The 71,457-nt window shown below is 40.8% G+C and overlaps 3 protein-coding genes and 1 long non-coding RNA gene across 6 annotated transcripts; 2 read left to right on the plus strand and 2 right to left on the minus strand.

Annotated features, from left to right (window-relative positions):
- Window positions 1-288: 288 nt before the first annotated feature.
- Window positions 289-23,659, minus strand: tent4a (terminal nucleotidyltransferase 4A). 2 transcript variants are annotated; one of them, XM_025902185.1, is made up of 13 exons: window positions 22,515-23,659; window positions 16,540-16,663; window positions 14,733-14,779; window positions 14,471-14,591; window positions 11,716-11,823; window positions 8,903-9,031; window positions 8,510-8,723; window positions 7,167-7,293; window positions 6,974-7,077; window positions 6,653-6,834; window positions 6,237-6,395; window positions 5,936-5,989; window positions 289-3,350 (listed from the first exon to the last, which is right to left on the minus strand). In XM_025902185.1, the coding sequence occupies exons 1-13, from the start codon at window positions 23,327-23,329 to the stop codon at window positions 3,204-3,206; spliced, it is 2,331 nt and encodes a 776-aa protein (XP_025757970.1). In that variant the 5' UTR covers window positions 23,330-23,659; the 3' UTR covers window positions 289-3,203. The 2 variants fall into 2 exon arrangements, with proteins under 2 accessions (XP_025757970.1, XP_019206347.1); XM_019350802.2 differs by having other exon boundaries at window positions 5,816-5,989; window positions 22,515-23,641.
- On the plus strand, window positions 6,720-26,958 carry LOC106098125 (uncharacterized). Its single transcript, XR_003215835.1, has 3 exons — window positions 6,720-6,854; window positions 8,909-9,010; window positions 24,466-26,958. It is a non-coding gene; the product is annotated as an uncharacterized LOC106098125 (long non-coding RNA).
- Window positions 26,959-27,014: 56 nt separating this feature from the next.
- On the minus strand, window positions 27,015-37,041 carry srd5a1 (steroid-5-alpha-reductase, alpha polypeptide 1 (3-oxo-5 alpha-steroid delta 4-dehydrogenase alpha 1)). 2 transcript variants are annotated; one of them, XM_025902186.1, is made up of 6 exons: window positions 36,583-37,041; window positions 36,185-36,351; window positions 31,819-31,920; window positions 28,254-28,404; window positions 28,039-28,125; window positions 27,015-27,846 (listed from the first exon to the last, which is right to left on the minus strand). In XM_025902186.1, exons 1-5 carry the CDS (start codon window positions 36,891-36,893, stop codon window positions 28,059-28,061), a joined length of 798 nt encoding a protein of 265 aa, XP_025757971.1. In that variant the 5' UTR covers window positions 36,894-37,041; the 3' UTR covers window positions 27,015-27,846; window positions 28,039-28,058. The 2 variants fall into 2 exon arrangements, with proteins under 2 accessions (XP_025757971.1, XP_005450844.1); XM_005450787.4 differs by having other exon boundaries at window positions 27,015-27,941; window positions 36,583-37,040.
- Window positions 37,042-38,887: 1,846 nt separating this feature from the next.
- Window positions 38,888-50,266, plus strand: nsun2 (NOP2/Sun RNA methyltransferase 2). The gene is made up of 19 exons (XM_005450785.4): window positions 38,888-39,136; window positions 39,561-39,718; window positions 39,931-40,035; window positions 40,115-40,220; window positions 40,348-40,419; window positions 41,071-41,155; window positions 41,264-41,456; window positions 42,004-42,078; window positions 42,241-42,371; window positions 43,840-43,913; window positions 43,996-44,126; window positions 44,667-44,763; window positions 44,965-45,182; window positions 45,307-45,399; window positions 45,485-45,620; window positions 48,042-48,122; window positions 48,564-48,702; window positions 49,376-49,415; window positions 49,523-50,266. The coding sequence occupies exons 1-19, from the start codon at window positions 39,071-39,073 to the stop codon at window positions 49,848-49,850; spliced, it is 2,328 nt and encodes a 775-aa protein (XP_005450842.1). The 5' UTR covers window positions 38,888-39,070; the 3' UTR covers window positions 49,851-50,266.
- Window positions 50,267-71,457: the final 21,191 nt, after the last annotated feature.

Consider the following 71,457-nt stretch of genomic DNA (forward strand, 5'->3'; position numbering starts at 1 on the left):
GGCCACTGGTGTCCATTTCGAGGGTCACTGCTCACATGAATCAGCCAGGACACTGAGGGGCTGCCATCTTTCTCTGAACAGCAGCCACCAGTTTAAAATCCCTCATTGTATTGCAATGAAGAGGGGGTGTTAATATTACATTGCATCTACATGTACATGTGTATGCCAAAATCTCAGCGGTCCAAGTCAACTATCCAACTCTCCTTGCTTCCTTTTCCGTCTCACTTAAAACCATCGGGAGAAGTCAGGACAATGTGGAAGAGCGCAACTGAAGCTTTGATCTAAGTGTTTTGACCCTCTGGTGAGGAAAAAGGAACAAAGGAAAGCAGACGCGGTGAGTTGGCTACACCGGACCGCTGAGATGCACAATGCTTTATTCCATACAGACTTCCTTGGATACTGCATGTCAGTCTTTGCTGTTAAGATTGCAGGCAACTCTAACCGAGCCAACAGCTTTCGATCCCCAATTTCATTTTTTTTTTTTTTTTTGTCTCAAATCAATGCTGGTTCTGAGCTCTAGAAGCAAAACGTGGCTGTAAGAATCAGTTTGAAAGGGTAACTTCATTCGTCTTATCAAATTACTATTGGCCTACAACTGCATGAAAGTCAGTGCTGAATGTTCAATTCTGATTATTACCCTACAGACGGAAAATTATCTATGAGGAGAAAAAAAAAAAAAAAAAAAAGTAATAGGGAATAACAGGGTGAGTGTATACGCCAGAAAAGAATTTTTCACCCTTTCAATCGGTCAATGATCTTGATTTTTCTGGTCAAATTTATTAAGTATGAAAGGAAATTGTAAGCTGGAGGTTATGATTAGCTCTTAATCAGCTGTGCCCCGTGACCCATCGGCCAAAACGGCAAACCTGTCGTGCAGTTCTGACCGACAGATCCGAGCTGCCATGGCTCAACAAAAAAAAAAAAAAAGAAAGAAAAAAGAAAAAGAAAGAAAACAGTCCAACAGCAGTGAATGCGTGCAAGTAAGAAAGAGTCAGGAATTGTTGACGGACACTTTGGCCCTTTGCGAAGAGCACCTGCAGAGAGCAAGTCGCTCCGTGGGTGGCGCTCGTTCGTGAATGGTCGGGTGTACGATTACCAAACCAAAAAAAAAAAGAAAAATTCAACTGTGGTGGCGAGTCACGAGTCTTTCTCACACACGTTTCACTATGTCACACACTACACAGACTCAGACCCGACCACTGACATTAACATCCCCCTTGTTCCTTACATTTGACTGACAAGATGCAGAAAAACTGGGTTTTAAACACATCATGGCCTTCATACAAACACAAGGGAGTTGTGGCACGGGTGGGGGTCAGGGGATGGGGGCTAGAGTTTACATGTGTTGGCTTGAGAAGTCTGACAGTCAGTAACATCACTCTAGTCCAACAAGCAGTGAGTTTTTTTTTTTGGATACTTTTTTTTTGTTGCTTTTTTTGTCAATGGGAAAAAAATAACCCCAAAAATAAAATACAAGAATTGACACAATAATTAGAAGAATCCACTTGCATAGTAATAACACCGGCGTGTGTAGTGTTTCTGGGCGAGTCACAGCCTTCGACAGTCCCGTCTGTGAGCGTGTGTATTTGTGTGGCGCGGTGTGCTCGCAGAAAACCTGGTACACACACACACATACACACCCCGAGTAAACACAAAGAAAGGCATTGCAAACAATTAGCGGAAGTACCTGGCAATCGAATACACACAAGATTCCTTAATGGAATCAAAATATAATTCCCTTCACTTAGGGTCCTTGGTTCAGGAAGAAACCCCCCCACGCCCCACCCTCGCTCCCTCCTCCTTCTTTGTCCAGGACCACAAAAAAAAAGGAGAGAAACCTTATCGCTGAGCATCTTAAGTGTTGGTCTGCGCTAATTTACAGCTGCGGGCGAGAGCTGACCTCAGCCCTGGGATCAGATTTTCCACAGCCACGCCCCTTCTGACACGGCTCAGTGGCTTTCTGCCCGCCATTCTTGATCTTCTAATTCAAGTCAGATAAGCTGTCGCCTTCTTGGCCCCAACGCTCCTACAAAAATAACAACAACAACAACTTTAAAAGAAAAAATGAACCCAAAGACTAAACAAAACAGGCTGAAAATCCTCCACCGCCCAGGTTTTCTTTTCAAAAATCACCTCCAGCGGAAAGAAATATGGCCAAGATGAAGCCATCAGGCCAACCTTCTTTTGCCAGCCTTCTCTCCCCAAACGACAAAATGAGGCAACGACACATTCCCGTAAGAGACGCAAACAGATACGCGCATTCACACAATCCTCAGGTGGCCAAAAACTCGAGCCTCTCCCCGTGCTTATATCCCAGGGCAGAGTTTCATTCCCTCAACTTCCCCTCAGCATGCCTTAGAAAAACTGGACCGAGGAACAAAACTTCCAAAGGGAATTTTTTTTTTTTTCCTTTTTTTGTTACCCACCTCGCCCATTTTCAGAAAACATGTGAAGAGAAATGATCAGAAATGCCAAGTGAATGCTTTTCTGATACGGCTTCCCTTAAGCAGACCACATTTAAAGAGGAGAGAAGAAGAGAGGGGGAGGGGGCATTTCAACCTGGGTCCATCTCTACCTGATGGAGAGATGCGCACACACACACACACACACACACACACACACACACACACACTTTAGAGATGCTGCCTGGGGAAAAGTTTCGTAAACAAAATTTAAAACTCTACAAAAATAAAATAACAGTATAAAAATGCCTTTACATATACACACACGAAATTAAATAAGCTCTTACTTTAGTTTCAAAAAGAAAAGTAACATTATTGCACAAAATGGAGAAAAAAAAAGTTTGTTTTTAAGCGTATTAACTGTAAAAAGGAAACCCTGGGTAGCTTGGCTGCAAGGGTCGAGATGAGGTCAAGTGAGCTTAGCAATACTGTCAACGCCAAGTTCCAAAAAAAGTAAACCGACCTGAACGCACAGAAGGAAGACACAATACTGAAAGGAAAACGGAATTAAAGTCATGCAAAAAAAAAAAAAAAAAAAAAAAAGGGGGGGAGGGAAGGTACGGAGAGGAGGAAGATGCAGAGCTGAGGGCTGCTGTTCCATGTCGAGGAGCCCTCGGAGTAAAAACTGCTGGTCTCTGGTCCTCTTGTCTGCCTGTCCATCCTCCTTCAAGACAAACGAAGAGCCACGGCATGCAGTCGGAGAGGAGACGGAGGAAACGGCGAGGAGAAGAGGAGTGGTTTCTATCTGCTCAGGCTAACCGGCAGGCTGTCCCTCTTCCTGCGTCGCCAAGTGTTGCGGTGATGCTGCGTGTATCCACGGTTAGCGAGAACAGCGTTGTTGACCAGTGGCGGATTGTGGAAGCCCTTCCCGTTGAACTTGGCTCCGTTCTGAAGAGAGATGGAGATGAGGAGAAGATGGAGGGAAAAGGATCAAAGCTATGCTCCCAATAGATTTGTGTGCGGACTTGTTGTCTATGTGGTTGCTCTGTGTTTAAACATGAGCAAAACCACAACACAGAAATAAAAGCACGCTGGAGCTAGAAGGCAGGAACAGATATACAAGCTGCCACTGCTGTGAAGTCTTTGCCCCCTTCTTGGTTTCTTTTGTTTTGCATATTTGTCACATGCATATGATTCAGATCAAATAAATTTTAATATTAGACAGAAATATAATAATATTTCCAGGATTGTTTAAATTCAGGCATATTGGAGGGTTTTCCACCATGACTGGCCTGTTTAAGGACATCCCAAAGCATCTCAATCAGACTGAAGTCTGGACTTTGACTAGTCCACTCCAAAACCATAAACCCCCCCCCCCCCCCCCCCAAAAACCCCAAAACAACAACAAACAAAAAACCAAACAAACCCCTGTGTGTTTAAGCTTCAGAAGACAAACTGATGGTTGGACATTTTTCTGGATTTTCTAGAGTTCATGGTGCTCAGTTAAAACAAGTCATCCAGATCCTGAAGCTGTAAAGCAGCCCCAGACCATCACACCATCATGTTTTGACTGCTGCAATGATGATCTTTTTTATAACATTCTGTGTTAGTTCCACAGCTGACGTTTGATGGGCTTAAACTTTAGAAAAAGTTAAACTTTTGACTCGTCAGTCCACAGAATATTTTCCCAAATCATGATGTTTTTTTTTTTTTTTTCCAAAAATGTCAGATAAACCTAAAAAAAAAAAAAAAAAAAAAAAAAAAGAAGAAGAAAACAAAAGCTGGCAGTGTTTGTTTTTTTTCCTATGGAACTCTTACTGAGGCAAGTAAGGCCAGCAGTTCTGCATTTGTTGTTTTGGGTTCTTTTGAGACCTCCTGGATGAGTTCTTGAGGCTCTTAGACTATTTTTTGGCAGACCAGCCAATTCTGGAAAAGTTCGTCAGTGTTGCACGTTCTCTTCATTTGTGGACATTTGGTTGGCTGGATTCACAAAGCTTTGGAAATGGCTTTGTGACCCTTCCCAAACTAATAGACGGCAACGACTCCATGTTTGATCCTTTGAGTTTCTTTAGATCATGGCATGATGATATGTTGCCTGTTAAGATCTTTTAGCCTACTTCACTTTGTCACACAGGACATGTTTGAAGTGATATCTTGATTCACCAGGTCTGTGCTTACATTTTATTGTACATGTTGACATATGCACACATTTACTGTTGGTCACTAGATTTTAACCTTGCACTGTTGCACCATTGCATTATTATCCTGACACACACCTCAAACAGGACTGCATCCCCAGCACATTATACGCTTGGCTACTGCTGATTTAGATTGATTTAGATTTAGATTGATTTAGTAATGTTGTTTTGTTGATTGTTGTGTATCATCCTGGTACATTGTAGTGAATGCTGTGTGTGTGGTGTTCTTAAGCTGCTGGAACCTTGAATTTCCCCTTGGGGATTAATAAAGTATCTATCTATCTATCTATCTATCTATCTATCTATCTATCTATCTATCTATCTAATGAGGCCTGAGTGTGGCTAACAAAACTAAATTCACTTTTCCACATAATGTTAGGTAGGTTTGGATGCTTTTTTTTTTTCCACTTAATAAAAAGGGACTGTTTGTTTTAACTCTAGTTATCTTTGTGTAATAATAAAATGTCTTTGATTATCTGAAACATTTAAGTGTGACAAATATGCAAAACAACAACAAAAAAAAAAAAAAAAAAAAAAAAAGAGCACACAGTACTATTTGTGCTCTTGTTTGATTGAACGTTTCCAAACGATAAAGACTCACAGGACTGGACAGACGAGTCATTTCAATGCTGAAGTAAACTCTTCAGTTTTTACATTTTGCAGTCAGTTTTTAAAGCACTCACCACTTTTTAAACGTCACCAAAAAAAGAGAAAAGCCAGCTGCAGATTTTGTCATATTCCCTTTTAGATATATTATACATGTGGTATGGAAAACTCCATTTTTCATTTGTCTAATTTCCATAAATAGATGTCTGGCATTTGTATCAAAACCAAACCTCTTCATGGTACATGCATTAGGAGGCGTGGCTCCCTCTGGGCAATACAGCTGCCACATTGACCAATCATTACAATAAACAGCAGCGACCAATGCGGTGCATATGGGCGAAAGCTAGCTTGGTTTAGCATAAAGGTAGTTTTTAAGCACTATCACAGCTGCAGGAATGTCATTAGTTATTGGAACGCAAATAGCAATTGAATTTTTTATGTAACCTGTACAGAGTAATGAGAGCATGAAATGAGAGATAACAAACATGTGACATAGGATGAAGACGCTGAAGAGAGACAAAAAATGAAATGACAGAGTGGAAACCCTGTGTGGGAGACAAGGTTGTCTCGGTAGTGCATTTGAGTGTGTTTGTGGCATCCAGCGCCTACCTTATGTGTGTGGCTGGAGTGGGGACTGGGCGGAGGCTGGGGGCTGGAAGGGGCAGGGGCATGAGCATGGGCTGGGGGGTGCATGTGGAAGAAGGGGGGGAGCCCGGTGTCTATACACACCTGTCTGCCAGGCATGGAGTGCATTGCTAGACCACCGGGCAGTGAGACACGAGCCTGGGGAAAGAGGCAGAATTTAAATCGGAAATCTAGTAGTTTAGTTTTTTAATCGAATACTGCTATAAAAATCTGCAAAACAACCTGCACATTTTATGTCTTGTTCTCTACCCTACTGATTTAATATGCTTCATTTGTAGTCCAAATTTTCACCATTATATAATCCCATTTTACATGTATAATTCAGGCTAATGCAATCACTGCTGCTTGTAGTCACTGCTGCTTGTAGCCACGGCTGCGTGCCTACCTGGGAACCTGGAGGCATGAGCAGATGGTGTCCTCCCATGCCAGGTTTGCCGGTGCCCATGTTGAGGCCTGGAGTTAAAGCTAGGCCGAGGGGTGGGAAAGGCGGGTAAGCTGGCAGGGTTGGTGGAGGGAGGGGACATGGCAACGCTGAATCAGAGTCCTGGTGGATCAAAGCAGAGGACATTGTTAAAACACTAGATTTATATCTGAATACTAGAATAACATGACAGTAAAGTAAGCTGTACTACCATCAGAAAGATAAGAGGCATGTAGTTATGTCATGTGGGTGGCAACATTATCCCTTTATGCTGGATGTCAAGTGCATAATCAGAAGAAACTGTATGGTAATTTTCAATAACTGCATCAGAAATACAAGCAGAACGTGCATTGTTACTCATCCTGCATGGGGTTTCTTACGTTATCAGACCCAGACAGTGAGGACACTGATGAGGCGGACGAGTGCTGCTGGGGGCTGGAGATGGACATGGGAGAGTCCGCGCTGTGGGGTGACATCGAATCCCTTTGCTGCTCATCTGACCCAACACCACCTCCCAGCACACAGTTCTCTTGCTCCGACACCGGCTTTTTGGGAGGGGACACTAAAGAAATAGGATTAATGGTAAGAATATATGATGCTTAAAAAAAAAAAAAAAAAAATGCTGATGCTTAATGAGACAATTTTATTAGCATCAATGGCAAAACTGTTTCTATTTTGTTTTGAAACCTGATGATTTGTACCTCTGTTGTCTGGTCGCACCAAATCTCTTCCCCCCCACTTCTTAACGATCCATTCCCTGTAGTCAATCACTTCCTTGGTCAACCTGATTATCCTCCCCAATGTGCTGCAGGGACAAGATAGAAGCATTTAAATAAAAGAGCTCTACTCTTATCTAAGGTGTTGGTATTACTTTTAAATAGCTTGGATTCTAACCTTTCACAGTCTTTGTTAGGATATGACTGTGCAAGTGGGGAGACAGCATGACTCAGGACAATGAAGGCATAATTAAACACCTCCTTGACTTGCATGGCACCGTAGGAACCCCTTCCCACGTCATTACCTACAAGGTGGAGGGGAAACGAGGAAAAATTTTAAAAAGACCAATTTAACCAGTTTTAACCAAGTGTTACATTTTCTAAAATTGTTAGTGGCTGTTAGATTACATGTTACTTACATTCAAAATGTGCAAAGGATGACTGATCTTAAAATGTATTATTCAACACACAATGGACAGAGTATTGGAGTGAGCTATATAAAAATACATGTGATTAAAGTGCACTATGCAGCATTTTTGTATAATACAAGCTTTAGAAAAAGCTTCCCTGCACCCTAATAAGATAACGTTAGCCAAAGGAGAACACTAATCACTAAAGCCAGCAAATATCAGCTCTCAGCACAAGACAAGCATCACAGAACACATGAGGAGAAGAAAAACAAAAACAAAAATAGATTGCACTCTCCCCCAAAGAGTCCACACTAGCTAGCTGCTTTAGTGAGTAATGAGCAAATTGTCTAAATTAGCGAATAGTATACTGTTAGCCAACGCTAACCAGAAAAAAACAAAAACAAAAAACAAACAAACAACAAAAACACCCTTCTGGCCAAATGCGTAGATGATTCAAGACAAGGCCAAACTTAGGATAACATCAGCAGGGTATTTTCTTGACTGACTTTCATTTCATTTGGAGAATATAATTAGACTACAAGCTAGCTCTGTTCTGGCTAACGCTAGCTTGCCTTCTAACACAGATGTAAGCTGTAAGCTCCAGCACTGTGAGCTATCCAACTTAAAATAGGGCCAGCTAATTTATACAAACTCCCTGGGCTGATCAGGATAATGAAATAACTTTTTATTTTCACGCTACTTTATCATCTAACACTGCAAACTACTACCAGAGTAACATAGCATTGCTAAATTACAGCCAACTGGCTAAATGTAGCTTTCAATAGCAAAAATATCTGGAAGTATTCAAATAGTTTTCCCAAATGTTTGTATTTTATGTCCATTTTACATAATTACAGCATCTTTAAAAATTATTTCATTGTTTTAAACAAATCAATCCAGGTTTAAACTTTTGCAGTAATTGGTTTAGACATATTTAGCCGCTGTGCCAGTCTTAAGACGAACACCAGAGGATACTAAAAATTAAAATCAAACACAGTATGACACACTGATGACCTCTCTTTGGATCATAAATGCCAACCTGAAAATGTAGCTTAAAGTCTTATTTGTTTAGAGACAGATGGTATTTCAGTTGAAATACTAAAACCCATACCTGGGAGTAGAGGGTCCTCTATGTAGAGCATGGATGGCCTGTATCCATTTGTCATGCCCTTCATAATCTCCTCTTTGGCTATGTATGCGCCTCCATTTTTAATGCGAATCCCTGTTTTCAAGTAGTTGAAATTACGGCCGTACAACTCAAAGAACTCGATCAGCAACACTCCCAGGTTCTCACTGGGGTTGGTGGGATCGATACGAGGATGGAGCTGAAGAGAAAGGACAGAGACTGGATTAGGGTGTATTTGAGACAGATTTTATGTTGTCCTACAGCAGCTAATAAACTACTTCTGCTTATGCCACTATAAATACATACGCACATGATATTATCAAGCAGCACTACTACAACATAAGCCGCTTCAACTGTTGTGACATGACGTCCCTGTACCTGTAGGAAACTGATGACCATGAGGATGAGGCTGTAGGAGCTGATGCCCCCGGTGAAGACTTCGTTTAGATCCCTCTGCAGCAGAAACTGCTTCAGCACAAAGATCAGGTAAGGCAGCACTGGATACTTCTGAAAGCAAAATGCAGAGACAGATGTGGAATGAAAATGCCTGATTCAAACTATAGATTAAATAAGAAAACACTGGAGCGCAGCACAGAATCTTAAGAGTAAACGCAGATAAAAACAAATTGACTCGGGCTCCAGCTACATAAATCACTCAGGAGAAAGAGGATTTCTAATGAGATATATGTAGAACTGTGAGTCAGAAACGAGACTAGACTACATTATAAGTAAGGAGATGAAATGATCCGGCTGACTAGCACGTCAATCATTATCTCATTAAGGGTGTGAATCTTTGTCTAAAGAACAGCCTAATTCATGACTCAGGGACCGGCTGGTGCTTTGATCCAAAGCAACGGTGAACACAACTTTGAATGTGAGGCAGTTTAATCTTGTAAACTAACTCGATTCAGAAACCACACCCCCCAAAAAAATACTTCGAACGCAAGCCCAAATGAATCCAACAAATCAATAAGTCCCCTTTAAATAAGAACAGTCTTATATAATGCTTTTCCTTGTATTCATCGTAAATATTTTTCTCTTTTTTTATTCTTGGCTTTGTATGATTTGAGTGATCCAAGTGATTTGATTTGAGAATAGCAGATATCCTTATACAGTCACTGCAGGCACACAGCTTTAGCTGTGAGCACAGGCCTCCACCCACATGCAGGTCAAATCTTCTGTTTGGGAGGAACAACCAATCACTAGAAAGCTGGCTTTAAGACAGTGCACCAATACCCTGTATAAACTACATAAGAACCATGCAAAGCTACTCTAGCTGAGCATACAGAGCTGCAAGTGAACACAACACATTTACATTTCTAAGAGGATTTAATAGAAACCATCTTCTTGTCTGCAGCTTCATTAAAGTCATTAGAAAAGCTCATTTTCTAATTAGTTATATTATTTAATCTGTCTGGGTTTCTATAAGGTTGTTTTGGCAAAAAAAACAAACTATGTTGAAGGGACGATTACTGCTGAAAATAAGGGTTTTTTTTTTTAGCAGGTCAACAAAGCTAAACACAAAAACTTTCAGTCGTTCAATGTTCGAATTGTTACAACCCCGACTTCCAAGTGTCAAGCTGCCAATTGGGCCAAACTTTCTAAAAAGGTATCAATATGAGGTGCGTGTGATAATCCAGAGGGACCTGTTTTTGGATTTTCCAATTGAAAAGGCAGCACAAGCTCCTGGCAGAATGTGTGTAAGTATCTGTGCCAGTGGAGCAGCAGAGCACTGTCAACTTTTCAAATATCCTTTTAAGGAGTAAGAACAAGACTGCGGGATGCACTGAGGCACCTGGACGCCATGTGAAAATCAACTCCGAGACGACCTTTCAATGACAAGACTGCACCGAGTCTGTCACGCCCACATGTTCACAACATCAGCTCTCTCTGGGTTGGTGTAGTTTGTGGCTGTCAACAACAGGCTTTCACGCTGTGACGTGCATTCCCAGCGATCGCCGTTCGAACATGCAACCACGGCAGCAAACAAAAGCCCCAACAAAATCTGACAGCTCGCGGCAGCAGCGGCACCTGGAATTCCTTTCCCGCATTGGTTCCTAAAACTGTGACTAAAGTGGGCATGGATCCAACTCGAGCAGGAATTTCTGTGTGAAACTCACCTCTGCTGTGCAGACTGAGCAACAAGAGCTTCAGCAGGACACAGACTCTGACTGAGTTAAATGGCGGTTTGACGGAGCGATGTTGCTGGGTTCTGTTCCAGCTTCACTTTGGACATGAGATGAGCCGGTACAAGATTGGAGTGAAGTAAAGAGTAATGGTTTAAACTGCTGGGTTGGCTATATTCAAAGAGGGAATTTCCAATTTCCAAGTTCCGCCTCACTGCAAGACGGCAATTATGTGACTCCTCCAGTGGGTTTTTTTATTTCAAATATGAAAACATGACCTTTTCCTGCTCTCTTCCTCCATCTGAGTGTATTCCTTCTAATGTGCACTGTTGCCTTCTGGTCTAAGTCAACAAATAAAGCAGTACCAGAACTACGCAGTAGTAGTTTGAAGTTTGAGTTTAGACAACAAATTATAGGAAATAACTTTAAGTCTCCCCCTCTGTGCCTTGTACGATGTAACATACTGCTCGTATAAGTAAGCAGCAGCAATGCAAGTCCCCATGTTAAAAATAGCAAATAATATGCCTTGCTGTGAGCTAATTCAGCTTCCTGGCATTAGCTAACAACTTGTCAGTCCATCTCTACACCAAACATGGTCACTCCTGGCTCCGTAAAGCCAGCGTCCACTACCAGGCAGCAGACTGGTGGAGTGTGTGAGTGGGGTAGTTATTTGTGTTACTGCAAAATCAGGAGAAACATCCACAGCCAGCAGCCAGCAAAGCCCTGTGAGAGTGCTTTGGGATGGAGGGGTGATCGTCAAAGAAAGGTCAAACAGTTTCCAGTGACTATCATGTGTTTTGCTTGAAAATCCCAGCTCTGTCCACAAATTACAAATGTATCTTCAACCAAAGCCGTTGATCTAATTTGCAGTTTTAGGAACAGCGATCTGGTTGAGACCTAAATGTCATGGGTTCTACCTTCACGCTTGGTCCAGCTCTCCGTCACATTGTATGAAACCCGGCTTGGTGTTGTGTGTAATCTTTCTGACACACAAACATATATGAAGGGATACCCCGTCTGTATCGCTAACCATGTAAAATCTCCAGTGCTGAAGGCACCTCTCACCTTCATGTAGCCTTTAATGAAGCTTGCAGCCTTGACTCCAGTCTCTACGTTAAAACTGATGTCCACCTTGACGTCAGTCCTCTGGTCGGTCAGCTTGATGATTGGCACCTGAAAGATGAAGTGAAATGTATCAACAAACATTACAGTCATGTCTTTCTGTAAAAACATGCTCGCTGTGTGCTGGAACAAAGAGGAAAAAAGGGAACAACTGTCCCAAATGACAAGCTTTTGGAAGTAAAAGCCAATCCAAAAATGAAAACTCAGCCATTAACTACTTATTATCATGTCAGTCAAGAAGGCACTGAAGCCTGTGGTCGTTCGCCTGGTTGTGCGCACAGCCCACACGATGACTGTGCGGGCCACTGAGTTGCTGTTTTCAAATGTATCCCTGCAGGATAGGAGCTATAAACACCTCCGAAGTAGGTGCACACATTAGCCCGTGCTGGAGAGTGATGGCTTTGACACAGTGAAGGGAAGTTGCTGTGGAACCGAAATTAGTCGGTAAGTAAAGTATGACTGACCTCGGCTGAACAGATGACGACAAGTTTTCATTTTGGGTGAACAAGAGCAGACAAAGTACACTTCAGCATTCACATCACAGTGGTTTCCAAAAAACAGCAGACTGTTAATCAAGAAAGACATGGACAGAAAGTCCACCACAACTCAGGAAATGTGTCACCTGTGAGGCAAACAGATTGACGACACTAACGGTGTCTCATAGGTTAGAGCGGACATTAAAGGGAATAAGTCAGAGCTTTATACTTCTGGGAACTGGAAGTGCAGAAGAGCTTTTCGGCGGCAAATTTTGTTTGCCTGGATTTCTTCCAGCTCTGCTCTTGATTTCGGTTTACTGGAGCTACAAACGTTTATTAGTTAGTGTGAAAAACTGTCATTTTATCATTAGGCCAAAGCAATCAATTACCATTTTATACACAGGGTGGAAATTTGTCATCTAGTTCCTTACTGAGAAATAAGCAGTTTTTAATTTTGACATTTTGAACATAAAATGTCAAAGTGAAAACAAATTTTTGGGAGTCATAATTGATAACAAAATTTCATGGAAACCCCACGTCAGACACATAAAAACCAAAATTTCCAGAAGCCTCGCAGTTTTGAACAAAGTGAAACCATACCTTGATAAAGATGCACTTCGTACTCTGTACTGTACTCTGGTTCTTCCATATTTTACATATTGTGTGGAAGTGTGGGGAAACACATAAAAACACAACTAATCCATTAGTCACAGTACAGAAACGAGCACTGCGTATTATTCACAAGGCTGGTTATCTAGATCATACTCACAAACTCTTTCTTCAGGCAAAGTTACTTAAATTCCAGGATCTGGTTAATTATAATACATCCATAATCTTATACAAAGCCTTTAATAAACTTCTACCTGCAAATTTACAATCTATATTTGAAATTCGAGAAAAGGCTTATAATGTGAGAGGCTTTGGACAATTCAAATTACCCAGAACTCGAACAACCCGTAAAGGTTTTTGTGTGTCTGTATGTGGTGTGAAAATCTGGAACAGTCTGAGTTTACAACTGAAACAATGCAAAAATATTCATAGATTTAAATTTCTCTACAAACAGTTGGTCTGGTCACAGTATAATCAATGATGGTTTTAGTGTGCTCTGAAATGTCTGTTCTCTTACCATTGCTGGTATGGATTCAAAAAAAAAAAAAAAAAGTTTGTGTGTATGTATGTATATATATGTACATGTGTGTGTAGATATATAGGTATGTATGTATATGTATGTGTGTTTGTTACTTGTAATTATTATTGCCTGTTACCTGTGGTAACGCAATTTATAATTTATATATTCTGTATTCAGTTATGAAGGTTCTATTTGTTTTGCTTGGGCGTAGCTGCGGGAAGTTTATTGTTTTTGTTGATAAGTGAATATAGGGGTGGGATTTAATAAGTTTTCTTCATCCCACTCCTTTTCAGGTACATTTTGTTGTTTGTTTTTGTTTTTTGTGCACTTTATGTTCAACTTTATTGTTGTGCCTGAAATGAACAAATTAAAAAAAAAAATAATAAAAAAAAATGTTAATTTTCTGAATTGTCTTTATTAATCAGTCTGTTTCTGTAGAAACATTTCACAAGTTTCTTTTGTAGAAAATACTGAGCTATAAAGATACAGATGTCATGTAGAGCCCAGCCGATACAACAGGTGATTTAAAAATGTGATGTATTTGACAACTGTTTTTTTTTTTGAGATACACAAAACAAACAGATTTCCCTAAAGTTTATTATGCGTTTCATTTATGTTTTCCATTTTCTTCAAATACTCTTTTATGCTACTCCGGACTCTGTTGCTAACCAGGAAATTGCAGATATCGTGTCAACAAACCATGCTTTTCATTTAGTTAGATTTGCAAGTTGCCAATCTATGATCCAACAATAAATCAGTGTGGCTCTCCTAGCTAACAGGTATCTAACTAAACCTATGGGATAGTTTGGACTAATATATTAGAAAGCATTTTTCACCATCAAGTGTTAGTTTTTCTTTGTTTTTTTGAAAAAAAATAAATACCAGCCAATAGCTCGCTAAACTCTTCTCAACCAGCAGCAATAAAGGATCAGTTGCTGGCCGCTATAAATGCAGAAAACAGCCAATATTGTCCGATAGTATTGTCCCGCCAGTAAATCAGCTGTGCTCCAGTGTGATGGCCTGAATGCAATGACATACTATAGGCGCGCACAGGCACAGAGCGGAGAAGCACGACCTGCTTGTCTCTACTTACTGTAGCCTTGTCCAGCACTTTTATGGAGTTAGGGTCGGCAACTTCATGCTTGCGAAGAGCTTGTTCAAGCTCTTGCAGTGGCGGGCGCTCCCACTTCCCAGTCACCATCAGGTCAATATCACTAAGGGCAAAAAACAGACATCAACTAAGTTAAACAAACATGAATTAGTCCTAAAATTAAAATGACCATGCAGCAAATCAAATCAGGAACAAAATTAAGTTGGCTATTTAAAAACTGAATAAATTTAAATCCTGCTCTTACCTTGTTGGAAGGTACAGCCCTGTGCTGAAGCTGCCATATATTTGGACCTGGTAAAACATCATTACAGAAGTGTGAAAATGACCAAAATCACTGTCATTCATGGCATACAAGCTGACGTGTTACAGCTCCTCACATCACATTCTAACCATAAAGGGCTTGGCAACTTGCAACAACTATACTTCTAGCTCATTTGTGGTGGTGCTGTATATATCCAGTTCAAATGTTTGCAAACGACCGGGACTTAGGCATTTCCGGCTCCCACTTCAGAGACTGTAAACACTGCCAAGTTAAGTACGCTGCCAAATTAAGTACACAATAGCAAAGAACAAAAATGCTGTGCTTGAGGGCTGCAAGCGAATGCTCTCCAAAGGAAGCGGAGTGGCGTTATTTCCTTTTCCGTCAAGGCAAAAGCACAACGACAGGCCAGGGTAAATACATGGAAATGAAAAGGGAGGCTGGGACAATCCGAGGCTTGATCCATTTACCTGACAATGTGGCTCACAGCAGAAGTGCTGAAGACTGGCAGCCAACAAATCACTGCTGCGCGTGTTTTACATGATTAAGCAACGACAGAGGCACTGCATCAACCGCGCCTCGCTGTACTCTTCCCAACCAGCTGCAAGACCCTCCATCACCATTTCTACACCTCTCAAGTGCGAGTACAAACACTAATTTTTCTGTTTTAAAGAGTGTCTCATAACTGCTTTCCAGTTAGTTAATTATGTTCTCATTCCTTCTAAGGAAACTACAAAACAGTGTAGTATGAGGTCAGTTTTTGTTGGGTTTGACACATAGTACTTTTGTTAAAGAGGAACAGTTTGGTCAAAAGTGTGAGTAAGAGATCGATGCCAATCTCACGTCTGTCTGTTATTTAGAAAATTCAAACTTGGAGTCTGTTTGTTAGCTTGCGGTTTAACAGGAGGAGGGGTGACATGTGCCAGACTGAAACTTGGACGGGCACATCTATGGCCCTGTGAGGTTGAGAGGTAATTAAGTCACTAAATCTGGCCAAAAAACATAGGGATGCACTCGTATCATCCGAGCTGACTAATCTCTCACACCCAATCACACTTCCTGATCGCAATAACATCTCTTGTCCAGTGACATTTCAAATGTCATATTAATACATTTATAAGAGGAACAACACTAAAACCAAGAAAATATTTCTGAAGATCAATGTAATATAAGCATGGTTATCTGAGCTTTAGATGTGCTGTTTTTTTGTTGTTTTACATTTTTTCCTTTACATTTTTGGAAGTTTGTGCCTAATTTAAGCTCATTCTTAAGGGTTGTAGCCTAATGACACTATTCAGTCAAAAGTAAATAGTTTTTAAAAGGACTAGTCGAATTTTCACAATTTAAGCATGTTCCTTTAAATAATAAAATAATTTAATTAAAATTTACAGCTCTTAAAGGAGGGTGTAGTGAGAGCAAAGCTGGCATGCATAGATGTGCACAGTAAAAAAAAAAAGAAAAAAAAGAAAAAGAAATAACCAGTCGGTGCTCCACCTGCTGTGGATCCAGGTTAGAGTGTCAAAGACTGCCAGCTGCAGCCCAAAATGTCAAAGGTAGCATCTTTTTCCCAGGCAGAGAGAGAAAAAAAACAAAACAAAAAACCCCACAAAAGATAAAGCCTGTGTGTGTGGGGTGGGGTGTGGTGTCTGTGGGGTGGGGTGGGGCAACACTGTACTGTACTGAAACATTTGACAGTTTCAGCTATGATTTAGGAACACTCTGACAGGATATCATTGAAGTCTCTGATTTATGCTGATCCAAACAAACGTGTGTGTGTGCATGTGTAACATACATCAACAGTAGGCCACAGCTCCTTGATGACCACCTCTATCCGGTTCACCACCTCCTTCCTCATAGCTGCCTCCTCCGGCCGAGGAGATATGTATTTGTAGAAATCCATCACCTCTTCGTGGAGTCTGGACAAAAAGACAAAAAGGGTTAACTACAAGAATTGAATAAAAATAATCTCACTACGCAGTCACTGATTTGGAAAGGGTCACACTGCTACCTGCCAATGTATACATGTACTAACAAAGCTCATGATTATATGGACACTACAAACTGAGAAACACCGCAACAACTTATTAAAACATAATCGATACCACAAGCAGATCTGAAGGTGTAATGAATATGCACCTCAGCCTGGTAGTGTTACAGCACTAATGAAAGCTTCCCTAATGAAAGTGAACTTCGACTTGCAAGCGTGTCATAGGGTTCAAAACCTTCAGGAAGTGGCTTCTCATTCTAGGAGGTACTGATCGTCATGTTCAGTGTTTAATATGACAAATGTGGGAGGTGGCGGATTATATCAGCTGTTGCTATTTAACCTCAACTCCACAAGTAATTGATGACAGCCCCCCCCCCCCTTTCTTGTCTGCACCACAGTGTTGTTTGAGAAAGCACATTATCCCAAATAAGCTGTCATGTAAGGGGACTTGTACTCAATTCCAGCTTCATATTCTTACTCTCAGACTCTAAATTAGCTTTTAATCCTTAATCATCTTACACTGGTCCCCAGTTTATGCTCTGTGTGAAACAAGCCCTTTTAAGCTGCCCTCCTTTTGCCTTTATGCCAGCGTATTTTTTCTTTTTTCCTGATTCGCTGCTCCTGGTAAACAGAAGGTTTGAACAGCAGGTGGGAGGGGCGGAGATGACCATATTGGGGATATCTGCTCTCACTGACATCATATAGAGCCAGGTGTAGAAAAAAAAAAAAAAAAAAAAAAAAAAAAAGTGTGTTTAAACCCATCTGAGCCCAAGCTTTCAGGTCACAGAGGCACATAAACTGACCTCATCACTCAAACTTTGTCTTACATATGTGAGACTGACAATGAGAAAAGAATTTTAGGTCTCCAAGTAGTGCTGGGCGATATGGAAAAAATATTTATCACAATATGAATTGTTTTATATCACGATAACGATATATATCACGATATACCACCTGACCTGTGGTCATCTGAAAAGTATGCAGTCTGTAAACAGCGAGTGGAGAGGGTGCAGTCTTTGTTTTGAGTTACCGTAAAGCATGTCGCAAATCCGGGTGCACGTAAAGCAGCACCATGTCGCAAAACCACAAGACGGAGTTTCTTTCTTTCATTTTTTTATACTTTATTTTCTCTTGCATAAAGTTAAGAGTATGTATAGTGAGAAGACAACACTAATATATTTGCCACAGGCTATTTAACTCTTTAAGACCTACCATAGAACCAAGTCCGCCAGAGCTTATCTTTACATTTTACATGCTGTGGAGCCATTTGTGGGAGCATTTCAAGTTGCTATACATCAATACAACCGTTATAGCCCAAATTTTAATAATATGTATGCATGAAGTCCATAGTAACTACATAAATTGCAAAAAAGTGCGATAAACTACTAAAAAATTGAAAATAGTCTTTGTTTTGTTTTTTACAAATATTTCTAGTTAGAGAAATTTAAGAGGCTTATCCCTCAAAACTGTAAATACAAGAAAGTTGCACAAACTAGTTTCCCACCACAGGAAATTTATTTTAAGTGTCTTCATAGTTTTATTTTTGAGATACACTAATTTTTATATACTACAGGAAAAATGAAAATAAATATTATAATGTAAATTTGCAAAAAAACAGCATGTGCATCAAAATAAACTATTTCCAACAGTGTAATTTGACTTCTATGCCTCCCTGAAACGATACAGAAAAGCATAAAGTCAAACATGACTTTTAAAAACACCAACAAAGGCTTTGAAAGTAAAAAAAAAACTACATTTTCCGCAAAAATGGCGTCACTTCCGGTTTCGGACAGGTAATGGCGGACATGTGATAGTTCGCGCTGACTTATATTCCAACGTAGGAAGTGTTATGAACAGCTGATTGGATCGGCAAAGCGTGTTTCTGGAATATTATGTTTTTGTTGCTGCAAGTCTGGAATATTATGTTTTTGTTGCTGGAAGTGCTTTTTATGCAATTTTTGCAAAGCTATATGTGGAAGGAAACCGTGACCTAGGGCAAGCTAATGGAATAAGATGCAAGTACAACTCCTACGGTTTCATATGCAAAAAAAATTATTGCGCTACCTTACCTGGTTCCAGTTCTACAGGGATTTAAAAATAGTTAGGCAAAACGGAGTGTGCCTGCTCCGACCGGTTGTAAAGGGTTAATGATATATTTTATGTAATAATTTATAAAATTAGGGTTAGAAGCGATAGAAAAGTTTCTATCGTGCCATTTGTATTCTATCGTCCACACGATATATATCGTCATATCGCCCAGCACTATCTCCAAGTATTTTTAGACAGTACATTTTATATTATATTGTTAAACTGATTAAATGGGTAATATTCCAGTGGAACAAGAGTTACTTTTAACAGTTGCATATTATGTTCTTTGGACATCTAGGCAAATTTTATTTGAAATCGCTGACGCCACATTAGACTAGCATTGGCCCGCTTTAAATTAGGAATCCATTAGCTTGCAGTGACCCTGTTGACTGATATCAACATACTGGAAAATAAAATGCCATTAACCAGTGTCGCTGGCCCATATGTGTCAGCTGTGGTGCTGTGCGATACTGCAAATTTTGTTATTGATCCAATACAGAGTAAATGCAGCCATATTGCAGATACTGATACGTTTAGTGCATCAAACAGCTTATGCAGTGGAGAGCACTGTGTCATGACTTATGAGATTAATTATCAATAATTTGTAAATTCGGAACATATTAATGACCATTAAATACCACAATAATTAGTTAATACAAAAACAACAGCTTTCAGCTTTTGATGCATTTGCAAACTAGATTTTTTGGAGACCTGAAATGTGAATGTGCACTTTTAAACAACAGTAGTTGACCCAATGTACTAAAGCCTAACTAAACCAGATGTGACAGCCAGCACAAAAATGGTTCAGGTATTTTTCATAGTGCATGTTTGAGATTTTTGATGGGGGTTTCTTGCATTTCCCCCAAAAGTAAAATGTTAACACAGTTCAGTGGGCTACAAACAAACTATCAATCTTATTGCACTACTATCAATCCATTACCAGTGTTGGGGTTGGGTCATTTAGATTGATTTGCCCACCTGTAATCGACTGTGTCGCAAAAATGGTAAGATTCTTTCTTTTAATTAAAAAAACTAAACAAAAAAACAAAAGCTGCATAGCTGTTACATTGTTATTTTATTGTTCTGTTGTTATTTCTCAATCATTGCATCCCTGTTTCAGATCATAGCAATAACAGAAATTTCAAACAGTCTTATTTTGAACTGGTGCCCTTTTGATCAAGAAGCTACAGCTGTTATTTCAGCTTATCAAACAGATAAATATTGGATTTGACTGGAAGATGCCCAATACTGTGATACTGGAAACTCAATTAGGAAATCTGGTCTAATTGTGAAGTCTGAAAATGCATAAATATATTTTGGAATTGCAACTTTGTAAAAATCACGTTACTAAACCTGCCTGCTTCAGTAACAAAGTCAAACTGAAATTATTTGATGTATTTATTTTTTAAAGAACACACACACACACAAAAAAAGTTTTTCTATGCCTTTATGAGATCAGTACCAATTTAACCATCCTAGATTCGGCCAACTGTAGCCCTGCCCCATATTGTAACCACCAGGCCAAAAATAAGCCTGAACTAAAGTGGTCAACGTGCAGAGGAGCTATACTTTGCAGAATACTCATCTTCACTGAAAACATTTGGCTTACGGAAAGACAACGGCACAACACACACCTGAGGTTTTGAGTGGAATGTGACCAAGGTTTAAGTAAAACACTGGAGGGGCAGAGTAGGCCTGGGAGTCTCCCAGGCCTGTTGTTGATATGGATTTGTGTTTGACAGCGGGGCACATATAATGTACAGATTTCTGACCAGTTAAATGCCTTTGAACAGAGGAAGTCTGTTTGAACCCATTCAATTTTCCCTAGGAATGCATGCCATGATGCCAGTGTGAAATACAGAACAGGGGGGGATTGTCACAATCAATTACCAGAGCCCTGAAGAAAATGCACTCAGCCCCATGGGCCCACTCCTTGGTGAAGACTGTCAGCAAACCAGTCAGTCCAGCGCGTATCCATGCTAACAGTCCAACGATTACACTCCACACGGCCCACAGTTAGAATAGCTACTACCAGAGCCATCCCTGACAAGCAATCGTACAGTAAACACTCAAAGCTTACAACTTTACTCCACCACAACAGACAAGTATTTTTATGTTCACACTGTTCCAGTTTGAAGTGAAACTCCCTCTCTGTGCAGGACTTTAAAGGGCACCCCTGAAGGCAAACCAAAGCAACACTAGTCGGCACACAAGCTGAAACTTGTGTCAGAAAACTTGTAGAACCACGAATTACAAGATGAAATTCACTGTGTTTTCAGAAGAAAACATTCATTAACAACTTCAAACTCACTTAGATTTCACTGCAATTGGGAAACTCTGCATCACGCATGTGGAACTGCTTTCGTGACAAACACTGTTTCGTTGTTACAGAAGATTCCCAGATGGGTGCAAGCAGCCATTACAAATATCACAAGTTCCTGCAACACATTCAGAAGTTCTTCGCTCATTTGTTTCAGAAGAGGGCTTCTGTTAGTGCTCAGTTATACTTGAATAGAATCAAAAGCTATTCAGTTAGTGTTTTTATTACACCAACAATGCAGATATTGCAAATTTAAACAACCCTTATTTATAGACATTAAATAAATATTAGGTGAACTCAATACTAAGAAAATATAGCTACTCTGTGGCTAAAGCGAGTTCCTGGAAACTGATTTTAATCACACTTCAGCACTCTGGGATCCACCCCTGTATGTTATGTCATATTGGCAGATATCTACAAATAATAACCTGCAAATAGGGAGTGCACCCAAATTAACTTGGGCACAAAGGTCATTAATTCTGAACTAAAGCACGTACCTTGCACATAACTAGTCCTTTCCCCCCACAAATTGTATCAAATTATATTTAAAACAATATAATTAAAGGTGAATATTGAGAATTAATCTCGCAGGTTTCACCTCCCACGCTCACTGTCAGATCGCCAGATTACTTTTCGGATTCACCACAGCAGATTGCTAACAGGTTAAATGCAGTTGTCCATATCGTTCAAATTAAGCTGGTTTCAACCTCGTCAACAAAAAAAATGTTGTAAATAGATTTTCATATTTAATTTCTAGTTATGTGTAATTACATTTCACTGGAGGAATAAAAAGGCTGTAATTCTGTTTTTAAACAGTTTTTTTTCTCTGAGTCCAGCCTGCATAGGAAGCCGTTGGGTAAGTTAGCTTTAGGCTCCTCGTTTAGGCTAACTAACGGACTACATTTAAAAGCAGCGTATCCGGTCGGCACCTTCTAAATAAATAAACCATTAAGAAAATCTACTCAAACTCGCTCCAGGCCAACACATTACTCAACACTTCACAATACGTTTTGTTGCTTTACTTAATAGTTGGGCTCTACAGCTTGCTGGAATTGTCGTGTTCTGTAACGGCCCAGTTTAACCTTCTGAATACCAAATCACGGCACTTCCGGTCTTTTTCTGGCCGTCTGCGGCTGCCTTTACGCAGCTATAACGGTTAGCTAATCAGCCAACGGCAAGAAGAAAAAATGTCCAGCTTACGCTCCAGTACTCAGTGTACCGCCATAATACGACTGCATTACAAAACAAGAGTATAATATATATAACTATACTATTTAAATCTGAATATTGCCAAACAGACGACAGCGGCAGGAGACGTTTGTCAACTTTAGCTTATTTCACCACAAATCAGCGATGCGGTTAAGTCACTCACCCGAGGACCCCTGGGCTGTACTCCCTCGTCTTCCAGGGCGTGCAAGTGCTCGCATAATTGCCATTAGTGCAGTTAGAAATCGAATAATTCATCCCATAAGTGCTCGCCTTGTTATCACTTTTCCTTCGGCCCGGGTGGTGACTGTGTGGTTGATTAATAGGTACAGAGGGGTGAACCTGATGCTGGTTCACGCAAATCTGCTGTAACTTGAAAGCCTGGTGCTCCTGCGGGTGACGGTGATGGTAAAGGTTGACATTATTGTCCATGCTGTCTCTCAAGTTGAAGAGCAGGTTGGCACCCCCGACGTTATTATTAATACTCCCCGTAACATTTCTATCCATAGTCCTCTCCAGTGAGCAGCTGGAAGGGGGACTGTCCGTCCCGGATTCCTGCGAAGACGACGAAGCAGATCCCGTTTTATGGGACGCAGTTTTTCCCTCACCTGGCTCGGTGATGTTCGACGGGGTTAAAGAGTTGTGTATGTTCCCGTTGGACAGCGCTCTCCCCAGCGGAGGAATCGCATTGCCGTTACCGCTACTACTGTGTGCAGCGCCGTTCGTGATGCTACGATGGCTGCTGCCGTTGCTCAGGCTGCCTGTAACGTTACCGTTGCTGCTGCAGATGCTCTTGCTTGAAGCCACGGCGGTCGCCACATTTTTTAAAACCGCGTAACTCACACACTGGTTGTGGTTTTGATTGTGGAGCTGCTGCTGAGCGAGAGTCCGTACTCCCTGAGAGGTCTCCCAGACGTGCATCCATAAGGCGTTCGCAGGTCCTTTCTGTTCGGGCTGAATCCAAGCTACCCTCGGATCCATTCAACTTCTTTCTCTGGTAACCCCCCCGACAAGTCCCTAACTAACACTTCCGAGCCCGTGGTGAACCTGCGCCGCTTCTCGGACCTTTCAAAGGTCGCTATGCTGTCCGGGGTTACGAGAACAGACGCGTTTGAACATTAAACCGAATTAGGACCATTGATAAAGTGGCCCCCTTTTACACCGCTAGCTGGAAAATTTGCTAGCCGATTCCTACGGGAATTCAATATGGCGTATGCTCTTCAAAATCCACACGCATGCGTCCTACCAGGGATTTCTTAAATGATGACTGCGCCCCCCCCACCCCCAATCCGCCCACTCCTTTATCGCTCCTCGGCCGGGAGACTGATGATTTGCAGGGAATAAATATTTGAATTTTCATTTGATAAATAATTCACTGGATAACAAATGAAGTACACGGTAAACGTCGATAATGAATAAAATGACATGGGGTCTTTCTATTCTTTCTTTCTTTCTTTCTTTCTTTTTTTTTAAAATAAAGCAGGGCCTGGCAGTCCGCAGATCCTTGTGCGCTCAGTTTCAACTTCCCCGCTTTCACCAGTGGGTGGAGGAATGGATGGGTGGGTTCATAGGGGATCCCCATCAACATGAGGCCGGACAGAAGCTTATTGTTGCACAAATGATTGACTATTAACGTCCTGGACACGAATGAATGTCTTGAAATATTCACACATTAAAGAGAAATCAGATATATAAATGTCCCCAATTTATATATTATATACTCATTAGACTAGAGTTTGGGGACATTAACAGATTTGGCCCTGCAAGGGTACCTGACTTTTTCCGTGGGTGATCTAGCTATGGATCCGCAGCTTCCTCTGAAAGACAAAAACTGGAGCTATGTAACTTTTAAGGAAAGGATAATTTACTTCAAAAGAATAGGCAGACCAGGCCATGAGACTGTCGGCATCCCAAACACTTGCTCGAGGCCACAAACTCTGGCCCTTGAAATGCTGCTCACATACACACAGAAGTAAACCTACACTGCAGTGCAAACACGGACTGTATATAAGGACATGAAGGCTTTTCATACGATCTAAGTACAACAACACAGTAACATGGTCCCCCCCGTCTAAGCTTAAAAGGGCCTCCTTCTTTTTCCCCGTTTATTTTTTCAGATGCACACTGCGGACCTGGATTCCAAATGTTCGTTTTGAGGGGGTAACACACAGCAGGTGATGTTCATCATCCCAGTATCTGAATGCTGCCCAGGCCCCACCGGTAACAGCAATTTCCCAAGCCATTAAACACTACGGTGGAGGAGTGGCAGGCAGGATAACCAGCACCTTCTGGGATGCGTATGTATTTCTTTTTAAAGAGTGTCTTGCATAATGCCTGCCCCCAACCTCTACTACTCACGTGCAGCATGTGACATAGCCAAAGAAACTCCCCCCTAGAGCAAACTATGTGTCGGCTAGGATATGCAGCTCGCCATAAAACACACTCGGGCACACGCACAGATGCTCACTCCCACTGTACGCCTGCAGAAATCCAATCTCTTCTTCCTATCTTTTCCATTTTACACTGCATGAAACACGGGCACTGACAAAGCACACTGAATAGGTTATTCCTCTCATCTCTCATGTCACGGACTCAGCTCGAGCCGAGTGCCGACACCGACTATGTGTCAGCGTGCGTGTCGTTTCAAGGCTGGTTTGCCTCATTGTCAGCTTTTATGGGATTACAACATTGGTGACAACTGGACCATAGCTGACAGACGCCTAAAAAATGCACACGAACAAACACACACACATGCACAGAAACAACAACACAGGAGAAGCTGGAGAAGCCACCAATATGCTCACGGGCATAACGGTAATAGGAAATAATATTAAGGAAGCAGGCAGTTGTCTGAGGCTGCATGTGGCTTGAATAGTAATGAGGCTGCAGTATGTTCCAGATATTTAACCCACATTAGTGGGAAGCTGCGTTTACAATGTCAGCAGCCATTACATTGTTTCTACATGTGAGCATATTGCCTGTGGTGCGCTGCCCCCACTGTGCAGTTAGGTACAGTAATAACAAGGACATCATTAGAATGAACCCACTGATTATCATCTAACCACAGAGCAGGTTCAAAACTGCAAATCTGGGCCATCAACTTTATATGCAGCCTGTGGTCTGAACCTGTACCATCTGAATGCAAGATGGGGGGATTAAAAGAGTTTAAACCTAGGAGATATAGGTGTGTTAATATGCGCCATCTACAGGCAAAGAGAACATCTATTCAAACTGCTGTCCATCGCCTACATTCTAGGTGCAAAGGAGGGATCCTGCACCATTTACAAAATTATAACCAAGGGATTTTAAGACCTCAGTAAACACAAAGGAAGACTAAGATATCATACTGCTAGTTATGACAGGGCAGAAATCAGTGCAACACAAAGTATGCTTTTTTTTCTTCACACATGACAATAAACTGAATATTTCTGTTAAAGTTACAATGTTAAACAATTCGACATAAAACAGAAACTTTATAATATAAAGTTCACCTGAAATTTTACACAAAATCTAAGACTAGGACTTCATGTTTCCTTTAATTTCAGACTTTTTGAGACATTTTTCTTTTCTCTTGCGAGAACCTCGTACAAAGTCTTGTCCTATCTGTGGGAGGCAAGACTGGAGCCATAAATAAACAAATAAATAACCAAAGCAGCTATTACATCACCGGCTGGCTTAGGACTCCATGTTGTTTTTTCCCCTTTTATAGCCAGCAGTGACCATATTTGAAGAAGAGGGTGGATCGCTAACTTATCAGCTGGACTTGACTGTTTTGAACCCTTCGTCATTTTCACTGTTGCTTCCAATGGTCACTCATACAATAGCAACTTATCAATCACAAGGTTGATCCAGTCATGAAAATTTCATGCTTTATCCTTTTTTTCCCTCTTATTGGGTCCACAGTTTACAAAATGAACATCTTATTGTTTTCAATAAATCTTGACAGTAGACTTCCACGCTGGCTTCACGTTTCACATCGGAAAGCTGTGTCCATCTTTTATATACAGTCTATGGCTTGCAAGACAGGCAGAATATGAAGCAGTGTCTTGTTATCTTACTTTTCTACCACAGATGTGTTTGTTTGCATGCAGCAGTCTTAAAGGCTGAAGGTTGTTAATGCTGCTTAGCTGTTGCTTTTCCATGTTACATTAAATTATATAGCATGTGTATATTAAATATTACTTGTATCCGGAGCCTGTGTGTCTAAGTTTGGGACCAACAAGCCATTACACAGTGCATGAAGATGAATAGTATTACAGGCAAATGGCGCGCTCAGTTGTAAATACTGTCTGTGTAATATAGTGATGCAATTACAAGGAGCCCAGACAGAGGATGCACAACTAGAAAAAACACCCTGGAAAAAAAAAAAAAAAAAAAAAAAAAAAGAGAGAGAAGGTGGGGGCATGAAGGATGTCACTCTGCAAAGCAGCCATCATTTATCATCACACTCAGATGCAGCAGTCAAAGTATTTATTGGTGACAAAGTGTAAAAATCCCTTTATAAAATTCCTAAAGACATGACCTCAGTTGTGACAGGAAAATAACCTCATCAGGAAATGAGTGAGCAAACTTCTTTTTTTTTTTTTAAGATAACTGCACTTCTTTTGAAATACAAGTCATTTTTAAAACCCACCCAAAAAAGGCACATGAAATTCTGAGTACCAACAAAGCATGACATGATTTAAGAAAAGTCTTAACTTACACTGACAAGATTATGACTCACGGTAACAAAAATGAAACAGTAATGGAGCGAAAGAGACGAGTCCAATATTTCCTGTTCCTGTCTTTACTTCCAGTTTTTCTCCGTCCCTTCAAAAACACATCTCGCACAGCTTTATTCATTCAGCACACGTTGTCCTCCTGCTTTCACCTGCCCAATATTTTTCTCTCATTTCTTCTCCACTTCTTCACCATCTCTCTGAGAAACTCCCAGCACGGGGCATGTTTTGGGGCAACTCTTATTTTCTAATTTCAGGCATGGGTGACTTATTGACGCCTGTGCTTGATCTCCATTCTCTGTCCCCGCAGTCCATGAGTGGGGGACAGGCCTGATGCAAGTCTCAGTCTTTTTAAGTCCAGATATGCAGTTATATTCACAAAGTTGCTTCTTTTTCAGGACTTTGAGATGATGAGGTCAGTAGATGACACCCAGAGCAAAGTCCAGCAGAAAACATGTTCTACTTAATTCAGAACTCATCTATTTGATGTGAATGGACATTAAAAAGATTTGCAACAACTGAGTCTTGAGGTTAAAATGAACATTTTAAATGTCTGCTTTGCATTTCCAACTTTATGTTCCAACTGCTAGAATATGCAGATCAGGAGGAGAGTCTTAAAGCTGTTTACTGCTGATGTAGAGTGTCATAAATCCCATGTATTACCATGGAGCTACTCCATTCACAATCTTTATTTACTCTGGAGGAGAGCTGAATGCCGCCTCTCCTGCAAACGCAACACTTCCAGCACATTCAGTCCATGCTTGTTGAGGTTCCTTGGTGCTTTGTGATGTTATTAACAATGTAACAGAAATGATAAAAAAAAACCTTTCTGAGATGGTGACTTTTAACTATTGCGTCTTCACACCTAGAGTGAGCTTGTTTTCAGTGGAAAAAAAAATAAGCTGTGTTCAAGGTTTGTTGCAACATCACAGAATTTCTAAATTAGGCAAACAATCACAGGAATGACATTACCTTTCGAGGTGTCCAGTTTTCTAGAACAGAAAGGGAATCAATGCTTTCCTGCTTTTAGGGTAGTCCTCAAACTTGGCAAGGTACCATCTGCAGAGCAAGAACAAAGGAACAAAAAAATGTCCCGTGTTAATTCTGAATTTTATTTAAAATGTACAGTGTGCATACTCCAGGAAAATTGCTCTGAATGTGAGCACGCTGCCTTTTTTTGTTCTTACTTGTGGTGGGCCACAGCTCTGCTAGCGAGGACCACTGCGGTAAAGATGGCGAAGGCTGCACTGTGAACAGAGTGACCAGCCAGAGCGAAGCCAGCCCACTCTGTTATCTCGCCCAAGAAGTTGGCCCCAGACACGTACTCGAACATGCCGCCTGTGGGTGGAAGACAGCGACATTAGAGCAGGTGGGTTTCTCCTTTGATGTGCTCACTGATGCAAAAATAACCCAAACATTTCAATGTGGAGGGAAATAAAATCCAGTGACTTTTCGCAGAATACAATTTGATACTAAGCTGAATAAGTGGTGACATTTCCACTGTCTGTGAATCTTATTTGGAGGCAACATGCAGTTACAAAATGCAAAGGGCATTCACAGAGCTGGCTTCATACCACACATACATGGCTGAGCACTCAGTATGTGACTGCAGGCTATGCGCTCAGCAGTGCTGCTACCCTTTATGTGAAAATAGCAGATTCTTGGCTGAGGGGATTCCAGACGTGCCTGGAAGTTGATCTGGAGCAACAAAGCTCACAGCTTCCTCGCACCTCGCCTTCTCTGCTTTATTTTCTTTAAGGTTCAAGGAAGGATTGTTTCAACAGGTTCAGTGCAAGTTCAGGCTGAAGGTGCTTTTGTTTTGACTACGCTCCCAGTCAGGGGAGCCACTCTCTTTGTGAACCCGTTATGATTACCGATTTATTTAACAGAGGTAGAAGCCAACTTATGGTTTGGATTTTTCAGAGAAAACATGGTTTGATTCAGTGTACCCACCGTACAGGCTGTTTTGCAAAAGGAATTTGGACGTGAGCCAATGCCTTGTTTACCCAACCCCCTCCTTACATGTCACATCTCATACAGTGCTCAGCCAGTTAAATGCAGTAAAAGGTCACACACACTAAAAAACATACATCCAGTCATGTTTCAGCCGTTACGTCTGTTTTAGCCAAGCTGGGGCAGGCTGCACAGCAAACTCTTCCTAAAATGGGTTTAATGATCAGAGAATGTTGATGTGTTGCATTCCCCTCCCAAAAAAAACAAACAAAACATTTATCGACCATTTGTACCGAGAACCACCAACCATCATTTTGACCCTCAGTGTTAAATGCTGCAATCCTGGTTGCCTAACAACACGAAGGCTGTATATCATGACCCAGATCTAGCTAGATAGCTAAATATATAAGGCACTGTCGTTAGATAAAAGATTAATAATTATCACAGGGTTTGAATGGGTCTGGGATGGCATTCTGATCCAGGGTGTTGGATGACAGATGTGTGGAGAATTAGACGAGTTGCTGCCTGTGTAGAGCAGCAAGGGAACCATAGCTGAACTAAACAGAGTCGAGTCTGTAGCAAGTAAAGAGTGAAATCCGGATCAGAGTAGCTGAATCAGGCCTGAGGAGCTGAGGGAGGTGACGGGCTGCAGAGTGAATGATAAAAAGCTGCAGAATGACAAGTGAACAGTTTTCTCCTTTGCAGCCTCTTTATCGTGGTTAGTGAAGAGTCGTGCAGAATATTTTGGCTGTTGTCAACTTGGTCGGTCACAAATCAAGCGGCAACTCTGACTGAGAAACCAAAGGTCATCATATGTTCTTACATCAGGGACTTTTCAGTCACATGGTTGACCCACCCTGAGGCATGCTCTACATTTAAGCCTCCCTTTTAACCAACTGGGGCAGTCGTTTACAAAATGAACATGTTATATTCAATGAGACTTGAAAGTAATAAGTGAAAGCACCAACAGCTTGTTTCAGAAATGCGATTTTTTTGTTTGCCTATGTAGTGTTGTCAACTGACCTTCTGTGCTTAAAAAATTCCAATGTTAAAAATGTAAACAAATACTATAAATATATCAATCTTAAAGCACATTAGTCTCAAATAACATGAACACTTCATAAAGATTAATTCTGTATACAGCCTGAATATTGAATAAGTGAGGCCTTCACATTTACACACATATAATGCACATCTTCCACTGTACGCCTGGCTAACTAACATAATTATTGTCAACTCTGTGCAGTTTAGAAGATTTCCATGTTTGTGTCAGTGAAAGCAAACGCACTGAAAGTCCTACAAGTTGGACCATATTAGAGGAGGTGCAGCAAGAGCTGTTTATACACTAATGTAAGGGCTCACAGAGGCCCAGGCAAAGACAGCTAGTGACAACCTGTGATTCTGCTTCCAGTGTGATCTGTATAATCATGAGACCACACTGGAAAATTAGCATCTAGCACACAGAGACCACAGTGTCGAGGGCCATTATGTGATTGCAGGTTTTGTGACTTCCTTCTCACTCATCACAAGTGCTGCAACAAAAACATTCAGAGTCTAAACCTAAGAATAAGTAGCACCACAATGTAAAAACGGCACCGTTTACAAGGAAGGACTGTATCCTAAAAAAGAAGAAGGCTCCGTCTCAGAATTTCATGAAAAATGTATTTTATGCTTATTTCCAGCTGTATACTTTTATTTTTGGAATTTGCTAGAATAGCTTTATTGGAAACCATGCTTATTTATTTTATACTATCTTAGTGTGGCCCCTCAGTTACTCCTCTGCCTGAAACTAGCAGTTTCACAAATATGTACCGGTAATCGATTTGATCACTTTCCCCCTCTACATTCTGTATGTGTATGCCAGTTTTTACATGCATACACAATGTATAAAAGGTAAACGTGATGTGACAGTGTTCTGAGTTAAGCTCTTAAATAAATAAATAAATAAAGCTTACCAGCATAATGAATGTACAGTTCGCCAAGGACTCAGAGAAATTACATTGCTCCATTATAGCTTAGTTTACATACTACAATGAAAACCTAATGACATGATTTCATTATATATTGTTTTCTTTCATCGTTTAATGATCAAATTACTACTTAAAATATTGCACTGCTTACTTTAGCTTGAGCATGCAAAAACTTAAGACTACACATACAGAAATTATTTATCCTTAATTACTGGACACCTGCTGTTGAATTTCATCTAAACAGAAAATTAAATAGTCTAAATCAAAGGTGTCAAACATTAGGCCTGGGGCCCAGAATCAGCCCGACTCCAATTAGGCCCAATGGACAGTTTTGGACAATATGTAGGAGTGCATACATTCTGAACTGTATTTTCATATTTTTTCTCCCTCACCACCGACTCTACATTTTTTTGCTCGTTTTTTTAACAATAAGTCCACAATTTTTAAAAGGCTATTTTATTTTTTTTTTATTAACAAAACATTCTGCTGTACAATTACAGGACAGTCTGGGTAATAACCCTTATGTAATTTTACACATTTATTTCTTCCAACTTAATCCCCAAGAGTAGTGCTGACAGATTTTTCTTTACACAGCAGCATTTCAAAATCAGGTAGAAGAACTGAGACAACCTTGAAACGACACTTCTTTTTCTTATGAAGTTATCTCAGGGACAAAATGTGTATCTAAACGTCTTTACACTGACAGAAAGGGGAGCTTCACTGGTCTGACCCACTGGAGATTAAAGTTGGCTGTATTTGGCCCACTATGTAAAATGAATTTAAAATCCCTAGTCTAAATAAAATGTCAGAATCTGACTGAAGCCCTTACCTTTGGGAACCTTGTATCCAGTCTCTCCGGGCTTTCTCAGGTTCCTAAGGATGTGGTCAGATTGTACATTTATAAACCAGCCAACGAACCACAGTACCGAGCCTGGAGACAAAAGCAAAAGCTGTTTCAGCAAGTGACTGTACTGTTAAAAAGCCAGAGAGCAAAGATTTGCGTTTCTTTTTCTTTTAGCATTTCCACATTTTGATGAATACTCCTGGTTTCCTTCCGAAAAGTGACCCTAAAATATCATATTTTCATTTTTCTTCACTGCTTATCCAACTTAGGGTCACATACAGACTTGATATTTTCCCAGCTGTAACAGGACAAAAGGGAAGGTTTTAAAATAAGAAAGAAAAAAAAAAAAAAAAAAACTGTTGAGAAATCCTTTAACAACTGTTGTTATAAATACAATACATATATACATACATGATACTTTAGACAATGTGCACAAACTGGTGAAACTGTTAATTATTAAACTCTGTGTAATCACTGTCATTTGTGAGGTACAACTCTCCAAACATTCACCCACATCCATCATTTCCTAACTCTTCAAAAATAGCTCACACTCAGGTTGTGGTTCTCAGCCAGAAAAGGGCAAAGTGCCCACAACAGGTCAGGGACAAGTTGTCTAATAGTAGGTAGTAATGGAAAAGGCTATCTTGGAGTCTCGCTGATGAGTTGATGACTGAACCTGGGGTTATTTGGCATGCAGCCACCCCACTGACAAATCTGATAATTTTACCTTTCGAAAACCTTTCTGTGTGTACAGACGTCAAAAACTATACATAACATCTTTCTCACTCACTTAGAAAACCTCAAATACGTGTGGATGAGTCACCTGATACGCACAGATGACGTGGAATATCCAAGTGGGCATTCAACATGTAAAACTGGGACATCTGGGCTTCCAGTGTATACCAGCGTTTCTTTTTCATAAATAAACAGAACAGCTCGTAACCCTGCTACTAGATAACACAGATTTACCAATAACAGACACTATACAGTAGCCGGCCACATCCTGAACTGTTCAGGATTATTCATTACACTAACATTAATTTTAGCCTGCCTTCATTCCACTTTACTTGAATTATATCCACATAAAATATACAGAGATTAGTTAGCATATACTCACTGCAGAGTACAGTGATGTACAACATTGGGGTTCCCCCCCCATCTGAGCTATATACTGAATTTTGAGAATCAAAACAAAGTATCAGTCCTATTATGACTGTATCGATCCAATATCAATACCAGCGCTGTTATTGATATGATCAATCTTTGGTATAATCCGCCAAACTCCAGTATCAATTTGTTGTGGAGAAGCGAGCCGAGTGTAATAGCAAATTTGTCGATCTACCGGCTGATCTACGTTCAAACCCTCATTTATTGCCACGAGCAATGGTTCAGGAATCTGACAGAGATCCCTCCTTGGTGCATCGTAAGTGGGGTGTCCCATTAGGACTGGATCTGCCCCAAGGCAGATACAAAACATGCTGGAGTGATTATATCGCTCCTTTGGCTCGGTAACGCCTCCAGTCTTCCCAGATGAGCTGGAGGAAGGGGAGAGTGAGGTCTTAGCTCGTCTGCTTAGGCTGCTGCGTCCATGACCCAGATAAGCAGCAGAAAATGGGTGGCTAGATACATGGCTGGACTTATCCCAGATATACTGCCACATGTGTATATGTCGCTTTATATGGGTGGGTGTAGCACAGTGCGTGTAGAGGACTATTCAGTCAGCAGAGCCTCGCCTTCACTGCAAGTTTCTAATAAGTTTGAAAAAAATTAATATTATATATGTAGCACCCATGTATCAGCTATTGTCAAGCTGTACTTAAAACTGATACTATGTACCACCAACTGGTGCAGTCTACAGCGTGGTTATTTTTTATTGCACAAGAGGATGAGAGCCAAATTGTAAAGTGGAAACTACATCCAGGACAGCGTTATGTTGCTAACAAAACTTCGGCTCTTTGCAAGAATCTGCACAGACAGCAAGCTAATGCTTGGCTAACGCTTGGCTAGCCAAGAACCACAGTGAAAGCTGAGTGAATGCCGACGCCAGCCCATCAACCAGACCTTGAACTTCAACCGGTAACAAACTGATGAGCAGTCAGGCTGCAGTCTCTGTTTCTACAGAGAAATCACAGTGGAGATCGCTTTGAAGTCACTGTGTTGGTTTTTATCTTTGCTTTGTGCAATACCAAGAGAAAGATGTGTCCTCATTAGGATTTTCGTTGGTGTGTGGATCTATTGCTTATAGGTTTATATTGTTAAATGGTAATTATGAGAATGTGTTACAGGTCATTTTACAGAGTAACATGAAAGTAATGTAACAAGTAGGATAACAAATCATCTTGAGTGCGCATGTGTCAACCATGCATGCAGCCTGTTACAGTTGCTCCTGCTTTTTCTCTTTAGTTTAACTTTTTTCTTTTTTATTTCTATGTCCTTTACTTTTTACTTAAATAAATAGAGAATTTCCTTAGGGATTAATAAAGTATTCTGATTCTGCTTCAGACAAATTACTGAATCCTGCGAGTAATTAATCCAGTGGTTCCCAAACTTTTTTGCCAGGCCCCCCTTTTTTTACAAGAAAAATGTTCGCGCCCCCCCCCCGCACAAACACATCCTCCAAACACACACACACACACACACACACACACACACACACACACACACACCCCCATATTTTGTTTACAAACTCCATTGCGGTTTATTTCACACCTCAAACATTTAGTAAACAATTAAGCAAATACAAGTAAATGGCAATAAATTACAGGTAGTAATAAAATATACTACTAACTCTTTTACGCTACGTCCACACCTACACGGGTATTTTTGAAAACTCAGCTGTTTCTATGCGTTTGGACTTTTCGTCAACACGTAAAAGGCGTTGCGATTCACCGAAAACGGAGATTATTTAAAACTCCTTTTTTGCGTTTACGTGTGGACGAGGAATACAGAGTTCGTCACGCAACGTCAAAGGTATGTGCCTTTTTTCACGTCACGCTGTGCGCCACGTTATTGTTTACATGAGATGAATTGCAGAATGGCAGATAGTCAGATTAACAGTATTTTGTCTCTATCTTCAGGTTTTACACGCTTACATACACACGCAGTTACTGTCCCTCCATTTAGAAAGGCAGAGGCGTCACGGTGTAATTATTTTACGTGTAGTTGTTTTTTTTCCTGTGTAATAATATTCAACATTGCTATCAATACTTTTTTCAAAAAATGTCTGTCTGTGCAAAATGGGTTCAAAAACAAAAACAGCTGTGAGATACTGTTTGTCCATGATTTGAACCGGGGGAACAAATTACGGCAGGATCAGCCTGATATTATTTGTATCCCACTGTAACTTTACTGCATAAAGAGCTAACATCATGTTAGCTCTTGACTTTTAGTTCACAAACACTTCTTGTAATAACTAACTACTCCTGACATTAAATGTCAGGAGTAGTTAGTTATTACAAGAAGTGTTTGTGAACTAAGAATCAAGAATGTGGGATACTGTTTGTCCGTGATTTGAAGAGCACAGCTCGTGCTTTGGACATGTTAGTAACATGTCCAAAATGTCAGGAGTAGTTAGTTATTACAAGAAGTGTTTGTGAACTAAAAATCAAGAATGTGAGATACTGTTTGTCCGTGATTTGGAGAGCCCAGCGCATGCTCCCGACGCAGGGAAACTAATTTTGCAGGGGAGACCTACCTTGGCATTTGTGCAGGTGAAGCCAAAGGGAAGATATGCTTCACCATATTTTCCTATCTTTGGCTTGGAAGGAAGTTGGTTTGGAAACATATTTGGCGATGCTTCATCTCCTGCTTTGCGTTTGTGTGGGAGCCCCGTCAACAACCTGTCCACAGTGTCCAAGCACTCTTTTTTTTTTTTTTTTTTTCTTTTCATACCGCACCCCCCCTGCAATGGCTCTGGGCCCCACACTTTGGGAACCTCTGAATTAATCAATGTACTGCATTAATTTTAATAAATGTTTTATTTGTAACATGTGTGATAGTTACTTTTTTGAGTAACGACCCCAACACTGATCACAACAAAGACCGGGAAATACCTCCAACATGGACAAACATTTGACCAAACAACATGCAATTAATTTGCATGAATTTAATGTCTTTGATATGCTGCTTAGCGACAGGGGTGACTCTCAAAGAAGATCCAGTGAGAATCGGTAAGAGAATGAATAAGGAACGAAATCGATAAGTGATATGGATAATAGCTAAATTCTTATCAATTCCCATCCCTATGTACACGTATAAAATACTAATTACACTCAGTACAACATTTTAACTTCTGCACACAACAAAATAATTCACATTACTGTTGCACACAGTGGGGGAACAGGACACCTACCAATGAGGAAGCATGGATGTGTAACCCAGTATGCTGGGTACTCAGCATAATGGCTCAGGTACCTGATCTGCATGAAGCCATTATAGCAGCAGAACACAAAGGCCAGGGCGAATGAAGCGAACGGTGTCGGTTTCCCTCCTCTGATTAAAAATGGATAAATGCAGGCTCTGCAGAAGAAGAAGAAAAAAAACACAACAAGAACACATTATTTTGAGTAATGGCATGTTTATACTGAAATGTATTCATCTGTGCAAATTCTGACATCTCCTGTATTTGAGTTGCACAATTAATCAGGCGTTTCTTTGCCCAGTTGAAGGGGTACTTACGCAATGCTCCTTGCGCATGCCTGCTTATAACACTGCATATATAAATAAACGTGACTGCCCACGGTTACCTACCTCTGGACATAGTGAAGGAAATACATGGCAATGAGGAGCTGATTAGGTAGTAATGACGTCTTAGAAGAAGATGTCCAGAGTAGCAAACACAGAGGGAGCAGTAAGGCTGGCAGCTCCTGGACGAACCAGGCGAACCTGGCGTTAACTGGAAATCCATACTTGCTTGTAGCATACCGCCCATAAGGAACATTTTCAAACAGCAAAGTAATAAAAGTGCAGGCTGCCATTAAAAACATGAGGTAAGCCATGCGGTCCAACATGTACAGCTCCTCTTCCTCCGAGGAGAAGAGTAGGGAGAGGAGAGCGTCCATTTCGACCTGAGGGCTAATATTTAAAACTAAAACGTTCACAATTAGCTAACTATACATACCGGTTATTCCCTAGCTTGCAGTCCAGAACGCAGACAAGAGCCTGGACAGCTCATACGCTCGCGACCCATTCGGACCAATTAAGAGTTCTTGAACGATTACGCAACCGATCCTTTCAGCCAATGAAAGCGCCCGGTCTTTGCATCAGCACGTTAGATTGGATCCTGTGGAGATGACTCCTGCTGTGATTGGTTTCTGAGTTCATAAAGTCGTCAGACTAAACTCTCGCGAGGTCATAACCCAGCCGGAGAGCCGGCTGTTCGTGTATGAAAATGCTTAGAAAAAGTCCAATCCGGGAAAAGTGATTTAACCTTCTCCTCATCCCCTACTTGCCAAATTTATACATTAACATTTATATCGACTGTTTTGTGCAAAACTCAGCTCGGTTAAACATCTCTCGGTTTAACATACGCAAATTGTTGCTTCAGTTTATTGTTGTAACCACAGCACTTCCCAGATGAAGTTGCCTATTTAACCCATCACTTGGGTAATAACTTTCTGCTGGGTTAACATGACTTTGTGTTATTTACTTCAAGCCAGGGTTATGCTACAGTTTTATATTTTTCTTCTTTCCAGGCTGCCACTACCGTTCAGTTTTAATGACAAATGGTTAGTCTATCTTTCTTAATGACTCTTTCTCAAAATTGAACTATAATGTGGAGTAATGTGGAAAACAGCAACTTGTACGGTGACTTTAATACTGCTATATAAAAACATTTTTTTTTAACTTTTCATTGCTGTTAACATATAAACACACACAAAAAAGAGACAAAGAATTTTTCATATAGAATACAAGCATTTTCAGTTCATCAATATTTTTCACAAAGAGTGGCTGTGTTTTCACTCATGTTTATACACTTACTACATTTTAAAATTAACATGAAGTGTTAAACTTGGGGACATGGCCATCATCTTCACCAACCAGCAGGCGAAGATGATGGAAAGTGTGAGAGAAGAAAGGCCAAAGGACCAAACGATATCATAACAATAATAGTAAAATATTTGTCTGTTATGTGTCTGCAAATCTAAGATGATAAGATGTCAGCGGTTAAAGTATATTATGCAGCCCCCTATAGGCCAAAAAGAATTCCTAACATATGTTTGGCAAACTACTAGTATAGTGCTTCATGCTGTCGGCCATGAAGTTATAATGAAACGATGCTTTCATAAGATGTAGGTGGCTTAATGCAAAAAATGGGTCATTGCTAGGTGGTTGCTAGGCAATGATAATATGTGTAATGCGTTTGTCCATATAAATTACATGTTATTGTTATGGAAATAAAAGAATAGGATGATTTCACAAGGGGTTGTTGGTGGATTAAAAAAAGAAAAGAAAAAAGATAATTTTAGCTCTTTGCTTGCTGGTTGCCATGCAACATGAAGAGAATATGTTTAACTAATGTTTTGTGTGTATAAAAATGGATGTTGCTGCGATGAAATAAAAACGATGCAACATTTTAAGGTGCAAAAGGTGCATAATTGCTAAAATAGGTCAATTTAACCGGTCGTTGGGTGGTTACTAGGCGGTATGATGATTCATAATATAAGACCTTTTAGGGGCCTGTTTGGTTGATCAACTCCTGATCGTGTAGGATTATTTGTTATTATTAAAAAATAAAAATAAAAACAGAAATTTGATGAAGTAAGATTAATGTAACATTCAGGGCCAAATAACGAACACATGTATGTTATTTTCATAGACAATGATTTGCATAAAATCCCACAATGGCACATATTACGAATATATTAAAAAAATGAGTTGGGACACTTTAAATAACGTGTAAAAAAGTAAAGTGTGTAGTTTCGACAATAAATATTAGTTATTTGGTTGTAAAATTTCACGTAAACAATTTAAACTTTATTTTTGTAATAATAACATTTCACAAGAGTGCAGACCGGCTCGTTGAAGCGTTTCTGCTTTCTTTCAGGCAGATTTTGCGGCCACCTCAATGGGTCCTCATTCACGTGCGTCAGAGCAGCACGTTCCGTGGATACACAGCCTGTCCATCTTCAGGCGCTCTGCACGTTTACACTTTAGCTGAGCTACAGCTCTGTTTTGTTCGCGTCCAGTCACCACGTTGTTCCGCAGACTTTTCTCCAGAGTCGTCTGCTATTCCAACATGGGGAAAAGAAGCAGACAGCGGCAGAAAAACCAGAATGCTGGCAGGGACAACAGAGACACCGCTGTGAGTAAAACTCCTGCTGCAGACAAACTAGCTAGTGCTTGTGTTTTGCCACGCCGCACATGAACATTTAAATAAAGTAACTGCAGAAAGGAAGCGACTGCAGGGATAGTTTATATCTGTTACCTTTACTGAAAGTAGCAGATGTAAACCGCTGCTGGTTACCGTGCTGTTTTCAAAGCCATGTGTGACCACCATGTTCCTTTTTTTCTTTTTTAACAACGACCTGTATATCTTTGTATATGTGAACAGCTTGTTGTACTGTAGGCCGACACCACAGTTAAATGTAACAGATCGTATGGTATGCTGTTCAGGCTGTTACTCATAATTATAAGCAAGTAAAGTTTAAATTTGATTTTATCAAACGACATTCAGTGTAGCAATTTTGTCTCCTGTTAGTTTGCATGAACATATTTGTTTGTCCCAGGGTTGGGGAGCTGGGTATGCTGACATTATCAAGGAGAACAAGCTGTTTGAGAACTACTATAAGGAACTAGGTCTGGTACCTGAGGGGGAGTTTGAACAGTTCATGGAAGCAATGAGGGAACCTCTGCCAGCAACCATCCGCATCACTGGATACAAGAGGTGAGCTGGATAGATCTACAACTTTGGTTCATGCTTAACGCCATGTAGGAGGTTTTCATTGGGACGTATGTGCACCTTTGTAGGTTGTTCTGAACTTTTTCATGGAAATTCCACTTTTGTTTGTAAGGAGAAAATGCTGAATCATTAATTACATCTATAAGGAGAACATATTAGATCCCTAATATAAATGCTACCAATTTCCTTTTTTCCAGCCATGCCAAGGAGATCCTTCATTGTCTGAAGGAAAAATATTTCAAGGATATTCAGGAGCTCGAAATCGATGGTCAGAAGATCGAAGCTCCACAGCCTCTCAGCTGGTAATATATCGTGTTTTCCCCAAGACTAAAAAGATGCACTGATTCAAATTAAAACCTGATTGTGGACTGTGCTCTTCAGGTACCCTGATGAGCAGGCCTGGCACACCAACATGAGCAGGAAGATCATAAGGAAGTCTCCCCTGCTGGAGAAGTTCCACCAGTTTTTGGTCAGCGAGACAGAGTCGGTGAGTCAGTCACAATCCAAAAGATTACATTTGTGTTACCAGTGGAAGGGGGTAAAAAACCCCAAAACATGTCAGGAAGTTGGTAAAGAAGTGGAGAGACTGACATTCCTTTTGTTTGTCCTCACAGGGCAACATCAGCCGACAAGAAGCTGTCAGCATGATCCCTCCAATACTTCTGAAGATTGAGCCCCATCACAAGGTAAAAGCACAGTTGTTTGTTTTTTTTTTTATACTTAATGCAATTGAACTTTCTCTCTGTTTTTAAACTCGTATTCAAATTTACTCTCTGTGGTGGTGAGGGGCATGTGCATAAATCAGATGAACATGGTTTCATAAATAAAATCTTAGGCCTTTACACGTTTATCCCCCACAAATATTTTATATCCCAGTTAATTTGTGTTACGATAACTGAGCAGTATAGCTAGCTATTTCTCACCCTGAGTCAGATCTAGCTGCTCTGTCCTTGTTCCACAGTCTCGATTAGCTCAGTGTGTCGTCACACAAACCAGTTCTCCACCAACTCCAAGTTCTGGTTAAAGTGGTCCTCTTGCTCACAGGGGATCGCCAGAGTAGAAGGGCGACTGTTACCAGCAGCACTGCAAGACAACTGAGTTGGAGTCTGTTCCTCTATGGGACGAGGCAGCTGAAAGTCTGTGTTGAGTACTGCCACAAAAGCAGTTTTGCTAGGCAGCCGGTCAGATGGGGAAACACAGGACAGGAGCAGCTGTTTAGCAGAGACTAAACTCTGCCAAATGTCCTTCAGCGACCGTAAACGTATTGTCCTCCCACAGGAGTCTGTGTTGGTAACAATAAAGTGGCATCAAAATTTTAAAAAATAGTTTCTATGCAGATCCTGGACATGTGTGCAGCTCCAGGCTCAAAGACAGCCCAGCTGATCGAGATGCTTCATGCTGACATGGAAGTGCCGTTTCCAGGTAGGAAAACTGGAAGAAATTCATGTTTTGTTTCTTTAAATTGCAAAAAAACAAGATTCTCTTGCATTAATAGTGTATATAAGTTCAAACCTGATCTCCACCTTTCAGAGGGCTTTGTCATTGCAAATGACGTGGACAACAAGCGGTGCTACTTGCTCGTGCACCAGGCCAAGCGGCTCAACAGCCCCTGCATCATGGTGGTGAACCACGACGCCTCCTGCATCCCCACCCTGGAGATCAACTCCAATGGCAAGAAGGACGTCCTCTTCTACGACCGCATCCTGTGTGACGTGCCCTGCAGGTCAGCAGACGTATCCGCTACATGTCTGCATCGCTGATGCAGAGAGTTGGGGTTGTGAAGCTGCTAAAACAGTGAAAATATGATCAGTAAGCTCTGATTTATGTGTGGGTGTTTGACAGGAGAGGAGATTTATTAGGCACCGCACTCTCCATCAAATGCACCGTCCTCATAAGTTGCTGTTAGTGTCTTTGCGACCTTTAGGTTTCAGTAAGGCGGTAAAACATTTATCCACATCTTTCATCTCTCGAAATTTAGCATCATTTTGTGGCCAAAGCAGAACTGCCTCGGTTTGCAAATGCTGCCTGAGTTTGGGCAGCTGTAGTGCTGAAGCCAGGAGTCGCCTGCCAAAGACAACATAGGGAGGGGAGAGGAGTGGAGGGGAGGAAAGGGGAGGAAAAGCAGTAATGAAGACAGAAGCAGACAGTTTGTGCTTCGCAGACATGTTTTTTTGCCCCATGACAAGTTGAAAAAAGGCTCCGTGGAGGTTTCATCGCCTCGGGCCAAGACGAGGTGGGTGTTCTGACTGTTGCTGCTCTGTGCTCTGCAGTGGGGATGGCACCATGAGGAAGAACATAGACGTGTGGAAGAAATGGACGACCAGCAACAGCCTGCATCTCCACGGGTGAGTGGAGGAGAGAGCGCGCTCACGCCTAAGCTACCACGTAGGAATGCAGTCGTGTGGTACACCAAATTGACTAAACAGCAAGGGAAAGGAGTGTGTCGTTTTTGGTCTTAATTTAAAACGTTGGCAGGATTACAGAGCGCACACGTGTGTTTTCACCAGGCTCCAGCTGCGTATCGCTGTGCGCGGTGTGGAACAGCTGGCTGTGGGAGGGAGGATGGTCTACTCCACCTGTTCACTCAACCCCATAGAGGACGAGGCTGTCATAGCAGCACTGCTGGAGAAAAGTGAAGGTAACAAACACATACACACATTCTGGGTCACACAGTAAGAGGTCAGCATTCATATTAATGTTTTAGCTGTTTCATACACTCTGCTTTTTAGTTTTAACTCCTGTTGCTGTGGAGCAGGGTTTGATAATAAAACAATGGCCTCATTTACTAATATTTGTGTGGAACCGTTCTTACTGTGGACAAAAAATGAGTTCGTACACAAAATCTGATTCAATATGAAACAACCTTGTGGTTCTTCATACAATTTGCATACTATCTGGGTACTGCTCCGTCCCATTTCTCTATATAAGGAAACACGTTTACCTCCAGGTGAAGCAGAGAAATTGGTGATGATATAAATTGGATGGAAACACACATTTGTATACACACTTTTAGTAAATGAGGCTCAATGACTTGTACTTACCTCTAAGATTTTCTTAAATGTTAGAAAGCATTGACAACTTTGACCAAGTTTAAGGTGGCACATTTTTCATTTTTCTAAATCCAGTGTTTTTTAAATTTTCTTCTCCAAACTGAACTAATCTTGTAAATTAAAGTCAAATGGTACTTCCGGCGGTGCCATGAGCAGGCAGCAGCTGATTTTTCTTTCTACAGTGTAGATGTTGTGTTGTTTTGTTTTGGTTCGCGACTGAGGAATTCTTTTATTTATTCATGCTGTAAACTGTAAAGCTGCTATGTTGGTCATTTTAAACCACTTCAAGGTCACTTTAAATTTCAGTTGTAAATTTTAGACTGTTATTAAGCCTTTTTACCTCAAAGTGTATATTTACTCCCCTTATCTTAGTCTTTAAGTGTATATTTATTCTTACTCTTCCTATATTTATTGTTGTTCTTTTGCACTGAATGGAAATGAAGCCTCGTTGTCTCTGCTCTCTATATACTGTACTGTATATAGCAGAGATGAGAAAGTTTACTTTGACTTTGACAGATTTAGATTAAGAGCAGGGGATAATTTAGACTATGTTCACCTTGTTATTGACAAGTGGCTGTTTGAGATCAGTTCTGGTGGCATCTGTGGTTGCTACTGTAAGAGCAGTTCATAGTCAGATCATCTCCACCCACACACTAAGATGGGATGGTTGAGTAGCAAACTCACAGCTCCATATGCGTCTTCACAAACCAAATTTTTTACTGTGGCTTGTCCATCATTTATATACAGTCTGTAATCAAACCATCATTTTTCTCTTGCATTAAGTCTGACATGCATGACAGGATACTGTGCATTCAGTTGTGTGTTGCACATGGTAATATGTAATTATGTCGTCATAACCTGAGATGATACATGAGCGTGGACATTCCCTAAAGTTCATGCATGTCAGGTCCACAGGAAATGATCTATCAGTGTCAGTAGCTACACCTCAGCTCTTCAATTTATCAACAGACTAAATATTTCACTTTGTGTTTTAATTAAAGTTATGTGTAAATGTCATATCTTATAACTGGCTGCTCTCTGGCTTCATGTTACTAGGAGCGTTGGAGCTGGCTGACTGCTCAGCTGACCTGCCGGGGCTGAAGTGGATGCCTGGGGTCACTTCCTGGAAGGTACTGGATTTTGTTTTTTTTAATGCCAGTCGTTACTTTTGAATTGTAGATCTGTATCCAGACTGTTTCTGTTTCTTTGTAGCTGATGACTAAAGAAGGCCAGTGGTACACGGACTGGTCCGAGGTCCCGAGCAGTCGTCATACGCAGATCCGACCCACCATGTTCCCGCCAAAAGACCCAGAGAAACTGGCTAGCTTTCATCTGGAGAGATGGTAAGTGAGCAGTCCCAGACATACAGATGCAGGTCCATGCTAATGCATTTTTAGAATTGAAGGTTTTCTCTCAAAAATAGTGTGAAATAGCTTATTAAAGTGTTCAATCTTGGCATGAAGTGTCCTTAAAACGTTTCTGTTAGCTTGCTTTGTTTTGGCTGATTTCTTTCAAGAATCGTTAAAATACAGAATTTCATTTTACAGAATTGTGAAATCAGGGAGTACAGTAGAGCATCCTACACCGTCACCTCTCACCACTGTAATCTGTGCTTTTTGAATTTGCATCCAGTCTGCAGTAGATGCACACACACAAGCGCACCTGCCAACCTCACATTACGGAGGATGATGTCATGTTTAAGCGTCAGTGCTCACACTGACTTGATATTGGCAGCAGAGGGAGCTGTTGTCACATGTTGATTAAGGCGCTTTTTCTTTTCCCACATGCTGTCTTCACAGTAGGGGGCTCTATCAAACCCCAAGCTGTGATTTATTTATTTTTCAATTCATTAATGTTTTTTCTGTGTGTGTGTTTTATGGCAGTATGAGGATTCTGCCACATCACCAGAACACTGGAGGCTTCTTTGTAGCTGTGCTGGTGAAGAAAGCCCCGATGCCTTGGAACAAAAGATATCCCAAGGTACTTCATCTTAAACACACACACACACACACACACACACACACACACACACACACACACACACTTGATACCCCCTTCTGCCCCCTTCTGCCCCCCACCCACCTCACCTCCCCTCACCCACCTGGTCAGGTTTACTAACGATACCTGGAGCTTCTTCTGTTTGTTCTTTGTCCGTTCATTCTCCTCCTCTTCCATCTCCAGCTGAGGAAAGACTCCAAGCTGTCGAGCTCAGCTGCCCACACCGGCGGCTCCAAGGAGGCTCCGTCACCAGGAGACACTCCACATCTCCCCCCTGAAGGTTCCACTGAGAAGGTGGAGGGGAACAACCAAGAGGAAAAAGTGGCCAAGGAGGCAGATGAGACGCCCGAAGGAGCTTCTGTGGGTCAGGATGCCGGTGCTAAACCAGAGGGGATGTGTGGGTGAGTCGCACTGAGCTCATGAGCTAACAAATGGAAACTGTTGACTCTTAATCGGTTATAAATAAAGAAAAATGTAAAGTAAATGTAAAATGTAAGTAAACATTTTGTCTCTGTCCTTTTTCAGGCCTCCACCCTCAAAGAAGATGCGGCTGTTTGGATATAAAGAAGACCCCTTTGTGTTCCTAAGTGACGATGACCCCGTCTTCACCACCATACAGTAAGTGCACCTTTGTCTTCAAGGTAAAATAGGTGTTTTCAACATTTTTCTGCAGCATAAATACATGTTTCCTGTTTTCCTCTAGGTCTTTCTATGATCTGTCTCCCGACTTCCCCAAACTCAACGTCCTGACTCGGACCCATGAGGGCAAGAAGAGGAACTTGTACATGGTGTCCAAAGAGCTCCGTAATGTCCTGCTCAATAACAGCGAACGCATGAAGGTAGGCGCACATGTTTGATAATGAAGATGAAACATTTCTGTGTTTTTGAAAATTGATACAGCCAATCCATAATCAGTTGTGTCCTGGAGACAGTGTATCGAGTATCAATCAGCTTGAAGAAGCATTATGTTTACCTAAGTGCTGATTTTATGGGCTTTTACATTGATTCATCTGTTTGGTTGGTTGTGTTGTTGTTTTTTTTCCCTTCCTTCATGTGTGTTTGTCTCTGTGTGAGGGAAGCAGCTCAAACAGATGGGAGCCTCTCCTTTCCCAAATCCCTCTGGTCCTCCACCCTGCAGGACCTGCACAGGTGGCATTGTGGGGACTCGGTCTCTTTGTTCTCCCCGGTGTTTGTTGTTTCTCAATTTTTAGTCACTTTGTCTTAAAGGGACAGGAAACCTCAAGATCTTAATTTTCATATTTTTCCTCTGGTTTGTAGTCCTGTTTATCCATTTAAATGTGTTACGAGTTGCTCAGTTTAGGAGCGATCGTGTGCAGAAACGTCTGCCTTCTCATTAACATAGTGGAAGTAAATGACAGTCAGTGTGTGGTGTTGAGTGCCTTCACCTAACCTGTCATGTAGTGCAGTATATGACCAGTGAAAAATGCGGAGGGTGTCTGTTGATTGCTGTGTCGATGTGTCTCGTGAAGGCCGGGTTAGATCTTGTTGGCCAAGATGCTGGAACCCAGATTGCTCTCATTCAGATATCCAGGTGTGTATGTGATGGATAAAAATGGATGAATATGATCCACAGCGTAGTGACGGAAGATTAAAAAAAGAAAAAGAAAAAAGCACTGTGTAAATACCAGGCCATTTGTGTATGTCTGGTAAGAAAAAAACATGCATAATCTGTAGGCTTATTTCATTTTAAAAGCATGTATTAGTGTTTGTATACTTAAAGGCTTTGAGTGGTCAGTAAAACTAGAAAAGCATGATTATAAAGTATCTGTTTAAAACCAGGAATTAAATCTGGCAACAAAAGAAAAAGTGTATGTAAAGATTTCAGAGCACCATCATTAAGACACAAAGTATCTGACTAAAATTACAGCTGTGTATTCCACTGAGTTAATGAGATGCTCAGTGCATTGTAATGGTGTGTAAGACCAGCTGAAAGAAATCCAGCCTCATTCTTTCAGCGGGCGCTAAATGGTCTGAGAAATTAAAAAATAAACATCAGGACATGTTTCTAATTGGTAAGTAGGCTTAGATTTTCAAATTCTATATAAAGTCAATACTTACAAGTCTTAAGGACCTGTGTTGGCATCGGGTCTTTAGACTAAGGCTTTTAGGCTCACTGTACACAGAAGTCTGAGGACGCTTCCAGGAATGAGGGGACTATTTTCTAGAGGACCGATCAGGGAGTAGATGGTTATTTTGTACTTGCAGACCTCTTATCTGGAACATAATGTGCTCTGAAGCAGGTTATGTTCCAGATAAGAGGGCTGCAACATAAGTTATTGTCGTGATATATCCCGCTAAGAGGTGAATCACCTTCACAGCCTTGCTTTACTATACAGGCCTCTGGCTCCATTATGTTCAAGAGAAGGCAGACATTTCTACAGCAGGCATCTCCAATAACCTTCAGCTCACACCAAAATAATCCTGACATGTAAACAGCACCACAGGAAAACCTGAGCGCTGATTACACCTTGGTGAAACAAGCCAAGAGACTGGCAACCACCTGTAACTAGGGAAAAGTGCATTCTCCAGCAGGTTGGCAAGTGGTTGCAGAAGACTGCTGGCAGTCACTAGTGTGAAATTGGTCGCAACGAGGTTGCTTTGGTCAGTAGGAGGCTGCCAGTATGTTTTTAAAAACGTTCTCTGTTTCCAGTTTGATTTTGTTGAAGTTTCACGTCAGCTCTGAGAGCAAAACATGAGTGTTTGCATACAAGTTGGCGTCTTCCATGCAAACTACAGGTGACAGCAGCAGTCTGCTAGTGATCAAAGCAATGATGAGGTTTTTGGTGCACCAGCATCTTTGCAACCTCCAGCAACCACTCGTCAATCAGTTGCCAAGGGGTTGCCGACCAGTCTCTAGGCCTGAGTGATTGAAGCCTTGCGGATCGCCTTTACCTTAGTAGTCTCATTAAATTGACTTTAGTTCCCTTATGAAAAGAACAGCATGTGTGTGGTAGAGTTTTTACTATGCAAATCACTGACACAGTTGCTCCCACACCTGCTGGGACACCAGAGACCGGCTGGGCTGTGTGCCGATGTCTTGTACAGTCGTTGCCTGGAGGAAGAGAGTTTAGTGTAATTACAACTGCATCACCAGGAAAGCTACAAGAAACATAATTAGTCACTGATTGGAATTTAAATAACCTGTCTTTATTTTTTTTCTGTTTTTTTTTTCAGTGTGGTGGTTTGTTTTTGTTTTTTTTATAGACGTGGTTCATTCAGCTCTGTTTTTTGTCTCTCAGGTCATTAACACAGGGGTGAAGGTGTGGTCTCGCAACAGCGAAGGAGAGGAGTTTGGCTGTGCCTTTAGACTGGCTCAGGAGGTAAGAGACACACACACACACACACACACACACACACACACACACACACACACACACAGAGGGGAGTTTTCAGGCAGTCACACAGTTCATCCTGTATATAAATCTGTGTTTCCATTTGTTCTTTGGCTACCGTCTTGACTAAAAGCTGCATGATTGGGAGACTGACGTGATGCGCATCAAAAAGCTTATAGTTCTATTATTTTATCAACTTAAATATACTTTGAGGTTATAATACATTTAATTTAATGTTCAAATATGCAAGAAATCCTTCCTGCTGTCTTTACTGTGGCCAACGCAGAGCTGTAGCCGAATAACAAGTGAGCCAGACGGCCGCATTCACACTCAAACGAGCTGATAATGAATTCATTTTATATGCTGCGTGTAACTGGAAAGAGTTTTTTTGTGCCGATTGTCAGCCACATGTACTTTCTGTCCTACCAGGGTATTTACACTCTGCAGCCATATATACGCTCCAGGATCATTAGGGTGAGTGTGGAGGACATCAAAGTGCTGCTGACCCAGGAGAACCCCTACCTCAGCAAGCTGGAGGATGAAGCGCATGCACAGGCCCAGAAAATTGGTACGGTCAAATATAGATGTGCTCTCCAACTGTGTGTGTTCGGGGAAAATAAATCCAAGATGCACACTGGTCTTTAAATTGCCTTAAATATACATTTATGGCGTCAGCGTATTAAATCATGGGACATTCAGTTTGGGTGGGTCAGATCACTCTGAGAACGCAGTTATTTTTGTTCCTCGACACATTTTAAGTCACTCGGCGTGGCTGAAGTTTTAGGGTCGTGCTATTTTTTGCAGCAAGCAGAATCCCATCCATGCTCCGATTCAGGAGGCGATGCCAGCAGGAAAACAGTGATTCACTGGTTTATTTTGACCCAGTTGTAATTGGAGTTCACAACTGAGCTTTACTACCGAACTTTACTAAGTATGATTTTTATGATGTACAATTTTTTTTTTCTTCCTAATGGAAATGATGCAAATTAGGAAGCAGCAGATAAGTGAATGAAATGAAAGTGAAAATAGAATCTGTAATTCTCTGCAAAATATATTTTCACAGATCAACTTTGATCAAATGCTCACTTCCTCTCTAATATATCCCACCCACCCACAGTGTTACTCATGTCACCTGTCAGTGGTCATATTTTACATATGTTTTCCTGCCGTGTGTGCTTGTAACGTCACGGTAGGTTGTATCACTTTCTACTTCCTGTATAACTTTAGTTTTCTCTCCACAGGAATGGGAAGCATTGTGCTGAAGTACATCCCAAACCCAAAGTAAGCTTGTAACATGTTTTTAGTGTTTCTGATGTGTGCATTTTGAAGTGACAGCCTGGTTTTTTTTGGTTAAATTGTGCGACCCACCATCGCCCTTTATTTTTCAGTAACCCGGGGGAACCTCAGTGTCCCATCCAGCTGTGTGGCTGGAGGGGAAAGACGTCCATCCGAGCATTCGTCCCCCGCAACGAGAGGTTTCATTACCTCCGAATGTTAGGTGTGGAGGTCTTCAGAGACAAACAGGGCCTCGGGCAGAAACGGAGTGATGGAGAAAAGGACGGAAAGGAGGAAGCAGAGGATGTGGCAGAGAAGGACGAAGAGCAGGAAGAGGAAAGAGCAGCAGACAAAGAGACGGAGCTGGATTTGGAGAACGGCAATGAAAATGGATCATCAGAATCAAAGACCGACTGTGGTGACAAAGAGACCAGTAGCTGAGAATGTGAAGGCGATTGTAATGAGAAAGGACTGACTGACGTATCGGAGCTTTAAGAGCTGTTGACCAGGTCCACAACCACACGCCGTGGTACAGGAGGGTAACGCACCGCTACGGGTTCCTCTGCTCACCACACTGCCAGTGCACAAGGATTCCCTCCCAGAGATGCACTCCCGTGGGATTTTTCATTTATTGGAGCCTCTCTAGAAGTCAGCATTTCAGTTAAATGGCTTATATTATTTTATAAACTTTTTAATTTTTTTTGCATTTTAACAAATATATTCCACCAATAAGTGGAACAGATCCATCAGATTTCATTCAATTGCTCACATTTCAGGAGGTTTCTATTAATTGCTGTTTTATTTTTTACACCTGTAATTAAGCAGAAGTACAAAGCTGATTAAATGCTTAAAAGGTTCACTGTGTCACTAGTCAAGTGATTTCACTTTAAGATTAATGCGGGCCCTGCTGAACTGTAAAAGGGTGCTTGAGAAGGGATTGATTAGAATTAAGTAGATGGTGAAGGTTGGATATTAAATAAACTCTTGCAGGTTACTTTCAGTGACATGCTCGTGGTTTCCAGCTATCAAAGACAATAACAATGAACAAGTAACAGATTTCCAGCTATGGTTGTAGAACATGTTTAGGCACAGAGAGGCTGGGGGCATAGACTGTAAGTAAAAGATGGCCACATCCACCTTGTCGGTTTTAAGGAGCCACATTTGGATTAGAGGCTGATGTGCCAAATTAAATCTGATGCTGGCAAGCTTGGTGATAGCTACCCATATTCATTTATTTTATGGAGTGGAGAAAACAATCCTTAAGGTTACATAAGATTAAAGTTAGGCGATCAGTGAAGCAGGTGGGATTTCACTGTGGTCCAAAATGATTAAAAAAACAAAAAATGTGTATGACATGACCAAAAAGCCTCCCGTAGATGTGTCTCAATCTTATTTGAGAAAAGTATTTAAACACTGATGCGTCACAATTCTGAGTTTCAACAACAAGTACACTTCTTAAAGTGAAGGTAAAACACAAAATCAAACCACATTTCAGTCAGCGGTTGCCACGGCGGCTTCACTTCACTGGCTGGCTGGACATTTCCTCATGTTTATTACTCAGTCCAGCTGCCATGACAACAGCTGTCATGACAACCAGCCCCCTTACCTCTGTCTGGTGATAGAACAGAGGGACCACAGAGAGCATCCTGCACTCCTCCGCTTTTCTTGTTTTCTGCTCCAAACTGTCTGTTGTCCTTAATCCGTTCGCCCCTTCTTTTCTTTTCCATCTGTGACCTCTGAAGTGCAGAGCGCTGGGTATTACCTTTCAGGAAAGCAGCTTTCATGTCACTTCCTACAGCTGTGGGTATGTAATAACAGTGTTTGCAGTGGTAAAAGGGGACAAGTATGGGATAGGAGCTGGTGTTAGATGTTAAGAACTAAACACTGACACACTCACGTTCCTGGGTAGCCACCTGAGATTGGCAGCCAAACCGAAACGGTCCCCACAGACTCCTGTTTTCAAGTACCGAACTTCAGTGATGGACATGTTTAGTCTTGTACTGATTATCTGGTACATTGTGGTCCTAAAGGATTGCACGTGTCTGACCGTGACGAAAACGATGCTTTCATGTTGTTTACGCCAAATTCTTTCGAATGTTGCAGCAGAAATTGAGACTCATCAGACCAGGAAATGGTTTTCCAGTTTTCTGTTGTGCAATTTCGGCGAGACTTAGTAAATTTTGGTCTGGTGGTCTTCTGCTGCTGTAGGTCCTCTGTTTTAAGGTTCAATATATGCAGTCGCAGATGCTCTTCTTCATAAGTCGTTTGAAATGTTTGTTATGTGAACTTCTAATATTTATTTAGTCTATTTATTAACTAGAATTTGCGATCCCTGGAGAAATTGTAGTGGGATTGTTGCTACTTGCGGACTCTGCGTGGTTTGTGTGGATGTGTGTTTCTGTTAATCATAAGGTAATTCCATACGGAGAAACAGAACAGGTGTACCCAAAAAATGTAAATGGCTGACATTGTAAAAGCAGTATGATTTTTTTTTTTTGTTTGTTTGTTTTTAAATACTGATCATTGTGAGATGTCGAGTAAAAGAAAAACAGCTCTTGCTACCCTTGAACCCACAACCTTCAGTTCAAGAGAAGGGAAGCAGCAGGTTACCCACCGAGCCACTCGGGGAGAGACACAGGTTTCCTGACAAAACACATATCAGCCAGTGGAAGGTGTGCCACTTGTGGGGAGGGACCAGGACTATGGCCAGACACAGGCCGACCAATCCAGAAATAATACTTATATATGAGAAAAGCGCTTTCCACTCCTATTACAAACACAACGTGATTCTGGTGGGTTTTAAAAGGTGTGAGCATCCTGACAAGATGCTCTGCACATCTGTGGATTTTGGTGTGTTTAGTGCTTCAGTTGAGGTCAGGAGAGCAACTTAAAACTGAGTTTATTTTCTTTCTCTCCAAAACTGGTTGGAAAAATTAAACAGGGAGTGAATGGGAGCGCAGGATGGTATTCCTCTGAAACAAATGGCTCCGTTCAAAAAGTATATATTTCTGAGGAAGGGTTTGTGTGAAAGAAGGCAACTGTAGCTACATTTCGAGGCTAAAATAATGGCTGTAGGGTGAAAATTAGGGTCACAGCGGCAGATTCTTCTCTTTTGTTTTTTGTTGTTGTTTTTTTTAGGTAAAGTTTTCAGCCTGTCTTACTCTGACCTCATTCTAACTCTCCAATACACATGAATGTGGAGGGATATGAGTAAAAATAACAGTGGAAAAAAAAAAAGGTGTGACATTGGTGTCTGTAGAGTAAGCAGCGTGGGAGAACATCGGCCCAGTATCCCCCCACAGCAGAAAATTGAGAGAGGCTGGTCTCTCTATTCAAAGTCAATGTCAAGCTACCAACAGAAAAAGTAGAATATTTCAGGAACTATACAAAATTTCACAAATCTGAATAAAAGCACGCAGTGCACGAATAGCAACTAGTTAGCGGAGGAATAATAATAATGATAATGATAATAATAATAATAAACAAAATGGCCACCGACAATAACACATATTGGGATTGTTAGCATTAGCTGAAAATCGAGCACGTCACCACCTTATCCAAATATGGTCACTTCCGCTTCCAAAGAGCCAGAATGGCAGCAACCAAATTGCTAACACTGTCTTCACAATGGAGAGTGTAGAAATCAACGAGTGTCGCATTAGTTGCACTTCCATCCTTTATATACAGTGTGTTAGACATGAAATATTTTATGGTAGTTTCACAGACTCGGGTCTACAGTATTAACAGTGTGTGTGGTTAAAGCACTGACATTTAATGCGTTAAATGTTTGTATTCATTAGAATGCTACATTGTTACTAAAAACTAGTGTACATCTTTAATATTGCAAAAGCATTTCTACTGCAGTGTATTTGAGAGAGACATTATCAGCATTTTTAACAATACTTTATTACAACAGTACTGACCCATTAACATGGACTTGAATACTTCTGGCGAGCCACAAGTCCAAACAAATAAAGTAGAATTAATGAAGGTGGGTGGTGGTGTTGGGGGCTACATGCTACATACATCAGTCAAGGATGAAAGATGGGAAGGAAAAACGCTTCATTTTTTGTCAGGCCCAGGCAGGATGGCACGTGAAATTGGAAAGAGTTTGGAAATGATAACAGCCTTGAGAGGATGACGAGCGATGGGAGCATGCATGGAGGTTTAGAGAAAAGGTGGCGACGAATAAATTGAATTGGAGTGATAGCAAAAGGTTTGGAGATGAGGCAAAAGTCGTTACTGAGTCACAGTCCTGTGTGTGCGTTTTGGCAGCTTGAGTGATGCCTTTTGCCTTTTAGCTGTGACGTTTACTGCCGGCTTAATAATGCTGGTAATAACATCAGCCATGCTCAGGGACACACATTAACTTTATATCGTCTTTCTCCTTGCTCTCCTACTGTAGCTCCCCACTGTTCCCTGTTTGCCTTTTACTTTGCAGTTAAATTTCCATCTAGTCCTTGTCTCAAACCTTATTCATACCACTAACCATGTCTTTTCATTTTGATTATCTTTCTCCCTCAGAAGAGCTTTGTAAAAGCACTCCCGGCCTCCCAAAAGCTCAGACTCTAAAATGTTCTCATACTGTCAACTCCGTTTAAGCCGCTGCTCTTGGTTTTCCCTGAGAACGCCAATTTTACTGGAGCGCTGTTGTGATTTGTTGTTTTTTTTGTGTGTGATTCACTGAGATTTTCTAGCAGTACGATGACTTTAATGTAACCCAACACTCGAGTTCTGTGGTTGTTTTCTGCCAGTCTCTCCCTTTTGTCTCATGTTTCTGTGTCGGAGGGGTCGATGGTACCAGGTTTGAAAAAATTGTCTGGCTGATGTTTCTCGTCCTCCACAGTTTTTGTATTTTCCGGGAGCATTGTAGTTTAGAATAGTCGGTATCTGTGAACCCTTCCCATCTGCACTGTGGTGCAGATTTAAAGATGTAGTAAAATTTCCTCATCCTTTATCCTTCATCCTTTATTAATGATGTTGGTCATTTCTTAACCATACAAAAAGCAGCCTAAATGGTGGAAAACCATCACCAGCAGTGGCTCGGATGTCAAAAGTTGTAGCAGCTACAGAGACATGGTTCTGTTTCAGTTTTTATCAGAGGCAGCCAGCAGAGGTGGGTAGTAACTAATTACATTTACTCAGTTACATTCAGCTGACTAACCTTTTAGAAAAAAGTATCGCTACTCTTACGTGAGAAAGAATTCTGGATACTCTACTCAGTGTGAGTAACTTCAGTGAATGAATAAAAAACACGTTTTAACCAAAACTGCATGAGACACAGACACAAACCTACAGTTTATCTCAAAGTGAGACTTCTTGTTTGTACATGAGGTTTGTTGTTTTTATGTTATTCTAGCCACTGAACCTGTTGTGTCATTTGGAGATGTAAAGTAGAACTGCTAGGTAATGTATACGTACTCGAAATATTAGTTTAATAATGATGTGGAAAAGTGTTTCTTCTGCTTAGATTTATTATTTTGTAATCATGTTTTTTCAGTCTTTAAAATACCAAAATTGCCACTAAACTTTGTTTTTGTCTGTCTGATTATTTCATTTTTAAACATTAAATCAGATGTTATGATCAGTTACTCAGTACTCAAGTAGCCTTTTTTACTAAATACTTTCTTACTCTTACTTGAGTAATTTCTTGGCTACTTTTTACTTTTGTTTGAGTAAAACTGTGTTGAGGTAGTGCTACTGTCCAATTTTTGGCTACTCTACCCACCTCTGGTGGCCAGTAACACAAGTACTTAAATTATAATGCGTAAATGGCCTGTATTTGTATAGCGCTTTACTACTCCCTAAGGACTACAAAGCGCTTTACACATCCAGTCATCCACCCATTCACACACACATTCACACACTGGTGATGGCAAGCTACATGTAGCCACAGCCACCCTGGGGTGCACTGACAGAGGCGAGGCTGCCGAACACTGGCGCCACCGGGCCCTCTGGCCACCACCAGTAGGCAACGGGTGAAGTGTCTTGCCCAAGGACACAACGACCGAGACTGTCCAAGCCGGGGCTCCAACCAGCAACCTTCCGATTACAAGGCAAACTCCCAACTTTTGAGCCACGATCGCCCCCACGATGTGTGTTGCTATAGATCCTGTCTCCTGGATACATGGGCACATTGGGCCATCTTGCTCACCCCTCTCTATTAATCTGATGGTATCTGAACGTGTCAGCTTCATATGCAAATATCTGAAGGCATGCTGCCGCATTAACTGCTCACACAGGATTTCAACTGTGCCACATTCGCTCCTGCATCTCAGTTGCTCAGCAAATCAAAAGATGGCCACTCTGTAAAATGTCCAAATAAGCCCAAACTTTTGAGCTGCACAGATAACTGAAGAAACTTTGTAACACAAGTAACGACGTAACTGTAACTGTAATGTAATTAACACATTACTGTGCAACTGAAAAATGCAGTGTGATTACAGTAATGCATTACACCCAACACTGGTGTAACGAATCACTTGAAACTAGAGCCCAGCTGATGTCATGAGTCGATACTGAGTTGAACTGAGCTGATATATGAAAATGTAAAAAAAGAAAAATAGTTATGATTTAATCAAACTACGTCTGAGAAATATAATAAAATATCGAGTGATCTATCAAAATATCATATTTTTAAATCAACAAATATCAGACAAATAAATCCTATATCTGTTGAGGGAGGCTCTGGCCCACGGACACGGTCAATGATTGAAGGGTTGGCTTTTTTTGAAGGATGCTGTAACAGGTTATTGCATCATTTGACCGTTACACAATCCTTGTCACCTTGTACTAATTAAAGAAATGAATGATTTAAAACATGGCGGCTCCTCTGCTAACATGTAGTGAGAGCTTACATCAACATGAAGGGATTTACAGGAGTAAATGTGGGATGGTGTCAGAATCTAATCCAGACGGGAAGTACGCTCACAGTGTCCCTCCTTCACCTCTTTCTTTTCTGTCTTTCCTCCTCCACCTCCTCCTGCATGTCACCCCCTCTTCAATTCGATGCTCTTGCATGCTTCGTGCCCTCTAGTGCTCAGCCTTGTGGCCATGCATATATGTTTGGGATTATATAATCAAGCTGTTATGCAACACTAAAAGGGACTGAGGGAGGCAAATACACACACACACTTCGAAGGAGAGAGAATGACAGAGAGGAGGAGGAGAAGGAGGAGGTGGAGGAGGAGGAGGGCTGGTGTGTTGAGGGAATATAGTTTCATGTTTGGATTAACCAAATCCCACTCAGCTCACAAACTCACACACACATGCACACACAACTGCTCGCCCTTTTAAAATCCGCTGGTAAATCTCTGGTTATGGCTGTTGGCTCTGCCTGATAGTGCTATTGTGCAAAGCCGGAGTGTGACTGTGTCCATGTGTGCACGTGCACACTCAAAATACAACAATTTCACAGCAGGCTCTCTTCCCACTCCACACATGCACACGAGGCAGAGGCCGTCCCGTGCTATTTTCTTTCTATCTCTGATACACACTCTGTTCTTCAGTGCATGATGCTGCAGCTTTCACAGGTTTTAATCCTTTCTTTTTTTTCTCCCCTCATCCTCTGTTTCTGTCCCATACGTGCATGCAGGCATGTCCGTGTATGCACATTTCTGATATGGCACGATTAATGCTGCCATATCAGTTTAAACCCTGCATCGCCCTAAATTCATCTCACCTAAATCCACATTGCACAGGGTAGCAGGAAAAGTTAAGTCCTCCCCACAGTTACTGGAACCAGCAGCTAAATGGAGCCCACACGCAATGAATGTTTCTAACACTATACAAGGGTCCTAAAAGTAGCAACAAAAACGTCAAATATTAGACAATACCATGTTATAATAATCATCAATATACTGCTCAAAAAAATAAAGGGAACACTTGGAGTTACATTGTGTTGTTTAAGTGTTCCCTTTTTTAGCAGTATATATTGATAATAACATGCACTAACAATCGATAATTATTACGCATGTTATGTCATTAGATTGTGTTTTTAAATATTCTTATGAATTATATATTGGTTTATGTAGTTTATAATGGTTCATCGATGAGAGGAAATAAAAAAAAATCTGTTGGCATCGCATTTAATATTTTCTATATCATGTTTTCTGTTTGTTGATGATTACCAAATATTATGTAAATCAAATGTCTGTTCCCTAAGTTCCCCAAAACATGTTGATCAGTATGTATGAAACATATCTAAACTAGGGTACCAGGATTATTAACATCAATTATTTTATATTTTATAACATTCAAATCCTTAAAAATTATGTCTAGAGGCTGATCTCAAACAGCAAAATTACGTCTACGTTACATGTACGTGTATGTTGCTGACGTTACGTGTACGTTACCTTACATATACGTTAGATATATTAAGTAGGTTATGTTACATGTATGCGTTTGACGTTATGCATATGCTACATATTATTATGCATGTTACAACACGTGTAAGTTGTTGATATCATACGAATGTTATGTGCACATTATATTATATGTAATTGCCAAATGGTTTTTAGTGCAGTACAGGGACTTTGGGGGTCACTTTATCGTGTTGTCATGGATTTATAGTTTTTTAAATATGTGTGCGTGTGTTCATCAAAGAGTGACAGTAATAGTGCCTGTAATGAATGCCTTTGTAATTAATGACTACAGTAAATATGTAGCTTGCTAAGAAGAAGAACAATAAATATATCTATTTATTATTCATTCGTTTGGTGTTTTTTGCAGTCTCACTATGTACAGTTATATGAACACAAAAAGAAATAAATTAATACACAATTAATATGCTTTTGGGAGGCAGGGAGTGCTTTTACATAAGTTTTTATTTATTTATGTTTTTAATCAGTGAACCTTATCCTATTTCCATGGTTGTCAAAGCTTCAGAATGCTTATACAAATTCAATAAGTGACGCCACGTTGTATACTTTATACAGAGCACAGTCTTCTCCTAGAAGTAACCAAGAGTCAATCGAACGGGGGTCGTTTCTTACAAAATCTTTTCCAAGTCTGTCAGGTTGACTGATCTTATACATGGTGCCAAGATTTATCCTTCTCAGCAGTACAGAGAGAAAGATGGGGTAGTACGTCAAGATGACAGTTTGGGGTTAATTTTTACCTGTCTGTGCCCCCTTCTTCATCTCCAGAGCCCCAGAGCCGTCATCCCGTCTCTGCTGATAAATCACCAAAAGAGAACTACTCATAATCTTAAGTTAGAACACGGGTGGGCAGTTAATTTTACCAAGGGACCACATGAGAAACTGGGACTAGTGTGGAGGGCTGCATATCTTACTGATACGGCCCTCCACAACAGTCCCAGTTTCTCATGTGGTCTCTTTGTAAAATTAACTGCCCACCCCTGAGTTAGAGTGAATTAAAATGCAGGTGAGGGTCAGGGAACCTGTGAACTGCATGGTTTTAATCCCTGCATGCTCATGGGATCCTCCAGAATTAAATTAGCAGCAACGCCTCCATTCAGATTAATCTTTCCTAACAGGTACAGCTTAACTTTTCTGCTCTTAACTTTGCAAAAAGAGGCACATACAGCCTTTTGCCATCACTTAATCCTTTAAGAATGCATGAAATGCTCTATATATAGCTAAAAGAGAGAAAGCCTGAGAGCATTTCTGTTGATGTTAGTGGAAGGAGTGTATTGCAGAGTCTGATGCATATTATTTGTATGCAAATAATATGCATTCAAGAAAAAAAAGAAAAAGCCTCCACTGTGTTACAAATGATCAACTTGTAGGCTTTAATTCAAAATCAGCCCTTCTCAGCACTCTTTTCCTCACAGTTGGCTTCTCTGTGACGGCGGCCACTATCGTTTTTCTTTCGTGCAGGCCATTCAATAAAGCATTTCATGGCTTTTCTTTAAAAGTGCCTTGAAGTACTTCCTGCAGCGTCTCAGAGGCAATCTAAATGTGCGTATGTGAGTCACAGACTGTGGGATTTTCATTAAGTCTTCATGGAGGTTCCATGTCTATTATTATCAGAACTGATTAGAACCAATCGACCTGGCGCCGGTTGCATTTTTCCATGTTCAAACATGGCCTACTTATAACCAAGAGGATTTATACAATATCCAATGAATGCCAACAAGACTGTTTAAAATAAAGACTCAAAGAAATATGAATGTTAGATAAAGCAATTGAAAAGTGATGTGCAAAGATTCCATATTTCATAATGTTACAGCACACCTCAGATTATTAAACTGTGATATTTTGCTAAATGACCCAGTGACAAACCTTTCACAATATACCACAAACCAATGTCTGCTTTTATAAAAGATTAACACTTAAATTTATCTGTTTTTTCTTAGCAAATGTAGCCAATATGTTTAATTGGTGCATATGGTGCTACTACTAGCTACAACATAGAAAGGATTTATCTCACAGTTGTCAAACTCCAGGCCTCGTGGGCCGCTGTCCTGCTTGTTTTCCAACTAACCTGCCGTTGTAGCTTCTTATTGGCAAAGCACACCTGATCCAGCAGCAGGTAGGGCAGGGATATCTCAAAAAGAAGCAGGATGCTGGCCCACGAGGACTGGAGTTTGACACCCCTGATTTATCTGCAAATGAGATGCTAGACAGGTAAAAATCAGCCTGTATATAAAAGATGGGTGTCCCGCGGTGCTTTCTGAACTACCTTTTGAAGCCTCAACATTAGTGTTTTGTAGCCAGTGTTGGAGTTGAGGCCTAGCCGGCAACTGCTGCCTGTAGCCTTCTGTGCTAGCACACATAGGCGCCACACCCCCTGCTTTAAACCTAAACAAAATCCAACAGGGTGACTATTGACTAAATCATCCATTCATATATAGTTACAATGAAGTGGGAAACTAGCTACAGAGACCAAATTTAACTTTTGCATAAAGCTGTAAACATGCTTATTTTATCAATGAAGTTGGTCTAAAATGACCAACTTCAGTAAGGCTCACTTCAAAGTGAGCCAGTCATCAGAGACTTGTTAAAATAAAGGTGTCTGATGACTGGCTCACTTTTCAAGCCAGCCTCCAGTGGGCATTGAAGGAACTGCAGTTTCTTGCCATTTTTGTGAGATTGCTCTTGAAAAACAAGACTGATCATTCATCCTTGATTGATTAATTGGTCAATTCAATTTTATTTATACAGCACCAAATCACAACAACAGTCGCCTCAAGGCGCTTTATATTGTAAGGTAGACCCTACAATAATACATACAGAGAAAAAAAACAACAATCATATCCTATGAGCAAGCACTTTGGCGACAGTGGGAAGGAAAAACTCCCCTTTAACAGGAAGAAACCTCTGGCAGACCCAGGCTCAGGGAGGGGGCGGGGCCATCTGCTGCAACCGGTTGGGGCTGAGAGAAGGAAGACAGGATAAGTCCTTAACGATCCTTAATAAGTAAATGCAAACTTTATCTTAGCAGCATTTTTTTTACAAAGTGAGTTATTTTTGTTCTTCTTAATTAACCACCTGAAGAATGAGTAACTTAATTTTAATACTGAAAGAGGATTTCTTAGAATCTAGCATCAGCACCAGTCATGTAATTTCCATTGCAAACTGTGTCCTTAACCTTTTTTTATTTATTCATTTTCTTTGAAACATGGAGTACTGTTGTTCCTGTTCAATGTCAAAATAAAAAGGACAAAGAGAGAGAGAGAGAGAGAGAGGGAGAGAGAGAGTGAGAGGGTGAAAAAAGCCCAAACTCCAGTACAGTCAGGAGGTGATGTAGGAGGAAGAGGATGACACAAGAAAGAACGGCATGTGCAAGAAGGGCTGAAATATATCGGCGGTGGGATGATGGGATGAAAGTTAAGGGTTCTGGAGAGTTAAGGGATAAATGAGAGAAGGCGAGATGGATGAGGTTGATGAAGAGAGAGACAGAGTGAGAGTTGGAGGCAGGGGGGTGTGTGGGTGGATGGGGGGGTGGCGGGGGGTGGGTGAATAGTGGGTACAAGGCTTTATTTAGTGCATGCCTGCAGGTGTTGCCTAGTAACAGAGAGGAAACAGATCGAGGGAAGAGCTGGAGAGCACACCTCCCTTTATCTTCTTCATTCTTTCTGTTTCTGCTCCTGGCCTTAGCCTCTTCCAAAATCCCAACACAGGCACGCACACAAACAAAGACACACAGTCGCTCTCTGTGTGTATGTGTTTTTCTCCCTTAGACACTGTCACAGCAAAAGCCCTATCCCTCATTAGCAGTCAGGATGGCTGCTGTCCTCCTGTCACGAAAGAAGACGAGGAAAGGAGGGCAAGGAGAGGCGGGAGGAGAGAATTAAGGAGAAACAGACAGAGAGGAAAGAAAATGCAGTGTAAAACACACACACACACAGACACACACACACACACACACACACACACACATTCATCAAGGTTGTTGCCATAGCATTTGTTGCTCCGTTCCTCATTTTGCTATTTGAAAGAGCGTTTCAGATTGGTGTTCTTCAGTTCAAACACTCGTCATATCTATCCAGCACGATGCGTCTTAATGAGTCTGTTTTATATTCTGCATGGCGCTGGAGACCTAATAAAACGAGCGAGGAAAGCAGCTCAGTAGACTGATCGATGTGCAGTTGGATCTGGCATCCAATCATGGCTCTTTCATATTATTTATCAGGGTTTGACTAATCTAGCTACCTGTAGCCTTGTAATCGAAGCTGATCAGGTATAATGTGTTTAATGTACACACACACACACACAAAAATGTGGCCACATATTTGAAAGAAGTTTCCTGATTATGTCTAAATTGAAAAATCACGCTCAGAAACACACAAATTGCAGCCGTGATGTGCTTAATGATCCAGGGATAAGTCTAATGCCTGGACTACTAATGAGAATATCCTTTTTTTTCTTTTTAAATATTACTTCAGTCTTTCAGATGTAGCGAAAGGCTACATCCTCTATGACTGTCTGACTGCCGTCTGCTGCTCATGTTCATGCATGCATGTCTTGGTGGCAGGGGAAGAGTGTGCTTTGCATTTTAACATCCCACCGCTCACTGCAGACATGTGCAAAAATGCACAGTGTGCTATCATTTCTCTGTCTTTCTGGTTGTCCTCTTGAAGACAGAGGCATCATCCTGTGTTGAATCCCTGAAGTGTTGAAACACAGCTCCTTAAAACGCAAACTTTATCTGCTTTAAAGCTCACACAGGCACATCCCGCCCTAAAAGACATCATTGAGAATCAATGTAGCCACCGCCAGTGGAAAGCAGTCAGGATTGATTGAATTAATCAAGGCTCGACCTTGATGCAAATACACGTACTCGTGCAGAGTCAAACGAATCCACACCAAAAAGCTGTCTGGCTCCACAGAAAGCTGGCTTCTTGTGAATACGCCGAAAGAGGCTAAAAATACATTTTTCCCACATGCACTGTGCCATATAAAATATTTATAGTGAGTCCTAGTCTGCTAAGTATGGCAGAGATGCTACACAGAAAGAGAGGGAGGAGCTGCCAAAGCTCGCTGTAGCTTCCATCTCGGCGCCAGAGCTTACATAAGAGCTAACTGCAGTTTGAAAGAGAGGAGTACAGGCTTTACCCTCTCTATCTGTATTTAACACACACACACACGTGTTTAAACAGAGAGTGACTGAAAAAGACAGACAGGAAGGCAGAGGACTGATTCTAGTATCTGTTTCTACGGGAATCTATTCTTGTCAGATCCCTTTTTATACACTACTATGCACGTCCTGATTTTGCCAAGCTTACAGTATGTGGGCGTAATTCGTCACCCAAGGCCAAATATAACAAGGGAAGAGAAACGTGTATGAGAAGCATCCAAAATCATAACTTGGACTTTGTTATTACTACATTATTTACATTTCTACAAATGGATAACATCAAATTCAGGTCCTAGCTTGTAGCCCTGCACTGCAGAATAGGCTGCTCTTACACTGAAATGCACATGCAGTATTCAGAGTAAAATAATGTAAATAATACATAAAATATACTTTAAAATGTATTCATTTACTAAGTCTGTATCTATCATAATGACACTGATGATGCACAAACTATGTTTCAATATCTTGCAGAATCACCTTTAACAGCAACAACTCAACAGTAGAAATGATTTTCTATTTACAGACATTCAGTGATGCACAGCTCATCTTAAGTTTTCATTTGTACCAGTCTCTCACGTCATTGTGGAGGAATTCTAGCCCACTCTTCTTTACGACATTGCTTCAGTTCGTTGAGGTTTGTGGGCGTTCGTTTGTGCACAGTTCTCTTAAGGTCCCTCCACAGCATTCCAATCTGACTCTGACTGCTCCATCGCAGCACCTCATTCTTTTTTCTTTTTCAGTATTTCTTTTGTAGATTTGCAGCTGTGCTTGAGAGCGATGTCCAATCGTAGGATCCAAACTGGATCCAAGCTACAAAGCAAGCTGAAATCATGACTCCACCACCACCGTGTTTGACAACTGACGTGCTTGGTTTTCTCCAAACCTGCCCCAAGAACACTTTGGCATGGTGTGGATCGAAACACCGACCTTCTGATTAGTACACAACGTGCTTTGCCTCTCACAGTGAACCAGCCTCAGCTACTAAATTAGTTATTTGAACATGAAACATTTACACTCTTGAGAATGCTCACCAGGACAAAACTGTATAATTTGTGCTCCTCAGGTTCATTTTATTCAACAAAATTGTACAAATTGTTGCTGTTAATATTTTTGTTCTTCCAAATGCATGTGCAGTTATAATATTTAACTGTAATCAAAGGTAGGAAAGGTAGAACATGACAAAATTACCTGACGATTTACACCAGTCTACTTAAGTGTGTCTATTGTCTGGACAATAATGGGTTCCCATGCCTCATGAAAGATTACTCGTCAGAAACCTGACATGCTGGAATTCATTTAAAATAACAGACCAGTATGCAGCTAGAAAGCTTTACAGTAGAAAACCCTTTTCTCCATTAAAAAGTATTGAATTATTTCAGAACAACAAACAAACAAGCACAACATGAAGAAATCGAGACTTTCTGCCTCAAAGAGCCAAAAATAGCTGAATCAATGACTAAAAGTGTCTTTCAGATGTCAGTTCAGAACAATCCAATCTCTGCTCATGTCCTTTTCATACTCTGCTATAATTATGTAAAACAATTGACACTGATATCGGCTGTCTCCTGCGCTTGCCAATGTCAGTCTGTGCAGATGGTCTCAGTGTGGATAACATTTATGCCATGACTAAGAGTGTGCGTGTACTTTTTAAAAAATAAATAAAAGTTCTGTTGTGAATGTACTGAGTGAGGATTTTACATGCAATTATAAAAATATTCATCTGCTAAATTTCATAACTTTTGCATTTCATTGTCATGGGGAAAACTGAAGCTCGACTCGACCATTCATGCTTACATTCCAGCCCGTTCTCACTCCCGAGGCGTAACATCCCAACGATTTGTCACGTCCCGCAGCGCTCCTGAGGAACACGAAGGGTCCCTTCCGCGTTCTTATGGGTGAATTCCAGGAGAATGACGGTCTCGCGGTAATACACGTTCTAGCCATGTATTCCAGCCCTAACCCTAACCTTATCCCTAATCCTAACCATAACCGTATCCCTAACTTTAACCAGCACTTTAATGACATTAAATAGTGTCTTCCAAAGCGATTTAAGTAAAATGAACGAACGTGTAGATTGATTCCAAAACGGTCCAAACGGTTCTCATGTTTCCTCATTTTTCCGATCTCATCATTTAGGGATGTATTGGGTGCCCGGAAGCATAACATGTTGATGATTTGTCACCTAGTGTAAAATATTATGCTTTGGAACTGAGAACGTGTTGTACATTCACACCTCACAACCAGTTTAATATGACCAATCAACCTACACTTTATGTACAAAAGCATTGGGCCGCACCTCTTAATCTCCGAATTCAGGTGTTTAGGAACCATAGCTCCTCAGACATAAAGTGTCACACCATGTAAAGGAAAGGTTGTAGAGTTCGGAGGCACACATTGAATAAAAGTCTCCAACATTCTGCTGTCTCAGTAACTGCAGAGCAACAAACTTCATCTGCCATCAACATCAGTGGAAGCTTCATGGGTTTCCATTTAGCAGCTCCTGTTGGTGTAACGTGTAGGCAGCCCTGTACTTTCATAACAGGCATGACTTTGGACTGTAGAACATCCAAACTCCACACAGAAATGTTCAGCAGACTGGAACCCAGAGCCTTGTTTTTGTGGCATTACAGTGCTAACTGTGATAAAATGGAATAAAAAGTTATTAAAAAAATATACCGATGCACAAAGAAAGTATTCTCATATTTTAAAATGTAAAAACTACAAATTTCAATACACATTGGTTTGCATACAGAATAACAGTGATTTAAGAAAAATGGTTTAAATGGTTTAAAGCGGACAGCTCCATATTATTAATCTTGGACTTTAGTTGCTTTGTATGGTTTACAGTTCAAAATAAATCCTTGTTTATGTTGTAATGGCTCTTGATGCAGCACCCTCAACCCCAGTTCAACCGAAGTCTTTTTTTTAAACTCCCTTTAAGCCAGCTCTCTTCTGATTGGCTGCCCCTCACACACAATTAGCATGAACAGCAAATGAGTGGGGCTCCTGTGTCCAAAATTGCGTACAAAAACCGTCTACACACACTCAATATTTAAACCTGAGCTTGTTTATTATGAGCATCCACTACTTTAATGATGAAAGAAAAGTGTTAATGTTAACTGCTAATTTAAAGAAAGCAGTTACCTAGCTTGATAAGTGACATACAGTGATATAAATGAGCCCCAACATGCTGTGGTAACAAAGGGTGTAGACAGAGTTTCCACTCTTCAGACTGCTTCAAGTGTCCTTCTTTAACTTATCTGCCAGATGGAACAAAATCAATTTTTGATGGCCTCAGTTATTCGCACACATCCAGAAATGCATGCATGATCTATGAGCAAATCCTTCCCAGCGCATACATACCATCCTATCCATACATCTGACACACTGACAGGGGAAACAAATTCATTATTTAACACCACATTACCAAGTTTAACACCAGTGTGTTGGACATGGAAGCATACTGCGTGCAGCCTGCATCAAATAAAATCCGATCTCCAGAGTCTCTGCACTGTAAAGCTTCATCGATGGAGCTGAGCATCACTGAATCTCACTGTACTTTCTGCTATTTTTCCTCCTGCTGTGGAGGAGACTCCTTCTTCATCTTCCAAAATCAGATTTTTTTCCCCAAGAGATCATTACGCCCTGTGGGAGACATGATCAACAGATAATATGTAATGTTTGATCTGTAAATCATTGATGCATTTCCAATATTTCATACTTTTTGAAATCATGGATTGACTCACGTATGTAGAGGCAGAGCTGATCTATAATTCAAAACAGGCTTTTTGATGGCATCTCCCCGCAGATTTCTGCTCCTCTTCTTCTCTTTACTTTGACCATTTCAGGCCCTTCCCTGCCTCTCTGGATCCTCTTGACAATAATGACATCACTACTTCAACAGCAAGTGTTTTTGTGCAGGTTGATAGAGTTTGATGTACTGCCCATGTGCCTAATGGTATTTGTATTTGTGTTCTCTCTCACATTCTGGGAAATCTACTCAGTACTGTGTGTCTGAGGATGGGGCAGAGGAAGTGGAAGAGGCACAAATCATATTTCATCTAATGATGCTAATATAATTGAGCTAGAGATGAGAAGCCAAACCCCTACACTCCTGGCTGGGTGCCCTTGGATCACTGCTTAGCTAGATCGGATCAGCCTTAGGGACTGCGGCGACTGATTGTAAGAATTAGAGTAGGTTTGGTTGGACAGCATAGCCATCCCATCTTCTCTTATATTGGAATGTTTTACTTCCTTTCTTGTTTGCCAGCCCCCCCCCTTTTTAAATCATGTCATGTCATTATGTCATTTGCTTTGGATAATCCTCTTTTCTGTTACTTTGAATGATCAAATTATACAAAATAAACTTAGTGTTTGATTTAGTGTAAGCCAAAATGAGTGACTGAGTCCATAAACTCATCAGGAAAGTGTTGACAGAGGTCAAGATGGACATGAAAACAAATGTGTTGGCTTCATTATTCAGACCCAGAACCCAGGCCTATCTGTTATACAATCTATACTATGGAGCAGTCTTAATCAGTGTTTCTAGTTAAAAAAAAAAAAAGCTTTCATGTCTGTTTATTTTATTGGACGATTAATTAAAGTTGACCTTTAACCCAGTTCTTAGCTTGACTCCACCACTGAATAATTTGGAAAAATACTATTAAAGTTTGCCCGAGGCAGAGAGTTGGTGCAGGGAGAGGCTGAAGTGTGGGCTTTGTGCCATTTTATAAACCCTGTGTGGTACTTTGCAAACTCTGCAGGTCATGCACCTCTTGATTTTTGTAACCCGTCACCTTGTGAGGCTGCTGCCACACTTGGGATAAAGACACAAGTGTGCTATCAGTCGGCTTTTATCCCTGTTTTAATTATAGATCAGAGAGATTCACAGATTATACAAAGGGAGATGATTTAATGGTTTACGTGAAAAGGGAAAGACCATCTCTGAATTGAGGGGGGGGGCCTAAGGGTACACCTGTCACCATCTTACAATGCTGTGATTGCAGCCATTCCCCAACTCTCTGTGAATGGTACTCATGGCCATTGATTAGTGATCTTTGATCAGTGGTTGTTGATCAATGGTCATGAGAACTTGCATAATTATGATGAAGGAACTGACCTCCCAGCCCATTGTTCATTCAGTGGGCTGGTTTCAGTCATTATGCAAATGTACTGTTTATAAGGTTTGGGGAAACCTGCAGTCAGCTGAGACTGAAGAAGTCACTTGGATGAGTGACGAAACGTTTCTCCCACAAAAAGCTACGTCCAGATGAACAGAATCAACCTTTTAGAGTTTTAATGGTTTGTTAACAGGAGAATTTGTCGAAAAAAATGGGAAAAAAAACAACTTGGGAAATCATCAAAAACCAAAAAACAAAACCATAGTACATGAGTCATCGAGTTGTTAAAGTTAGAAGCAAACACACTTTGATCAAAGTCAGCTGGTGAGTAAAAAACTGATAGATGATCCAGATACTTCATATGAGTGTAATTTAAATAATTTAATATGTGGTATCAGGTTAGTTGCAGATCACACAGAGTGACCTAAAATACTCTGCAAAAGTCCTGAGTCATTTTTAAAAAATTCAACTTCCAAACAGTCTTTAACAATGGTTTTCTGGGCTTTTTGAAGACTTGAAGGTCTGAAGAAAATCTTTGGACATGGGCTACTTCTTCGCCCATTTTCAGTCCACTCCTTGTACCTGATCATTTCCAGGGGAATACTTTTGTTTGTTTGTTGAATCATTTCCATTTCTTTAGTTGAATCTTTGAAAAATGCAAAACATAACAGGTATTTTTGTGCCAGCAGGATGATTCCCAAAAATCTCAAGCTGAAAACTTGAAATATGGTGTGCAGTGTGTCCATTAAAAATTTGAGGAAATTGGACAGTAAATGGTAAATGGACTGGTTATTGTGTAACGCTCTTCTGCTCAAGCACTCAAAGCACTTTATACACTTGCTTTAACATGCCTCATTCACCCATAGTCATACAAGACATTTTTTCTACACCTATGTGCTTTCTATCTAGCATTCACACTCCCATGAACACATCGGAGAGCAACATAGGGTTCAATGTCTTGCTCAAGGATACTTTGGCAGGCAGACTGGAGAGGCCAGGGATCACACAACCAACCATGCATTTAGTAGATGACCTGTTCTATTTCCTGAACTACAGCCAGACGGACTAAAGAAGAAGAACGAGTAGCAGGCCTAAAAAAACTATCTACAGCAGTGAACAGTATCTTAAAAAGATAGAGCAGGTCATCTACTAATGGGAAGGTTGGTGGTTTGATGTAGTCTGCGTGCCAAATATTCTTGGGCAAGATACTAACCCCAAGCTGCTCTTCGATGTTATTCGAATATTAGATAGGAAATGAGGGCGGTTTGAGACTTTTGGACAGTGCAGTAATTTGTAATGTGGTTGTATCAGGTTGTATCCCCTAGTTTGTCCACACAGAGAGACTGTGATCTGCTGAAGTTATGATTTATTTACTATCTAAAAATGTCTTTTGAAAGACATTGTGTTACGTCACGTAAGTGACTCATCTCTCTGCAGTTGTAAGTGGCAGTGAGTCTGAGCAGTTTCCTTGTAGTTGGTCTTTTTTGTGTGTGCTAATTTTTGCATTTTTCATTAAGTTTTTGCAGCTTTCAGCAATGACAGAGGATTATGCTCCCAAAAATAAGATAGAGTTCCAGATGGGATGGCTAAGTCAGGACTGTGTGAGATCGAGGAAGGTGCAGTTTACTGAGTATACACAACCACTTCAGTTACACCATCAGGAGTGTCTACTGGTGCTAATGGGAGCGAAGTTATCAGATTAATCTTGATCTTCTTTCTTTTTTCGTTCTCTCAAATTAGTCACACAATTCATAACCCTCTCTTATTATGTTAAAAAAATCAAGATGACTGATACAGCAGATCATAATTGTAGCTCTATTTAAGATTTATTTCCAAGAAGCATTTTTGCAACACAGAAAATATCAACCAAACACAAATTTCTTTACTTTTTGCACTTAGTTTGCATAACTGCTACTTCTATTCCAATACTGGCCTAGAAACTGATTTTGTGTATATATTTTAGGTTGCACTTATACACGAAGGATGTCAAACTCTTGTATTTTATAATCTGTAAAAGAGCTTTAAATAAAACAGATAAAAGCCTTCTTTATGCCGAGAAACAAACTATATTCCACCATCCTTATTGAAGCGATAGATCCTCTTCTTCCACTTTATCATAAAGATTTATGTTCACACAGAAAAGCAAGGTAAACTAGTATGTGGCTGGACTGTTTCTGCGGTGTTGCCGTCACTGCACATTGTGTACTACACACTGCATCCATAAGCCTAAACAAAGCTGTGACACCACCCATATAAAACAGCTTATCACTGTGTCCTTCCTCCTATTAAAATCTCATTCAGACGAGTTAAACCATGAAAACAGCTGCAGCGTCCAGATTTTCATGGTGCTACTTTAGCTTGTTGCACGCTGCCTTTACAAATAACAAAAACACCCCCCTCGCTCTCTCTCTCTCTCTCTCGCTCTCTTTCTCCTTTTTGTTTTGTCTCCGAGCTTGGCTGAGGTTGTTTTGAATGTTTTCTGTGTCAAGGTAACCTTCAGGGGATTCAGTCTTCTTGTCTCACGGCTGAATAATGAATGTTTTTGTCTTTTTGTTTTTGTCACTCAAGCAGGAGTGTGCTCAAACACATACACGTACATGAGCAATATTTTGGACGCTCGCGGTGTTAACTAATCAGAAAATTAAGCTCCTTTGCTCGCCTCTGTGTCCTCAGAGTATTCAGCATGGTGTCATCAATATTGTGCGAGCTCTCTCTGATCTGTGCGCTCCACGGTGTTTCCCTCAGACTAATGAGCAGTGGGGAAATATCAACCAGACAAAAACAAGAGTGCTGAGGGATCAATTAACCAGTATATGTCAGTAATGATGATAGCAGTGTGTGAGTTTAAGGCGTATATGTGCTCATTTAGTTCTTGTCAATTTGCATAAATCAGCAGGTGTGATTTAATTTTTTGTGCTCTTGCACATCATGTGACAATTTGAAACTTTGGGTTTTGTGAAATTCAAACAAAAAAACCCCGTGTTGGTAGGTCAAGCAGTGGATTGTCGGTTTCCTGTATGTCTGGATTTATGTTGGTGTTTTGTAGCCAGGAGTGGCCATGTTTGGATGAAAGATCACACAGACAAACATCCATGCTAAGTGTTAAGCGTCATAGTACTACCAGTCTGTGAAAATGTCTGGAATGCTCTGTGCCACACTGAAGGCACTACATTGCATTAAAATATTCCAGAAGGTACCAACACAGTCCAGCTCACTGACTTCAATGAGCTGAGGTGAGACCCAGCAGACAGCTGTTTGGCAAGGGTGCCAATCAAAGTGACCATAGCCCTAAATATAAGCCTTATCAAGATCCAGACACACAATATTGAGTTTGAATGAAATACACCCATATGCAGTTGTTACAAAGGGTGAAATTAGACCTTATA

This window comes from Oreochromis niloticus, linkage group LG22 (assembly GCF_001858045.2).
Source record: "Oreochromis niloticus isolate F11D_XX linkage group LG22, O_niloticus_UMD_NMBU, whole genome shotgun sequence".
Classification (NCBI taxonomy): domain Eukaryota; kingdom Metazoa; phylum Chordata; class Actinopteri; order Cichliformes; family Cichlidae; genus Oreochromis; species Oreochromis niloticus.

Coding starts and splice junctions, on each gene's coding strand:
- tent4a (XM_019350802.2), bottom strand. CDS start 23,329: ATGGATCCGAGGGTAGCTTGGATTCAGCCCGAACAGAAAGGACCTGCG. Junction 16,664..22,514: donor TACAGCCCAGGGGTCCTCGG/GTGAGTGACTTA, acceptor CTTTTTGTCCAG/ACTCCACGAAGAGGTGATGG. Junction 7,078..7,166: donor CCTAACAAAGACTGTGAAAG/GTTAGAATCCAA, acceptor TTGTCCCTGCAG/CACATTGGGGAGGATAATCA.
- srd5a1 (XM_025902186.1), bottom strand. CDS start 36,893: ATGGACGCTCTCCTCTCCCTACTCTTCTCCTCGGAGGAAGAGGAGCTG. Junction 36,352..36,582: donor TTCCTTCACTATGTCCAGAG/GTAGGTAACCGT, acceptor CTTCTTCTGCAG/AGCCTGCATTTATCCATTTT. Junction 31,921..36,184: donor ACATCCATGCTTCCTCATTG/GTAGGTGTCCTG, acceptor TTTTGTCTCCAG/GCTCGGTACTGTGGTTCGTT.
- nsun2 (XM_005450785.4), top strand. CDS start 39,071: ATGGGGAAAAGAAGCAGACAGCGGCAGAAAAACCAGAATGCTGGCAGG. Junction 40,036..40,114: donor GCTCCACAGCCTCTCAGCTG/GTAATATATCGT, acceptor TGTGCTCTTCAG/GTACCCTGATGAGCAGGCCT. Junction 43,914..43,995: donor CTGGGGTCACTTCCTGGAAG/GTACTGGATTTT, acceptor GTTTCTTTGTAG/CTGATGACTAAAGAAGGCCA.